Source organism: Aptenodytes patagonicus, chromosome Z, assembly GCF_965638725.1.
Source record: "Aptenodytes patagonicus chromosome Z, bAptPat1.pri.cur, whole genome shotgun sequence".
Taxonomy (NCBI): domain Eukaryota; kingdom Metazoa; phylum Chordata; class Aves; order Sphenisciformes; family Spheniscidae; genus Aptenodytes; species Aptenodytes patagonicus.
Window position 1 is genome coordinate 41,041,065 of NC_134982.1, and position 72,089 is coordinate 41,113,153.

The following is a 72,089-nucleotide window of genomic DNA, read 5'->3' on the forward strand; positions in this document are numbered from 1 at the left end:
TCTACTTCTCATCATCAGCCAGTTGTCCAGCCAGTTCCTGGGAAGCAGAGTCTCAACGTGCGTAGGAGTTACTTGGAAAGGCAAACATCATTAACTCCTAACTCCTCCTCTTCCTCCTTCCTTCCTCCCAGCTTTTATTGCTGAGCATGGTGTCATATGGCATGACACCAGTCATGTGTCAGTTGGGGTCCCTCCCAGCCTCTTGCCCACGCCCAAGCCTCCTAGCCTTGTGGGGGAGAGAGAGGTGTTTGGTGACCCAGCCTTGATGCTGTGTGAGCACTGCGTAGAGATAGCCAAAACACTAGTGTATTATCAACACCGTTCTAGCCACCAATGCAAAGCACAGCACCGTACGGGCTCCTATGAGGAAAGTTAACTCCATCCCAGCCAGACCCAGTACACTGTTGAATAGTATCATAAAGTATGTTTCTTTTTAGCAACAATTTGGAGCCTGATCCTTCTCATCTGCTTGTAACAATTCAAAATTATTCTACTGACATAAATGAGCTTATATATCAGTGTGTGCAGCTAAGGTAATTTATAAGAGCATAACATAACTTACATGGCTAGTTTTATAGAAACCTACCACAACCTTGTAAATTTCTAGAAACATGAGAAACATACTTTAAAAAAATCTTTTTTTTTTTATTTGATTCACAATGTTGTAAAGTGGAAACTCATGCCTAAAAGGAGATCTCAACAGTGTTCAGAAATTTCCCTTCCTGTTTCCATTCTTACACAGCTATTTTCCCAGTTGCAAATGTAAGTATAATTTTAATGAACCACTTTGTTTTCATAGTGTGCAATGTCTTCATAAAGTGTACTTAACTTTAAAGGAACCAAAACCTTTGAAAACCACATTAAATTAAATATTTGTTTCAATTTTTCAATTTTATACTTGATCCTGCTTTAAAAACAATCTGTCTTATGCCAAGACAAATATCTATTGAATATTTTTTGGTTTCCTTATGTTGCAATAATAATATTTTTACACCATCAAAACCCAGTGACCCTCTCTTACAGAACAAATGAACAACTTAGTTTGTGAAGATGAACTCAGGACAAATTTGTAACATTTTTCAGTGTTATCTGAAGTATTATTTAAAAGTTAGTTTCTGCTCTTATGGATATAAAAAGAACTGTAAAATGGAAATTAATGCATTCTATTAAGCAAAATAAAATATAGCATAGGTAAATCTTATCATTCATTTATGGCTGACGATAGAACTTGAATCCTTTCTTCAATATTTTCCATGGATTTGGAAAGTACAAATTCTTGTGCAGGTCACTGTCAAATAAATCATCTCATAAGACAACCTTGTGACTCTTCTAAAAGAAAAAAACTGACGGATGTATCCCTATGTCAATTTTTTGTCTTATACATTTGTATATATCTTATCCAATCTGATTTAATCTAATCATGTACTTGTGGTCAGTCATTTATTCATTTGTTGTTCAGTTTTCCTAGAAGATTCTCCTTTTAGAATGACTTTTTAACCCATCATTAAGACAATTTATCCCATCTTTCAAGTATATCATACATCATCATCTCCAAATTATATTTTAATCAAACCTTCATAATTAAAATAAAAGCAAGTTCTCTAGACATCTTGTGGTTACAATATCCAATTTTTTTCTTTAACCAAATCCATGTAAGGTCTACTTTAAGAATTCCTTGAACAAACGTAATTCTCCACCTATATTCTCTTGTTTTGTTGGGGGTTTTGTTGGTTTGTTGTTTTTCTTCTAATAGAACTTTGGTTTCCAGCCAAGAGGGGTTTTTTGTGCCTTCAGTTACATACTAGGGTAACTATCAATATGAATAATGTTTTATTGTATCTGTAATTTAAATCACAAGGCAGGAAAGAAAAAATTAAAAAAAGATTTTTTCATTCTCAGATTAATTCATGGGAAGACAGCAGGCTATTCTTGTCAGCTAGGAAGATCATCCTCACTGAAGAACAGGGAAGTATTTAGTTTTGGTGAGTTGGGGGTCATGCCATGTGTTTCACTCTTGGTGTTATTAATTGAATGTCACATGCCACAGTTCAGGGTCTGTTGTCCCACAGCCTTTAAATTAATGACAGTGAAGGATGTTTTGCCCTTGGGAGAGCTGATGCAAATTTGTAACCGAAGTTCTCACAAATGAGAAGCAAACAGGCGTTAACATCTTGACCTCATCCATTCATCTGTGCTTTCAAATCAGAGAGGGTCTTTTCACCCACTTTGCAGCTACAAACTGCTGTTAATCTTTGATGATATAGTGACATTTTACCAATCTCAATAACACCTGGTAAGTACCTCCTGTTGACAGTAGTATAGTGTTTTAATGAACAAGTAAATAGCTTATCTACCATTCTTGGCAAGAAACCCCAGCTACTGAGGCAGAGCACCAGCTCTCCCAGTGTTACTTGGGCTAATTGACTCATTGGATGAAGTTAAATCACACTATCCCCAGTGGGATGTGTGTTTGCCAGTAATCAATAGCTCAACAAGATCCACATGTCAGGTAATTAAGTGGAAAGTAATTAATATCCATCAAATGTTTTATTAACTGTTTGCCATTCCTTCACTCAAAAGTCCCAGTGTACCATAAATAAGGCTGTGAAGAAAGGTATAAATATGGTCTGTGTTTTCTAACAATCTAAGTATTACTGCTAAATTCTTCACTGCTCTGTGCACCATTTCAAAGTAGCAACTCATACACACAAATGTCCTGTTCTTACATCCCCGGAGAGATTCTCAGCTGGCACTGTCCTAAAGATTTGGCTGTTGCCTGAAAAAAAGGAGGTGCTTCCGTACAAGACAAGGGAGTTAGACTGGTTATGGTGAGCATTTGTAGTATTCCTTTTTGCAGTAATATTTTAGCTGTCATACAAGTGAGGCAAGACATGTAAAGAAATGTACAATCTTTCATGTCCACCAACAAAGCTGGGAAAAAAACAGTCAAGATTTTTGGCACAAAAACTTATGAACAGTTATTCCCAACTATATCAGCATACACCCACCCCCCCACCCCCCATATTCCTTGCCTCCATAAACTTTGCCACTATGGTATTTCTTTCATGCACCTTGAATACATTACAGGCTGACTTTAAAAGGATAGATAGTAATGCTCCATGCAGACTAAGACAGGGATGGATTTCTGCTTTAGAAAATTTTCCGAGTGAATTCTCACCTTGTCCAACAGCCTGCAAAACTGGAAGCCACCACAGAAAAGGAAGCTTTCCCTCATCACAAGGAGCCTCCCTTTGTTCTCCTTTACCAGCCTTTCCAGCTGCAGAGGTTAGGCTCATCATTCTTTTTGTATGTTGTTCATCTGGATTTTTATTCAATGTTTTCCTTCATTTATTACTTGCACTCATTTGTATATAACCTAAGAAGCACTGAGACAACAGTAATCCTAGAATCACTATTTTAACAAAAGGCAGTCTCTTTCCCTTTGAAGCCCAGGCACCTTTGCAGAACATTTTCCTAGTGCTATTCCAGGGACAGAGTTCGGCCTGTCACAAGATGTCTGTAGGACTCCTCAGCTACCAGAGTACTTGATATTTGACATTTCTGGAGATTTAACAATATCAATTCTTTTCCTGTGTTTTAATTTTGAATGAAGCATCCTCTGCCAAATACCTCTTCTAAATTTCACTCCTGAATTCATGCTACCTATTTGATTCAGAATCTAACCTTGGCTTTTAAGACCCTTCCTGTGCTGGAAACACACTTCCTCCCTCAAAATACCAACAGAAGTGTAAATGCTCGGGAGTGAAGGGGAAGTACAAGGAAACAGGTAGCTGAGTACACCGGTGGGAGTTACCAGTGCTTTTTATCACGACACAGAAGAGCAGAATTCTTCCTTAACCGCAGTGTTTCCTAATTCCTGGGGAAGTCTGTGGGGGCAGGAAGCGTTGTCTTCTCTGGTCTTGGTCAGGGGTGCTGCTAAACTGTACTCTTCTGCCTATAAAGATTTTCCCATCTTTTGCTCTCCCCTACCAAAACTTCCTGCACATTTTTCCCATCACCTTAAGATACTAAGAAATCCCTGTCTTTCATCTCCTCCTTTGGGAGGATATACCCCTTTTATCAGCTATAATAGGACATTTCAGACTTCTCTCTGGACAAACCAGCTTTTCATGGTGGGAGACAGCTTCCAGTCTGGATAGACATTTGCATCTGGAGAGAGAGTCACCTCTGTATAATAATAGTTTACATGTAGCCTGGCCAAGAGACCCCTCAGTCATGGGGTAAAATAGGGTGAAAATATAAAATGAAGGCAAAGAGCAGCTTGTGGCTTTATCAGTAGATAGATTTGGGAATACATTCACAGGTGGCATTCATAATTACAAACAGAGTCCATAAAGGAAAACATAGAGACACCCAAATTGCCTAGCGATTTATTCCAGTTTAAATTATCTGTTTATTATTTGTTCAAAATTCACTCTTTTGGTACCAGTTTATTCTGGTACAACTCATTCATTGCCAAAATGAGCCTGACATGAACTCTTTCTGTGTTCTGAAGATTGATGTGAAGAAGGCAGACACAAATATAGCATGCATTTTTTAATATGTTTTCTGGCATGTTATCTCTTAGGGTTATTTTCCAGACATTCTAACATATCTAAATAAGGCTGAATCATGTGTCACTGTGCAAGCAAGACTTGCCATCAAAGTCTGAGGGACTAAGAATACTATCCAAGTGAGAGGAATAATGCTCTCTAAAGAAGTAAAAGATTTTAAAAATATGAAAAATAATCATATCAGAATGAAATAGTAGAAACTCATCTTCTATTTTCTGCTATAAAATATAACATGCATAATACAGGTGAAATATTCTGTGTGTATTTATAAACATGCTTATTTTAAGTTTGTTTTGATGTGTATTGTATACATGTGTTAAGAATGCCCCAGTACAGTCAAATATACACAGCAGGATTAGGTGGATTTACAGATTATATCACAATTCTGAACATTTCAGATTTCTTATAATCTCTAGGTCTTCCTATGCTAAGTAGAAAGCATTTGGTTGAACAAAAAATCTGCTCTGATACATACACACTGAGTTCCCATTGATTTCTGTGCTGCTGACTTCAATGGGAGTTGAATGTTTTTATTGGAGGGCAAAAGACAGTTATTTATCATCTAAGCTTCCCAGAAAAAAATGAGCAGGCCGGGTGTCCTTTATCCTCTCATCTACAGTATCCTTAACACTTTCTGAATCATCTTTTAACATTTAATCTAATTCATTACAAATGAGCTATAGCAGAAGATATCCTCTAATGAATAAGTGCAACAAAAGAAAAATGGAAAATAGTCTACTAATCAGCTAGTTTTGAAAGATATAAAAAATTACAAGCTTTTTTTCTTGTTTCTAAAGAATTTATCTGCAAGAACTGTTAATTTCTAAAAATAATATGTTGTCTAGTTATCTACCAGAGATCTCTTGGAATTTCTTTTTTAGTACAGAATAACTGGTAGAGTTCAACAAAAAGCACAGTTTTCTCAACTTCGCAAAAATAGCAAAATGGCAAAAAGCAAATCAAGCAACTTTATCCATGTGTATTCTTTTATTTTTAGAAGGCTATGCAGTCATACAGGTGGTCTGCTGCTTCATAATGCCTTTCTGTTATGTTTGGATATTTCAAAAATTACAGAAAATCAATAATATTTTGGCATCAATAAAAATAAAAAAGAGAAAGGGAAGAAAATTCATTTAGTGAAGAAAAAGAGAAAGAAAACGTCAATACTGTTAAACTTTTGAATGATTTCTGCAATAACATTCTGGGTTTCAATGTGAAATATAGAAAGCCTTCTTTTCCTGTGTGTGAAATTGTTCCCCACTTCGTTTTCCAGACAAGAGGATCCTATGCCTTGCAATTTTAAATTAGAAAGGATCCATGGCAAAATGCCCGGTTTCTTTTTCACTGTCTCAGCTTTGCAGACAGAGCATGAGTTTGAACTAGGCTTGGGCCACGTCAGAGACATAGTCCTTTCACACCGAGGAAATGGGAGCAAGCAAATTTATCTTGAGCATAGGAGTAAGAACACAGGGGTTCAGAAAAAGATAAATGTAAACAGTCTCAAAACCAGGCCAAAGTCCAGTTCAGCCTGGCTGCATTTATCATTTGTCAACCTGACTCAGCTTTTTTTCTCTTAACCCAAGAATACCTTCCCCATCTTTCCCAAAACAGCTCCGATAATATTTGAGTTTGTAATTCTAACACCTTACTGAAATAGAAAAGATCCTGGTTAAGGATTTGGCCATAGGCTTTGAAAAATGTTATTTGTAAAATTCTGGGTATCTCTGAGGAGTGGTACCACCAGAAACTTCACATTAAACGTTCCTCAGATTTCAAGGCCACACATTTTACTGGGCTCGGTAACCTGACAAACAAAACTCTGGAGACTGATGCTATGACACCCCTTATAAGAACAGTAGAACTGTGTGTTTGAAGAGCCTGCCTGCAGCAACTGCAGCTTTGGGTGCGCTTTCTGTATCTGCACAGTAAATGAAGGGTTATCTTCATCCAGAGTTGCCAAGAAAATCATAATCACACTTTTAATGTGACAAATGGTCACTGGATAGCAGTAAAAACAGGTGCATGGGAAACAGAGGAAATGTAAAACTCTCTAGGAAAAAAACAAAAGACAAGTAAAGAAGTAGCACTACTCAAAAACATAAATGAACATTGTGGAAGGGGATTCTCTCTAAAAGACTGCAGCTGTAGTGAACATGTTCATTTCAAACTTGTCTGATTCCCCCATAAATCTCTTAGCACAGGTAAAATATCAGATATTTAAGGACTGACCCTTCTGTCAAATTCTCACCAAGGTCAAAATCACTTTTGTGCAGACAGCTCAAGGCCTTGTTTTCTCAGAACTAAATGGTCAATAGCAGCTACTCCAGCTGCTGCTGCTACAGTGCAGACTGTTCCAATCACTTTCATAATGGCTAACCTTCAGCAAAAGCATCTTCATTTAATGTGTTTTAGGATTCCAAACATGTATATTTACAAGACAAGTATTTTCCAACACCTCATTAAACAGAAGTTTCTGTAAAATTAATTTTAAATCCAGAAACTTTTGTCTGAAAACTTAACAAATATAATAAATATATATACATATATATTACAGAAAATGTTATGTTTCAAGATCACATCCTCATCTAGGAAGGATGACATAAAAACATGTCCAGTGACAGAATTAACATCTTAGTCTCACTAATGTTTCAAGTGCCAGAGTAAATCTTCTGTGGTAGCAGCCCAGCACAATAATAGTTCATACAAGTTAAATAAAAATGATTAGCTGAAAAACGTGTGCTTGACGTCTCTCTCCCTTTCTGTTTTAAATATAAAGGAAAGTGTTCTATATAATGTTCTATGTAAATGACCTGTACTTTCACAGTGAACATGCTTTGTTTTGATTGATTGTGTTTCCACAGCTGTATTTCCAAATGAGGAAAATCCAACCTGAAGCAACCCACCCACAGGAAAGCTATTCAAGTTTTAAATTATTTCATTTGATAGAAGAGCCCTGTGACGGGGTCATCTTATAACAGATACGTATACTGAATTGTGCTGGACCCATGTCCAAATTCACTTTTAGCAGCATGAAACCTAAGTACCTCAATGAATTAATAAGAAGTTCAAACTTAGGTAGTGGGGAAGTAAAAGTGAATGCACAGGGTTTCAGGTAAATATTGTTATGAGTGTGGAACTGGATAGTAGGAATTAATGCCGTCTTAAGGAAGATTAATAGTCCTCTGCATGTTGTTCTGTCTCACCGTTTAAGATGAAACATGTTTCCTCACTGCTGTGAAAATCGAAAATATTAATGCACATTGGAGATACAAAAAAGAAAATAAAACATTGATATGCCACCTTTTCAGTGATAAAAAGTCAAGGCCAGTGCTTATCTATGTGATAGTAAATATCAAGTTAAATTGTTCAGGTTTAGTTTCAAATACATCGCTAGTAAAAGAAAGGGGCTTGGCTAAAAGAGAAGTATCACTTCCTGCAGCATTAAAATAGAATACATTTCAGAGTGCAGTCATGGCATCATTACCAAGATCTCAGCATGTTAAACTACTACTCTGTGTCTGTATTTATTCCTCCAGTCAACAATAAATACTAACAGAATCAAAGTGTCACTAGTGAAAAGCAATCCCTAACTGACAAATATCCTGTATTATTGAACACTGGCCTTACCAAACTCTTAGCCAAAAAGGGAAAAGTGTATGTTAAAAAGATACACATTTAAAAGTGGGCAAACAATTAGGTTTAAAAGTCTGCAGGTTAATTGCATACATTGCTTCAAGTGGTAGCAAAAGTGTAGCAAACAAGTCAAGGAAAGTGATTCTTCCTGCTTATTTGGCAATTGGGAAACCATATTTGGAGGGCTGTATCATGGTTTGGGCTCCCCAGTAGAAGACATAGGTATACTGGAGTGAGACCAGCAGAAGCTACCAAGATGATCAGGATGTTGGAGCACAGGACATGCAAGGAGCATCCAAGAGCTAGGTTTGTTTGGCCTCAGGAAAAAAAAAAAAAGGCTGAGAAGAGAATTGATAGCTGTCCACAGCTACCTAAAGAAGAGGACATAAGGAGAACAAAACTGGAAGCTTTCTTAGGAGATGCTGGCTAGATCCTAGGAAAAACTTTTTTATCATGAGTATGGTCAAGCAGTGGAAGACGTTGCTAAGAGAGGGTGTGAAACCACCTTCCTTGCAGATATTCAAAACTCAACTGGACATAGCCATGAGCAAGGTATACTAACTGAATTTGTATTGAGCAGGGTTTGGACCAGATACCTCCAGAGTTCCCTTGCGGTCTAAACTATTCCTTGGTTCTAAGTGTTTGCATTCACTGTTAAAATAAACACATCAGGGAAAGTTTCTCAGGCCTTGGTTTCTGATGAAAAGACAAGAATTCATTGTTTCCTTAGAATAACTAACTGTCTAATGGTTAGGTCCTTCTACTGATTTGCAGATAGCTCAATGCCTATGGCAGGCCAGAAGCATAACGGAATAGAAAGTCAGACAGATGTTATTGTGCATATAATTTTGTTGCTGAGTTTTGCACATTACTTGTATAATTTGTTTTAGAGACACTATGTATTGTCTTGAATACAGTCCCTGTTTCCTGATCTATATATGAATCATACAAAGCTGCTAGCAGAATTTTCTTTTTTGTTTCCGTCAATGAAAACTCTTGTTTTTACCCTCATGAAAAAGGGAGGAAATGGAATTAAATCTGTTTTGGGGCACAGAAAACACTTTAGCTGTATTATACTGGCTACCTGGAGACCCTCACTGTGAAATAGAATTCATGTTTGTCTGGAGTTGTTGCAACCCTCCTGAATAAAAGCTCTGTTCCTACCTAGGGATTCCCACTACCGAATACCAGCATAGACCAGGAATGAATTTAGCCTCACATACATAGGATCTGGTTACATCTTCTCATGTCTTTTCACTTTAAGAATGACATTTCCCAAGTTGATACTATGTCCTGTCCCTAAATTCTTAAAAACCTACAACATTTTATAATTAAATTAACACAAATAATTTTTGATTAAATGAACAAAATTCTGTGCTGCTTCTTAGTGGAATTTTCAATTTGTAAAACAGAGAAATATTAAAGGCTCAAAGGACATGCTGTGATTCTGTGATATTCAGATAGGCAGAGTGGAAGAATCTGAGAAAATCACCTACCACATCTTCATAATATGGGTGTAAGAAAGCAACGTCTCCTAGAGTACAGTGCAGCAAAGCCAAGCTATGAGATAGATGCTCTGTCCAGCGTCTTCATAGCTGTTTGAAGTAGCTCTATGTAAGCCTCTTAAGTGAATCTTGAAAAAAAAAGATCAACCATAAAGATTACTGGGGTTTGTTATCATTTTGCAGAATGAACAGTGTTACCTAGTCACAATACCAGCCCTAAAAGCAGGAATGAACGATAACTGTTCTATTAATCTTTTCTCATCAAATGGGAAAGTGGATGGGAATTATGCTCCACAGTTCTTGCTGGAATTATTTACTAAACTCTCATATTCTTCATTGCTCTCCTCTGATTCCTTCAGCAGAGAAAAGCTAAAGCCTGCTTTCAAGTACTGGCATAATTGTATGTAGTATTACAGTACCTAAACCTTGTCCTAATTCTCGTATGTTTACAAACCTGGTCCCACAGTTTTTCTTGTTTATGTGTGTTTTATTGCTAAAACGCGTGTTTTCCTCTCCTCGGAATATCAAATATTAATATCCAGCATCCAGTGCCCATGAATAAAGATAAAATAACATGCCCATACATACAGGCAAAAGTATGTTCCTGGTGAAAAAAAATCAGAGTGTTTTTCTGTAGGTGTCAATGCAGTTCAAAAGATATTGTAAGAAAGTGTCAGACTGGAAAACAAATAACTAAACTACTCTCTATTTTGGTTAACATACAAGACTTTATTAAGTTTTTCCCAAAATTACAAAGCTAGAATAATTTTATTCCAATTTGTGTTGAAACATAAACAAGTCCCTGATGTCCCTAAGTTTCATGGATCAGAGGTAGAACAGCATCTCTTCTAAGACAGGGTCCTCCTGTAGCCAGGATTAAGCCATTATAAGCCATTAGGACATTTATGTAGATATTGCTTAAAAAATTATTTAGTCAAGTAAGGTAACCTGAACCAAAGCCTTTAGAGTTAGATTCTTCCAAGCTTGTCCCAGTAGGATGCTACTATATAGAAAGTGACAATGATTTTCTAATGTTTCCTGATGGGAAACTCTACCCCTTATACAGTCTAAGACCTACAATCACACACCTTTGTCCTTGCCTTGCCTTGTCTTGCCTTGCCTTTCTGCTTCTCTTCTCTTCTCTTCTCTTCTCTTCTCTTCTCTTCTCTTCTCTTCTCTTCTCTTCTCTTCTCTTCTCTTCTCTTCTCTTCTCTTCTCTTCTCTTCTCTTCTCTTCTCTTCTCTTCTCTTCTCTTCTCTTCTCTTCTCTTCTCTTCTCTTCTCTTCTCTTCTCTTCTCTTCTCTTCCTCTTCTCTTCCTCTTCTCTTCCTCTTCTCTTCTCTCTTTTTTATTTTTTTGTTATTTTAGGTAGGTGTGGTAAGAAAGAAGATTCAGATTTTTTCTAAATCAAGCAGTCCTGGCGTTTGATTTAGAGGTGAGGGCAGCATTGTAATTTTGGTTTTCTCAGTAATACTGGGTTCAACAGTAAGAGCAGCAGGAGGAAGCACAGTGGAATCAAATTCTATTTCAGATTTTCTTGATGTTTTAGAAGTCTGTGTGGGGTTTTACATGTTGGTTGTGGCCAATTTTCTCTTTCTCTGATTTCGTCTTAGGCTCCTGAGTCGTCTCCTAGCCTAGTCACTGAGCTTTGGTGTAGACCTAAAATCAAAAGTTCTTTTTCCTTCTGTTCTTGCCCTTGACTACTTTCAAATCAGATCAAATGTATACTGTCACAAAAAAAGGAAAAGGTAAAAAAAAGAAAAAAAAAGAAAAAAAAAGAAAGAACTTCCTCTTTCTTTTAGATACTTTTTGAAGGAATAAAGCTTTGGAAAAGATTATTTGGGGTTCTTCCCTTTATGAAATTCTTTTACAGTAAGTGCTTTTTTAATAGTCAGAAAGCATAACAGTATTTCTTTAGGCTCTGCACTGGCTGCATGTTTTTCCCTATGTTTTTCGAATTCTTTCTAGGCTTGAACAGAAAATAATTTTGTTTGGGGGTTCAGCTGTCAGCTTTGATTACATGCTGCTGTTGTACAAGAAAACCTACAGCATGCAGATTACAGGTAGTTATCAATCATCACAGAGAGGGGAGAGAGGGAGAGGCCGAGGAGAAGATGAAGGAATCCATTTTGGGTTTAGTTTTATTTAGGGTTTGGGGTTTTTTTATTGCTTGTTTTTTAATGTTAAAACAGAGAAAGTAGCTGGATTCTTAGAATCACATCAGCATTATGTATGGCAGAAAGATAAATATAAGTGGTGACAAAGAACAGTGCTCTAAAGCTCTCTGGCTCTTTATCACAATGTTAATAGTTGAAGATGAACAAATGTAGAAAAACTAAGACAGACCTCTCAGGATCTCCATGGAGGAGCCTGGCTGGTGTTAGGAAGTTGGAATAGAACCAGGAAAACTTACGCAGGCTGGTGGGAGAGAGGGAGTGGATAAGGATGATGTAATTAATTGCTTCAAACTGTAAAATTAAAAAGACAAATCTGCAGTTTACAGTTACAACCTCTTGCTTTCAGAACCATTAACTCCCTCCTTCATATATACCTCTTTTCTGGATTCACAACCCTCCTTTTTTCAGTGGGTATTACTACAATAGACTCCACTTTGCAATATCAAAATAACAACTAGAAATATTTCATACTGGTGAGATATTCTTGCTTTTAAAGTTATGTGTTATGTCACTAGTTCTGTTGATTGTCTTTACTGTCAATGCAGGGTTGGCATAATCATCATCATCATTATTATTATTATTATTATTATTGTTATTATTATTTTAAAATAAGCATTCTGAATATGCACCTTTTGTAATAATTGTTGAAAAGAATCCATTAGGCAAACACTAATGACTACTCCTTAGGATGGAATATGAATATTACCTTGCCTGTTACTGCATGATACGGAATCTGTTCACTGTTGAAACCCTTTATTACTAAAAGTAGTTGGAAATATTTCTGTTGAAAAATTTCCAGACTAAGTGTTCACAAACTACTTTTTTTTTAGGATAACCTCATTTTAAGATGTTAAAATATTTCTTTAGATAAACAAATTTGTTTAATTTTAAGTTTTGCATTTTTAAGTATTTCTCACCTCTTTCCTCTTTTTTCCACTGAAAATGCAGTAGAGAAGCATAAGGCTTTATAATTTTCCTTTACCAATTCTAACTTCAGAAAAGAAATCCTAAGCTAAGAGTATTAAAAAAGAAAACTGAAACTGCTGGGTTTTGGTTACGTTTTTGTTTTTCCCCACAGATGTACGAATTCTGTGAAGAAAAATAAAGGAGGGGGGCAGGGGAGAGACAGGGAATAACATTTTTTGGGAATTGTGAAAAAAATTTGAAACTATGAAAATCAGTTCTATTTTAAGCACCCCCCTAATAAAGCTAGACTCAGTCTTGAAGAATTATACTGAAATAATGTTGTCCAATTTTGCAGACAGCTTTTTTCATAACAGCTGCACATTTTTTATTGATTAGAGTCATGCTGTGGCCATACCAACTCTCCACAACTGCAGATTGTTTAAATGAAAGCAGAAGCAATTAGAGCAGGAGTGGTCAGCAAATTTTCTTATGAGTTCTGACAAGCCCCATTAAAATATATGACTGATGTATACCTAAGAGCCTTCCTACATGACATCTTACATCTTGCTGTTCATTTTGGAGGATTAGTTGGGGTTATACAGCTTTCTAGGATTCATAGCCCAAAACTTTTCATTAATCTACCTTTTTTCCTGACTTATATCTACCAGATATACCCCTTATGGCTGAAAGATCTTCAATTTCACTTTCTTTCTTTTCACCATGGTATACATTTTAGTCTTTTCCAAGACAGAGCATTTGAGTAAAGTGACGGTCAAACGTTAAAAATGCACTTGGAAACCACATCTGTAGATACTCAATATGCTAAAAAGCTGCATTCAGGGGCAGGCTGGGAATTCCTATGGTCTTAAAGCTAGACTACTTTTCAACTTTCTTTACGAAAATTATATGTGAAAAGTCTACTGTAGTAAATTGTGGTTCAATGGCACCATAAGCTTTCAGGCTTGTTGCACCATCATAGTCAGGAACATAAACTTTAAAATGCTGGTAGAGTTAGAACCGTATATTGTATGCTAAAGACAAGTAAAGGTTAAAGGACAACTTTGTTGTTCTAGCAGGGAGAGAAACAGAAGGAAATACTGATAGAGAGAGAGACAGGACATGAGGAAGGCGGAGAAAAATCTTTTCTTAGATTCCTTTGTAGTATTTTGTCTCAGCTATAAAATAATGTAAAATTTCAGCTGAAAAAGCAGCATCCTGGAAGCGGCCATACAAACAGCAGCAATTTTCAAATGCTCCTTTTGTAATGATGTGTCATCTGGAGGTCAAAAGTGTGATTCTTGCATAAGCTTTGGTGAACGTGATTTACATAGCATCAGGAGACTCTGCTCCTACGTTATAACAGTCTTTACTCCTACCAGTAATCCAGAACATGTACAATGGTCCTCAGAATGAAACAGTGCAAAGCAAATAATTACTGTAATAGCATAGTGAAAGACAGGGAAATGCTGAAATGAGGGGAAAAGTGTGGTAAGAGCTTGCTTCCATCTAGTATTTAGGAAGGCTATAGATTGCATTAGCTGCAATTCCTAACAAGTATTTTTGTAAACCTATGAGTCCTTCTACAACATAGATTTTGACAATTCCCATAATATAAAATGGCTCAAACTACCATTACAATCAACAGCCATTACAATCAACTGCAGGAAATCATAGGAAGATGCTGAAATGTCTTTTCTGCCAGGTTGTCATTCACTGAGACTGACCTCAGACCATTTTTTTTCCCTTGCTGATTAGACCATCCCTTACTGCAGCCAGGGTTCTGATTTGATACAAAAGAATAACACAGTAATTCTTTGTTGCTGGGATTTTTTGTTGTCTTGTCACTTTATGCAGACTTCTAACATTTTGCCCATGTCAAGAATGCAGATCAAAGATGTTCAGGGTGTTTTAATAGATTTGTAGGTGCTGACTGACTATCCACTGTCTTTGCTTATTTTATGTCACTATAATTACAAGCTGAAAAAAAGGACAGCCTTGCCTCTAACAGATACTAACAAGGACTTTCTACACAGGCACCTGAGAAAAACCACAACTTCCCCCTCCCCCCCGGTTGTCATATTGCAACCTGCTGCTCCCCTGGTTTGCAAATATTTCTGTTGCTGTGTCTGAAAACAATGCAGTAGCGACAGGCTTACCTGTTACTGGCTGTTGTATTATGCTATTAACGGCTTCTGCAAACTCTGGTATTTCATTTGTTTATGAGTACTCTCACTTTTATCTCTGTGAAGGTAGCGGTCCAGACATAACTCAGTACAGCACAGTACAGTGTTCTCCTAAGCACACTGCAGAAGGCTAATAAAATAACCAAATGGACTAAAACCCACCACAGAATAGAATGTGGACTCTAGTGCTTTTTTAGTAACAGCAGATTTATGCAAATACAATTCTGTTGATGTCAGTGAGCTCAGAGAAAGTGGGAACAGAACTGGGAATTTCAGCTTTAAAAACAGTGTTGGCTGTTTTACCTCTGCAGGCATCACAATGGAGATTTCTCTGCTACTTATCCATTGCACATTAATTGCCATTATGGCTTACCGTTGGATTAGAAAAAGCAGCTGGCTTGAAAGAGCAGATAGAATTTGAGATGCTGGGAAAAGTCCAAGTTAGTATTTGTTTTTTTTCATTTTCATTCCAGTGGATGGTCAATCATTAAACTTCCTTTAACTTGCAGGAGCATGTGTTTGTTCACCAATATGTTGCACACAATATCTGAACATATATTACAAATAGTTATGTTAACTTTCTCACATCAGTGCAAAATTCAAAAAAAGACCTGGATGACCTCAAAAAAGACTTGCTTACAAATGTTTTGAAACACCTTATCACCCATCTTTGGCTGGGGGGGGGGGGGGACAACAACAGAATATTGCATATATAGAAGAGCAGCCAGATAAAACAACGTACCTTTCTCATAAGGGCAGTAGTAATGTTAGCTACATATCTCCTATGGGGTTTATTGACATCCATTTGTCTTAAACCTGCCTTCAAGAATGCAGGAAAGTTGTAAAATGACAGAGATCCCTTCTGGCAGTTCTTGTCTCCATTAGGTCACTTTTTAATAAGATGTTGTTTTTTTTTTTTTCTGAAAAGAGAAATCAAATCTCATCAGATACATTTAATAAGTAACAATATTCAGTATCATGTTTTTGTACATTTCTTGTTCCTGTTGCTGAAAGACCATAGAGTTAATGTTCATAGCTAGAGGGACAGAATTAAATGAAAATGAATTTGAAGCATCTTCCCTATTCATTAGCAGCTGCCGAATGAGTTATGGGAGTAGTCATATTTCTTCAGCGGCAAACTATACAACACCATTTAAAAAATTATAAGACAGCTGTTGTCTCTGGAGTGTATGTGTGCAACAAAAATTAGCTCTTTGACTCTGATGTGATTTCTAGAAGATGATTCCCTGGAAGGAGTGTGTATTCCAAAGTAAAGGCTGGGCACTGTAAGACTTCAAGGAAGATTCAAGGAGGATTTCCCATGAGTCCAGAAACAAGCGTGAAAACACAGCCCCTACCTTGGAAATAGCTTCAAATGGCTTCAGCACGTGTTCCAAAACTGTCGGTGGAACTAAAAATCTTTTTGAAAAGGTAAGTGAAACGGGAAAGTAAAAGACATATCAACAGCCATTCTGGCCTCTTCTCAGCAGCTGCACTTACCTGTGGCATTGGCCTCAGTGTCAGCCCTTAGCAGTGCTAAAGAGCAAGTGGTGTCACTCTTTTATGTTTTTTGGATTTGAGTGTGTTCTCATGCTTTCATGAACATTTCTAGTAAAATGAAAGCAATTACACTTTTTACATCACACAGCAAGCAACATGCTAAACTGCTTCATCATTAAAACTGTGAGATGTTTTAAAGTACATACTATGAAGGCTAAAGGGAGCCAATGAGCTGGCAAGATGTGGCTGCTGGGGACCTCTAAGGAAGTTTGACCAAATGTGCTCTTTCAGATGTATCTTTGTGAATATTTTCTTCCTGTGTTAAATGATGATTAACAGTCATTTCGGGGATGCAATCTGTAATGTACAGTCATTGGAATAACTACGGCCTGTGAGTACATGCTTAGATGTATTATGAAGACATCTCAATAGAGTGTAGCTGTGCTCATCTTTCAGCTTGTTTGTTGGATTTGCCTATTTCAATGTAGGAACACTATAAACTGTACTGTGAAAATTTATTCTCAATAATAATCATTTAATAGAACACGGTACTTTCAGTTCTGACAAAGAATACTAGTATTTGTGAAAAATCACATATAAAGAAAAAAATTAAATTTTATTTTACTTAAAACACCTCAGCCTTCTTGTCATTGAGATCTACATAAAGTACATGTGTACAGACAGATGAGTCCACGCTGAACACCAACAGCCTTGTGCTCTTATTAATTTTTTTTGTCTTGTGAGACATTTAAAAATTTCCAGGGTCTGAAAGGCACTTCACCCAGCTGAAGATTATTAGGTATAACCAAAAGGGATGTATATGGCATCAGGGTATTTGACACTATAACTGTCCCTATTATTGAAAAGGTTAGTCTAGGTTTGTAATTTAGGACTGCTTTTTGACCCTGGACTGTTCTCATATTTCCATTTGGTTCTCCCGATTGAAAGCGTTTATATTGATCTGTATCTGACAAGGTTTTCATCAAGGGTCAGGCTCACCACAGTGGGTCAAACACATGTAACTTTTAGACCAAATCACTTTGGTACTCTCTCCAACATCCTCAAAAGGCTATTGAAAGCTCTGATGTTGGATGCAGCTGCCTTTCTATTAAGCCATGGCAGCTGTAAAGAGAGTATCACACTACCTGCATCCTATTTGTTTCCACCAGCAGTCCAAAGCATTGACCGCTATACGTGCATCCAGGAATCCTAATGTACTTTGCAGGTGCCATGAAGGAAAGGGTTATCTACTCCAGTCCGAGGACCAGAAAAATAGCAAGAGGCAGAGCAGACCTTCAGCCACATTCTCTGATGCTTAGTAATTTGTTTACATGCACAGAACAGATTTTCCCTGTTTCTAGGTGCATGAAATGCAGTGCAATGCCTGTTTTGAACTGGATCAACCAATTCATTGTAACCATAGACAGCAAGCTAAAAAGGTTACAGGCATCTTTAGTCAGAGTGAGAGCAGACAGTTTAAACAATTCAAGAATGCCAGTAATGCATTGTATTTGCATTTCTTTTCCAAGTGAGCACTTCTGTGTGGCAGCAAGAAACTCAGTTTCAGAATCATCTTTATAATATCTGACAATGCATTTCAGATTCCATAATGCAGATACTTCAAGGGGAAAAAAAAATACTGGATGAGGTTGGTTAAAATAAAAGTTCATTTAGTATAAAATGGATGACATCAGTTTGGGGGTTTGGGTTTTTTTTCCTTTTTTATATCAAATGACTGAGTCATTGCTGGAACTTCTAAACTGAAGGGGTTTGTTTTGATTGCACTGGCAAGTATCTGATGAAAATGTGTAAATCAACCACCCTAGACTTTAAATCTTCCTGTTGATTATACAAATATGGTATGTACACAGAGTGCTTGTTTTCATGACCCTCTGTACCATAAACATACAAACTAAAACTGTATGGGCAGTTTTCCCCCTCTGGAAGGGGCAGCACAGAGTTCATGGCTCAAGGAAAGCAGAACCCTGTTATGAAGCACAGATTAGGTACAGTGTGGGAAACAGAAGCAAAAAATTACTTTTCCTACGCTGCTTCACAACTTTTGCTTGACAGACATTTCTGAGGTAGTTTTCGTACACTATTTCTTTAGCCTGTGTAGAAGTTTTGTAATGCAGCTCTTGCCTTGTAAGACCTAGACTTTCCAATGGCAGCAGCTACCCTGAGTATAATTTTGGTTATGAAAAACATATGACTAGTTACCATCTCTGTGCAGGAGGTTAGTAGCCCTCCAGTCCTGTTAATACAAGTAGCAAAATAAGGTAGACGGGGCGGGGTGGGGGTGGGGATCCCCAAAACATGTGGAACTACTGAGAATTAAAAAATAGCTTCCTACGTAGTGCCAAGTTATATTTCCTTTTTTAAAACCAAACAAGCAAACAAACAAACAAACCACCAACAACTAGGATTTAAGAATTTACTTTTCCATACATCCTAATGCAATTTCATGTGTTCCATGTACAGGACAATATGACAAAAGAATACCAAAAGTTATACATAAATATGAATACATTCAGTGAAAATACACCTGATTTGAACAAGGTTTTGATTTTTAGTAAGTCAATGGTGCAGATATACTTATTTCTCTTATAGTACCAGTATTTAATCTCCACTCCATACAATTACCAATTAGATATAACAAACCAGATTTTCACCTCCAGGACAGCAGCTTTGTTAGCTTAACTGTTTCCTGAAAGAGTGTGCATAAAGAGAATTCTTGGCTAGTAAAAACCTACAGAAACAGCTCTTTTCTTTGTCTGAAAAGAAAAAAAAAGCATATCTGTGGCATATGTACATCCCAGAACGGATCCAGACAGATCTAATAGATCCATGTTTGACAAATTCCGTGCATTTGAAAGACAATTTTCACCCAGCCTACAGAATAGCACAAAATTTAACTCAGTTCTTCCAAAGTTTGCAAGTAGAAGTATCTGGAGATTTCTCCAATGTATGCATAATTTAAGGCTTTGGGGATACACAAAATGCTACCTTAAAAAAAAACCCTCTTTGGATACATATGACTCAATATCAGCTGAAATATACAGCCCACAATTTATTTAACCCTAAGAGAAAGGAGAAGTTTTGAAACAGACATGCAGAACTACTATTCATAATAAAGTACATCTTCTTACATCAGCTCTTGTAATTTAAGTAACAGATCATTCATCCTGCGCCTGCCTGGGGAGAAGAGGTATACAGATATAGAAAAACAGAATTAAATAGAAAAAGAAAGTTGTGGTTATATAAGAATAAATATCCAAGTACAGTGTTTTCCTTAGGGATTAATGACCACCTGGTGGATGCTAGACATTAATGACAGATAATTCCTGTCTGTCCATCTTTGATCTGTCTGTTTCATTTTTACCTTAAGTGTGCACACACTGTGCTCTCATGTGCCTGCACCTAGTTCATCATAAAATATGAAATCAGGCAGGAACAATCTCCTGTTAATGGCTAGCATTGAAGAAGCAGACATGAGGGGAAGAGTATGACTTAGTAGTGGAAAGAGCTGGCTGGCTATGTGTCACTGTAGTCTTCACAGTTCCAGAGGAAAAACTGTAAAAGCAGATGCAGAAGGGAAAACAAAGATTTGCTGTACAACTGCCAGCCTTGCAGTGGGGCAGGAGAAAAACACGTCTAGGTGGGAAAACAACGTGAGGACGAAAAGAATAAAAACTATATCAAAGTAGGAAAGAAGCGAGAAGGGGAGAGAGAAAATGCATCATTGCTGATGAAAGACCTAGTGAACAGCATCAGAGAGAGAGGGCAAACAGACAATGATGAAAAGCACCACTCAATGTCAAAGAAGTAACAGGAAGATCAGCAAGAAAACTGTGCAGTACAAAAGGCAAAACAAATGACTAGGCTTTCAGCTGAGTGAGTGAAGCCAGAGCTGCAAGTCAACTGGACAAATGAGACTAAAGATTTGTGAGGGTAAGGCCATAAAGGAGTAGTCAACATGGAAGATGAAGTCCTCAGAGAGAAAGGGAGAAGACTACAATGATAAAGAGAGATCCAGAAGTCAATGTCTGAAAGAAAAGCTAACACAAAGAGAGCAAACAGATAACATGTGGCAGTACGATGTCAATGAAGTACAACCAAGTGCAGAAATGTCTTTCATAAAATGAAAAAGACTGAAAAAGGGAAGAAGGAATACAAGTGGCAGGGGAAAGGAGACTAAGCCAAAGATCCTTGTTTTTTTGATGCAGGGTAGGAAGGGGCAAGAGATAGATGGATTCTCCACATGCAAGTGGCTTCAGAGACAGTGCCGGAGGAAGGGATATGGGTCTCTACTACAGACAGAGGCTGAGGAACTGAGCACATACAGTGAAATTATTTCCAAGAGAGAAGCGATTGTTCTAGAGATACCAGTAAATGGAGGAAAAGGAAAAAGGGGACAGGTATGATGTTAGAAACCAAAGCAAGGTGGATACTACCATGAATGACAAGAACAGTCTTCATATGAGATCTGAATTTGTACTAGATTTCTGCTACAACATCTTCAGGCCTTGACTTCTCCTCCTATATCCCTGGGATATGGAATTGGGAAAAAGCTAGAAATGAGGGGGGAAGGGTAAGAAGGTGGCAGAGAAAGGACAAAAGAGGAGAGGAGAGGAGAGGAGAGGAGAGGAGAGGAGAGGAGAGGAGAGGAGAGGAGAGGAGAGGAGAGGAGAGGAGAGGAGAGGAGAGGAGAGGAGAGGAGAGGAGAGGAGAGGAGAGGAGAGGAGAGGAGAGGAGAGGAGAGGAGAGGAGAGGAGAGGAGAGGAGAGGAGAGGAGAGGAGAGGAGAGGAGAGGAGAGGAGAGGAGGAAGAAACAACCTATTTTGTGAGGCTGGCACAGTGAGAGCAAAGCTGTGTTGAAGTCAGCAGCGGCATGGGATTAGGTATATGGAAACAGGAGTCAAGGAGTGAAACCAGGGGGCAGAAGAAGCAAGAAGATCCCACTTGTGGAGAAGGTCAAATAAAACAGGAAAACTTCAGAAAGGGTAAAACTGTTGCTGTTTCTCTCCTGGCTTGGTGGCTGGAGTGAATTTCTCCTGGCTGAGCAGGGAAAGGTGCCTAAGATACCAGTGTAATTCATTGTTAATTTAATGCTTCAGGGATTAATTTTACTTTGAATTCTGGAGTTCCTCATGGCAAAAGTCCTGGATCCAAATTCTGAGGTTTTTTAAACACCTATAACCCTATCACTCTAACCATTAGACTGTTTCTTATACTGACGATCTACTACTGTACTCTGCCTGGACCAGGCATTCGCCATGCTTTGAAAGCAAGATGTCTGGACAAGCTATCAGTGCTTCTGTGCAAATCAGCTGGACACCGTGGAGGCAGAGTACCAGATATGGATCTGCAATTGTTGATATAGGTGTATTTATACCACAGCAACTCCACTAAACACTATACAAAGTCACAGAAGCACAATTGAGAACAGGAGATGGGCTCAAAGGACAAGTGCACAAGGGAGTGGATGACACTGTTATGTGACAAGTTATTTGTATCTGCAGGGTATTTATTTTCATTCAGATAGGGGTGTAGATGCCATTCTCCTACCAGTAGTATGTATGTATAACACAACTCATGTTAATAACAAATAAAACACTTTCACTAACTGAACTAAACCCAAATCTCCATGCATCTCTCCCAGTAATAGAACATTCATAGATGTACTGGTACATGTGCTTGTCAACAGTCAGTCATTAACACTTTCCTATAACTACTACTTTATTATATTAACTATTTGTTTGCATTTATCAGCTAGAAACGAAAAGCAACATCAGACCCCTGGCTTCAGTTCTTTTTCATTCACAGGGCATGAATGAAACATGAAAACCAGAAAAATGTACGATGCTGTCCACCATCATATTCATCCTTTCTGTATCCCTCTCCCTAAATGCACACTTCACAATTATACATTAGAAAAGCATCTAGATACAAATACATGTGCCTGCAAACATACTTTTCTTAACCATTGCAGAGGAAAATGATACTAAAAGTTTTGTATAAGCTTATAACTTATTTTTGTTGATAAAGAAATTCATATTTCTACCTTATATATTCTTAATTAAACTATTCTAATAAAATATTACAGAGTGGCACTCTCAATACTATTTTGAATTTTACTATGGTACTTGTAGCTGGCAAAAAACCTGAAAAAGCAGTATAGCAAATCGGGTATCCTTATAAATGCATTTCCCGTGAAAATGGTAGAACAGAATATGGAAGATTTCTAGATGTCACTGAAAATAAAACCTCATGATATATTTTAATTCAGTTCTGCAGGCATTCCCTGATATATTGCCAAGTGGTCACTGAATTCAATAATCTAGACAGATTACTAGAGGACTTCTATTTTTAGGGATCTGTCTGGTATTGTGGCAATTGCAGCTTATCGGATTACTGCTATATCCTAGCTATGTAAAATGCATTGATGCTGCAAGAGACACCTGCACTACACCCCTCTAGTTGCAATGTCAGGCTGATTGCTGGAAGCGTATATCCTAATTTATTTTCAAACATCATTACTTTATAATTAATTCATGAAAACCCACGTCATGTTTAAATTTTATACTTTAACTTTTTGTATCATGTGCAATGGAAGAGGAACTGACAAATCCAGAGACTGTGAAAGAGGTTCCCTAATATTTTAAGCAAATTCACAATATGAAGGTTTGTTTAAAAGAAAAAAATAATAATCCAAAACACCACACACAAAAAACAATAAAATATCTACTTTCTGGAGGGGAGGGAGGGAAGTATCTTTCTCCTGCAAGTGTCAACAGCTACATCTAGTGCTTTTAGGCAGTACAGACAATTTCTCCTACAACCAAGCCATATCTTAGTAAAGCATTTTGTATTCTGCATTAAGGGGAAAGGTAAAAATATTCTCCAATGTAAAGCTATGTAATTAACAGCACTGATGCTTCACTGAAGTGGCTTCAGGTTTTTTTTCAGTTTATCTTCTGCAAATTAATCTACGGAGACTGTGGTTTCTTCATCATTGTAAGTTTTGAGTTGTATATCTGTAAGAGTTTCATATACTACATATGTGTATTGTCCTTATTAATAGGCTAAATACAAATATAGATGAAATGAACTTGAAATTATAAATTCCAAATTCTAAGATTTACATTTTGTGGAGCAGGATTAAGCAAGTTTAATTAATTTTCCACATGTTCATATCTGCATTTGATAAAAAGAAAAACACATAACTATAGCATTGTTTCCAGACCTGGTTGATGTATCACGGATTAACAAAATCATCAATTTTCTGTAAGACCAAGTGTCATGTTTTTTAGACATTCCAGAAGCATTCACCTCAATCAAATAGAGGCAAACTTGATACATTTTAAACAGTGCCACATACTGATAATTTCAGATAATGAAACAAATATTCCACATGCAACCCTCCCCCTAGTCTTTTCTGAAGAACAGAATAGTGTTTGCAGGAATAATAAACAATGTATGGTATTTATTCATATCCACTTATTATTTGGAAAAAACAAGTCTGGAAATAAAATTATCAATTCATAAATCAAAAATATTTCTTTGTCAATAACTTCATACTAACTGAGATGTGAAACACCTGGAAAAATTAGTTAAAAATCACCTAATCATCCTCATAATTAAACATGTATGACTCCACAAAGAGTGGAGCATTTTGCTGTAAAATTGCAAAAATAGCAGAAGAATCTTTACAATTCAGTTGGACTTCTTGAAGTCTGACACAGCCTCCCAAGAAGCTCATAAGAAATTTGTCAGTATCTTACCAGCCAAGTTCCAGCATAGTTTAGAATATTTTAAGAGGTGGTGGAAAAAAAAGAAAGATTAAACTGAGCAGTAAGAAGTCAAAACTTTCTGTTCATTCATCAGTTTACATTCGTCAGCTATTTGGAAAACTCAAATGGCAATTTTTGATAATGACCCACAGTCATTTAATGGGGATAGGAAGGAAGGACTAAGCGGAGTTTGAAATAGGCATAGTGAATTTAATTGATGCAGGTTATTATTGCTAGAGTCATATAAATGCATATTAGACAATACTAATTAACTGCAACTGTTCAGGAAACCTAGATTAGTATCACAATGAACAATTTAATGAAAGCTTCTGCATAGTATGATCAAAGAACATACAAGATCTAATTTCTGCCCTTCTTTATTCAGACAAATCCAGAAACATCCTGAACCATTGATGTGTAAAGAATAGCATAGAAAACAATACTAAATATGGTGATGGTCACCTTCTCTAGCTATGATAAATTGCCACCACTTTTGTAATATTTGAATTCCTTACAAGAAGTTTGTTTAGCTTTTCTATACTTGATCCAGCTGAATGAAGGAGGTACTTCAACAGATTGCAAAACAAGACATTAAAAAATTAAAGGCCAGATTTTCAAAGACCTTTTGGTGTATCTTATTGCAATTATTTTAGCAAAAAGAAGCATATAATAAATGCAAAATACAATTGAAAACATTCTGCACAGATCACCTCTGGAATGGAGATGGAAAAACAGCTTAATTCCAAAACCAAACTGATGTCTTTTTATCTCTATGCTAGGTAAACACACAGGGCTGCTTAGCTGTATCACCTTGTTATAGCACCTTTTCTTATGGTGTCTATTAGAAGTTCACCCTTGTTTGCCCAAATCTGCTGAATAATAAACACCTCTGCTCAGAGCCTCCTGTGTATCACACAAGAGACAGACAGGCTGTGGGGTGGGTGAGTCTCTTTCAAGCGCAGGGTTTTGTATAAGCACCAATACACATTTGATACTTTTTTTTTTTGGGTGGGGGTGGGGGTGGTGTGATGTTGTGGTGGGGTTTTTTTGTATTCTACAATTGTCTGTCACAGTGCTCCAAGAAACCCCATTTTGTATCTCCCCTTAAGAATACATCAGCTAGTCCTAGTTCATTTTTCCCCTGCTCTTTCCTTTTGAAACCAGTGCTCCAAAAAAAAAAAAAAAAAAGATACTGGAGGAAAAAAAAGAAAAAGCACCATTTTCCTTAATAAACTGAACTGGTTTAGTTCTCATCATTCTGACAGCCTGGAAAACAGTGCCTAGATAAGGTCTTCACTTGTTTGCGACTGATTTTCTGCTGCAATACATTTCCTTGTCCTTGTTCTCAACCTACTCACGAGGTGGCACCAGAGCTCAAATTTTTGGAAAGACCATTCGGAAACTCTGGATACCATTTTTTAGCCTCCTGCAAATTTATCATTTGTTTTGTCAGGGCAAAGCCAAAAGGACCAGAAAAGCATTCACAGTGAAAAAGAAATGGGAGAACCTGTCCAACCCGTGTGGGACATGGCTGATCAGGAAGTGATAGTAAGCTAAATGTGACAAATTTAGAATTTCCAGTGCATTTTATCAAACAGTAGTGAAAGAATTGGTGTTATTTGAAGGAACAGTTTTCCAATACTTTCTAACTGATTAAAAAATCACCATCCCTTAAGAAAGCTTTTCCTGTCTTGCATCACTGAAGATGAAGGGTGATTCTTTCATTTACAGGGTTGCTTTGAAGCTGTGTCCTCACAGTACTTTCCTGCTTATAGGCTACAAGTGTACAATAATGAAAAAAAAATCACATTTCAATCCTCTTGTTGCTTTTTTTGTGACCCCTTGGTCCCCTCCCACCAACTTACATCAAAGCAAGGAAGCCTTCTCATGAATTTCACTATGGCCTTTTCTGTAACATATTTACTGACATTTTCTTTCCTCTTGATTTTATCCCTCACCTCTCCTTCATAAGCTTTAAATGGCTGGATGGCCATTCCCCATTAAATGGGTGGGCTACCATTCCTCAGAAGTCTTAGCTGAATGCAAAAATTTCCACCCTACTGCAATTCTAATACATGTCTTTCCAAAAAAAGCACATCCGACTGTCTTGAAAAACAAACAAACCAACCAACCATGACAGGCTACTTTCCTTCTACCCCCTGTTCACGCTTGATTAAAGGCTTCTTTATTTCTGTAGGCTGTTATGAATGACTTTTCCCACCTCAGAAGAGGGATTAGAAAATTCGTACATTCTGTTTCACTAAAATAGTGGTGAAAATTCCAGCACACTGACTATGCCTGAGCAAGCCTTCCTCCAGACAGACTGAGTGAGTACTGAGTGGTTCTTTGCAGTCTAACTTTGGTGTGGTGTGGGTTTTTTTTGGTTTTGAGATAAGTTTAGAATGACTTGAAAATACCTTTTCATTTCCCCCCTCCTATTTTTTCTTGTACTGGTGCTTAATTTCTAGTATTGATTAGGAAAACAGCTGCAGAAAATGTGCAAACATCTCTCCTTGTTAGAAATCTGTGGACTCATCCCATGCTTGAAGCTCAGCACAGAGAGAAGCATGTTATTGAATGGAGTCCTTAGGGACTTACATTTCAAACTCATTTACAGTGATTTTATGTGACATTTTGTCCTTTGATAGGCAGAAAAATAAGAGCAAACAAGATCCAAATGACCTTTGTTTACTTGTCTTCTGTGGTAACCCAGCTTATCTTAACAATATTCTTACTAGAGTGAGTTATACTTAGAGCTTCACTTATATTTCTCTGTTGATGCTCTTATTAATTTGCACAGAAAACACTGCCTTATTTGTGCTGGTCCATTTAGTTCTCTCTCTCTCTCTCTCTCCCCCCCCCCCCCCGCCCCCTCCTTGATTGTGCAGCATAGGTCTTTAGGACAAGGACTACCCTTTCTTAATGCCAGGAAACCACCTTGCCACTTAGGTGTTGCTATAACTGAAAACCATATTTTTTTTTTTTTAGTTTAGAAATATCTTCCCCTTCCACTCAGACCATCAGGGAGCCTTCTGGCAGTGAAATGGATGGCGCAATCACTCTGTTCCACAAGTATTTACCTAAGCCCTATTTTTTGCAGTACTTGAAGAAGTTTCTGGACTGTAATAGTTGGCTGCAAATTTCCCATGGAAATAAGGAGTCGTATAAATACATCATGACATTGAAGACACTTGTGAAATGGCCATATGAGCAGAACTTTTTTTTTTTTAAACTTCTGTTTTTTTAAATGCATGTGGAAGTAGTACCCTCACTGTACAGAAATGTGTGCCTCTCAGACAGAAATGAATGCCTAGGGGAATTTAGCTAGCTTGCAGTGGAAGTAAACTTGTGACTCCTCATTGGTACACCACTACACAGACCTCCACCAATCCTTCCTCTTCAAAACAAGCAGCATTTGCATTTGTAGAAATAGACACCATCAGAATACAATAAAAATGCAGCTATACACATAAAATTATAGTGAAATATCTTAAAATTAGGAGAGCTGTTTAGAATGCAGGAATGTACATTAATCATTTCTTTCTGTTGCACAGTCCTGCAAAACTCATAATCAGAAAACAACAATTTTTCTATTAATAACACATTTAACTTGATACCATCTCCTTTACTATAAATGAAAATTCTAGGTGCTCATTTGTTCACATTTTGAAGTTGAGTATTTAGGCTGGGATCTCACAAAGCACACGCTGCTGCTGAGCCCCTCTTGAACTCAGCCAAAAAGAAAGAGACCACTTCAAATAAATTTAAATTTTCAATCATTCCTTCAGCTTTAATTGGAAGTAATTTTTAAAAACCTGCTATAGCTTTTTTTGATGGATTTTTTGCATCTTTTGGCTTCTCTAGTGAGCATACCTCTTGAAAAACAACTCTTTCCTATGCTGATGAAATCAGATTCTTTCCCTTTGCATAGCTAGAGTGCCTCTCAATTTCACAATGACTGAAATGTTGAAACAAGAGTTTCATGATTAGGCCTAATAATCTACTGGCTACAAGTTAATTAGTTATGACCCATCCACGGAGTTTGCTGTGGTTTTTTTGTTTCTCCAAGAGTCCAGCCAGGAACACAGGTACTATCTCAAAATCCATTCATTGAAGTTTCTTCACTTTTAATAGGTTGTTACCAATGCCAAAAAGGTTAGCAAAGCATATATGCTTTATATGCATGTATATTTTTATATATATATTTATATGCATATAATCAAAACATACATGATTATCACCACAAGTTCAAAAGGAAACCACAGCTGAAACTAATCATTCCCTTCTATGCATTTTCTTTGGTGAGAAAGGAAGCAAGAGAGTTCTGGTATGGAATCAAGATACAATCTTCATTTCATGTTCAGTAAACTTAGACTTTCCTTCCAATCAACTTTTACTGTCACAATCAACCTTTCCAACTCATCATTATGTGTACGAAAGGATTGGGGAATTGCATTCCCCTGACATCTGCCTCTTAAGAAAATGCACCTTTTGCTAGTGCCACACTCAAAACATACAAGGTGGTTTGGTTTGGTTTTCTCTGAAGCTTGTCATTTGATCAAACAAATCCCTCAACACATGATCTCTATCCATATGTCTGCTTGTTTGTTTGTTTTTATATTTTAATTGATGACTATCTTATATATGTCCCATAAACTCCTTTGGTTGGAATCTCTCTCTTCCACTTATCCTATGAGGACAATAAGGATTACCAACAAAATAAACTATGGTAAGGTGGGAACTATAGAACTTGGAAAACATTTGGGGTAGATCAAAACTTGGCCCTGTGGAAGGGACATGGGAATTTTCTTTCCAGCTCTAGCAATGCCAATGTTTCTTCTAGAATAAGACTTCTCCTTTTCCAGACACCTAGTTCTGTTATCCTACACCATCACAATATGAAGCAAAGAGGGCCTGCAATGTTTAACACAAATTAGCCAAGATGACCTTTGATTTCCCAATAGTTTAGCATGCTGTTGTCCAAATGAGTAATTGGAGGCCACCATAACAAAGACCAGCAGTGTCTGCATGTAACGAAAAACCAACAAGTAATGCTTAATTCCACCAGTGCACCTGAGGGCTATAGGAACTCATTTGTACAGCGTCTGGTACAATCAGGACAGTAATGTCAAGCATGAACTCTGACCAAAATAGAGGTATTGATAGTAGTTTTATCACTTTGGCGATAATATAAAAAAATTACACAACTCATCAAGAAAAAGATAAAAGTCCTACATGGGCTATGAAAAGGTTTTTCAATCCCCCCCCCCCCCATGTACAAAACATAACAGGTTTACTTACTCTGGAATTTAAATGAAAAAGAACAAGATAGAGATATCATTATCCTTTTTATATTGGTAATTTTTTTAATAAGTTATCTCTAGTTATTTTTTTTATATCTGGCTTACATAAACCCTAACTGAAGTGAAATCGAAAGGTATAGGCTCAGCTATATACTGTGTGATGTTGCTACATTCTTTTTTGATTATTTAAGTTATTTACTGATTTTTCTCTCATGCACTGTACACAGACAACTTGAAATTAAGTGCAGAAAAGCAACAAAGGACATACAACGTTCCACATGGGTTAATTTTATTTTTAAAAGTTTATTTGCTTTGCATAGATGAAAACTTTATCTTTTTCATGATTAATCAAGCAAATAGAAACTTTTTGGGCATTCTTTGACTTTAGATAAATAATGACAACAAGAGATATTAATGCCATTCAGAATAAAGATACTGAAAAAATACATTCCAGGTTACAGGTTTTTGACATAATACATATGGACTAAGTACCATTCCAGAGAAACCTCACTGTGTAAAGCCTGTATTTTTTATAGACAGCTGAGGCAAATATAAAGACCTTCAGCAACAGGGCTTGAGTGCATTGCAGGAACATGAAACTTAGTTGTCACTTCCACATAAAGCCACCAGGATATTTTCATAATCCCCTTTGAGTTCATCCTGTCAATTTAAGTACAAAAAACCACAGTTGTTAAGATAATGGTCTCCAAGTGAAATAAATTTCAGTAAACATTCAATATACATGTACCAAACACCAATCCTTCACCTAAATAAATTAATTACTTGATAACATATATGTTCTAGCCACAGACTGAGTTTGAACTGAGTACCCTCACTGAAGTCACTCGTATGACCTAGAAATAAACACATGCATTTCCAGAGTGGAGCAGAGGTAGACAAGGCCAATAAAAATCCTGGGAGGTCTCATGGCATAAATAAAGAAGCACAGAAGATTTCTATCTGCCCAGGAGCTTAAGATTTTCTTCTCTAGATAAAGTGAAAATGCTTTCCTTGACCCGTGATGTCCAATGTTCATTAATATTAAAACACTATACACATTGTAACTAGGATTATCTCAAACACAGGCTGATAGTACAGTGATATTCGATTCACCATAGGATTGCTTATTCAGCTTGGAAAAAATGGATAATATGCATTAAGTATGCACTGTAATTATTACATGCTATGTTTTCTCAAATTTGAATCTACTTTGCAGAGACTTATGAATTGTTTAGTGTAACCAAGCTATGCCTCAAGCCATTTGGATGCAATCATCACTTTGGAACATGATGGGGTCATGTAATTACGTACCAAATTACAGATCACACACAGCCATGATGGAAGAATAAAAGTGATCTTTGGCACCTAACTGAAAAAGTAGCAGACACCATCAAGACATCTTGATACATGTAGGGAATATGTTTCTACTCCAAACAAGACTTCATTTTTTAGTGTTGTCTACTAGTCTCCACAAAGCTGCTTTGCAAGTTTAGCTTTCTTCAAGTTCCTCACTGGTTTAAATTTTCTGGAAAATACATTGGGTCATCTGTCCCCTTTAAGAAGATACTTTTACTTAAGTCACCTGGAAAGCAGGCCAAATAAATGTCAAGTTAACAAGGTATTTGCAGGAGCACCTCAAATGTTAAAAACTAATAGCTGGTTGCATCAAATATCTCCCACAGAGCTGTCAGTGCAATCGTCTCCACTCTTCTGCCAATGTACCTTATGTCTGCCCAAGCACAGGAACTTGGGGATACTGTAGTAGTCATTCAACTCTTGGCTTCTACTGTAAGATGATATCCTGAGACATGTACCACTACTAGCAAATGGCTATAGCTCTCGTGGCAAAAATGTTGCCCCAGAAAATTAATTAGTTCTACAAGCATGTGGATCACTGACAACATGAGTAACCCAGCTACAATGAGTTACTCAGGATGAACCGGTGACTGAGGAGCAGAAGAGTTAACAAACCCTTACTGAACTTCCAAAATCATTCAGTTGTTTTGCATTTCATATGTCACCTGAGAGAAAACCTACCATAATGGCTTGGCGGAGAGAGATGCCATACAGACTCTTGTAATAGCCTTTGATCTCATTCATATCCACTTCATGGCGTGAAACCATGATTCTGATGAGCTCTTTGTGCCGTGTCCCAAAGCCCTGTTAAAAGAAAAGAAAGAAAAAAAAAGAAAAAAGAAAAAAGGAAAAAAGAAAAAAGAAAAAAGAAAAAAGAAAAAAGAAAAAAGAAAAAAGAAAAAAAAAAGGAAAAAAGAAAAAAGAAAAAAGGAAAAAAGAAAAAAGAAAAAAGAAAAAAGAAAAAAGAAAAAAGAAAAATAAAAGAGGCTACTTATGTCATTGCAAGATCTTAAATCAAAGTTCTGTGTGTTAATCTATCAGACTTCTTTGTGGGTGTACAAAGCCCACATCCTACTCCTTTAACATCTCTCATGAGGGGGTCCTGTCATAGCGCACTTCTGTTCCCTATGAGGAGAATTCACTTCTGACAGGTTACCTCCACCCCTGGATTTCCTTTTTACACATTTCTTTTAGCTGTTTTCTAAAAAGATGCATGTCCTTTACCATGCTTGCTAGACACCAGAGACAACCTAGACTTCACTGCCTTTTTTTATTACTCTTTTTTAAGAGTGCAATGAACTGTATTTTCATAACGATTTGCTCAATTTTTCACATACTGCTCCTAACCAAGTCACAGGAGTTATGAAAATACCTGCATACTAGACTGTTTCAGGATCTCCAGCTGCCTCCCTCAACTCTGGTTCCAAATTTGCCAGGACCATGGATGTCTTGTCAAAGATTAGGCTTCTGCAAGGTGCTTGTCCGGATCTGTAATTGTTTTCCTATTTACTTTTCACTAATATTATCGTGGTTTCATAATTAAGAAAAGTTCCAGTTAGCTTTCTGTCACTGTCTAGAATAAAAGATATATGTGTGGATGGACAGATGCCTTCCTGAACTCACTGTAGCAAACAGACAGCTCCTACTATGGAAAGACACTCAGAAGTTTCAAACGAAAGAACAGGAGAGAGGGAAATGCACTGAATTTCCTTCTGCAGTCCTTTTTTATCACACAAAGGGCTTAGAGAACTCTAGCTAGCTTTTTATTTTTCAGCTTACAAAGCACCCCATGCTTACAAAGAGAAGTTCTTTCTTTAGGTTACCTTCATTGCCAAGTGGAGTTTTTCAGCAAAGAAAGCTGGCTTGCTTGTGGCACACTTCACTGTAATGAAACAATGAGACAAGGTCACATCTGTTATACATGTAACAAGTAACAAAAGGCAAAAGTTTGGAAAGAAAACACTTTAAAAGCAGTCTCAGTGTTCCTACCAGCATATCCTATTTATCTACTTCTTTGTTACCTGTCTTCAAAATACGGGAGAAGTAGCAGTTCCTTTCTTCTGTCTATTCAGAAAGCAATTCAGTCAGGGGAGAACAGTTACAAGACTGCATTCACTAGTTTACTGCCACAAAATTAAGAAAGATGTTGCAGTTCCCAAGAAAAATGTGAAAGCATTTGTGTCCTCTACAGCAGAGCTGGAGATTATGAGCTGATGCTTTGTAAACCAAGTTATACTAAGTACTTGCCCTCCACTTCTGATATTAAGAGGGATCTGATGGGTGTCATTCTTTTATCCAAAGTATGCTTGACTGTGATACAAAAGCTGAGAACAAGATGGGTGTCTGGCTTCTGATTCCATCCCTGGTCCACTGATAGTGATTTAAGTGAGTCACTGCCTCACCTTATTGTTCATGAGGAGCAGTAATGTTAGGGGTGTTAAAATATACCTTTATAAAAAACCTTGTAAGAATATTTTTTTGAACAAAACTGCAGAAGGAAATTTGTTATATTTTTAATAATCATATATTATAAATGTCTCTGAAAAACAAAATTTAGAGAAGAGTGGGTTTGGGTTTGGTTTTTTGAAGACAGGTTCAAAACTATTGGATTTTTATACATATTGTGCCTGTTCTGACAGCTCTTTTTGGCATATTGACTTCCTGTAAAGATCTTCCTATGTTGATGACACATCTGTTCTCCTTAAAAGACCTTTCTACATATCAGGAGAGGTATTTCTACTCATTCATCAACTTTAACTGACCTTAAATAATTCAATTAAATCACTATGTTTGGACTATATTTTCCAAAGTTTTATTTAGCAAGTTTCTCAATGAAGCAGGGTAAGCCCGGAATGGCTTTCTATCAGAGTAAGTATGACAGAAGTAAAAAGTAGGTTTTCATATGGTCAGTATATATACTAGGTTACAATATGCAGAACCACTTACCAAGGGCAGTCAGGCAGTTCTCAATATCACCTTTCAGCTCCAAATCTAGTACCTTGTTCATGTCATGCTTGCTGTATTTGGTGTACTTCTGAAAGACTAAATAAGGGAATAAAACTCAGTGAATAGTGATGAAAAGACAGAATTCTCCCTGCACTGCCCCTGCCTTATTCTGCTCTCACTGCTGCAGCAGGGCACACAGATGACTGATTGTAGGCCATCTTTCTCATTTTCTTCAGCCAGCACTGTGTAAAGAGCAGTGTTACTGCATGGACTAGTAGATTCAGCATAAGGAATGGGACTTTGTTAGGATGGTAGGGTTCATGTTCCCATTGGTAGGGATAGAGGTGGTCCAGTGACTCCACTGGAGCCTGTGACACTAGGTGATATCCCTCTAACCAGGGCAAACTGGCTGAGGAGCAAGACCATGTTGGGGAGCAATCAGAACCCCTGCCACACTGATCCCTTGGCCTTGTCATCACTAGCCATGTGAGACTTCATGGTAACAGTTTTGTTAACAACCTAAATGGTATTGCTGATCAGTAATATGGAAAGAACAGCCAAGCTGCCAACTGCACCCTTAGTCAGCAAGCATGTGTCCAATTACAAAGACCTTTGTAGCAGTCAGAGTGGTCTTGATAATCTGTATCTTCTCTGAGTTCATGAGCAGGCCATGTTCAAAATACAATTCCTGTGAAGCGCAAAGTTTCATCCAACCTACCCCTTCGGAGATGTGGATAGCTTCTTGCAGTAAGAACAGTAACAAACACATTAATGTCTGTTCCTTTCCTTTTCTCTCCTGCTTCATACAAGGCCTGTCATAAAGAAAAGAAAGTAGTAAAGTTAACATCAGTATAGTAAAACCGAAACAGAAATACTGCACTTCTGAGGCTACCAGCCAAAGGTAGGCCATTGCTTGTCAGTAATGAACTCTAGCCCTTGACACAATCCATAACAAAACTCTACACAACCTCAAACTCTAGCTCTATCAAGTAATACTTCATACTTCACTTATGTCATAATAGTACCTAGAGAACACTATGCAGCTACAAAACATATTTTCAGATATTTTACGACCACCATCTAGCTCTCCTGGGTATATTGCATTCTTGAATTAAGATATTTTTCATATATCATGATATTCTTACAGTCTGCATGGGAGTTAGGACTGGGAAGCTTTCTCCAGATAAACAAAATTATCTCTGATATTAACTGGACAAATGTGAAGGAGCAGCCTATGCACCAAGTACTCCTTGTCTTTGCAGGAGTGACTTTAATGGAAAGTAAGAACCAAATCAGTCTCCTTCATTTTTTTCACCTCCTCAAACCTCTCTAGAATAATTAAAGACCTCCACACAGCAGCAAAGAAGATTTAACAACACTCCCTCTGCACCAAGAGAAATAGTATTGAACTTTTGAGCTTAGACAGAGTATTAATTTACTGATCTTTCATACATAGGTCTGACGACAAAACTAAACTCCTTATGTAGTAGGAATAAAAGCAGTATTGCTCAATGGCCTTTTCTTGGTTGGATTTTTAAAAAAAACAGTTTAAAGTCAATCTACATTTAAATTGTAACAGTGATATAAGATTTTACAGGTGAAAACTCAGGAAAGACTGCTAAGATTTACCAAGATTTTAACAAAAATAGTCACACTAATGGTGGAAGAAATAAGGGAAAGACCAGTTGCTTATTTTAGAATTATTCAGAAAATGACTGTGAGGTTTACCCAATAATCTTGAAAGGTTCATCACTGTAACGCAATAGCTATAGCTAAGACACTGCAGAGTTCACACTGGTCAAGGTATGGTAGCTGGTTCTGCACATACTTGAGCACACCCTTGTCCCTCAATTCAAGAACTGTGTTACAAACAGAAGGAAGACTGTGTCTAATTTCTCCAATTGTTGACCTCTACTTCAAATGCTCTGCATGCTTTACATGAACTAGAAGAGGTCTTTCAGAAATGTTTCTGAAGCTAGATATTAGGGTGAAGATTTAATTTCCTTCAGATAGTGAAGCTTACATGAACTTTATAAAATAGTATCCCCTCAGAAAAGATTTCTACATAACATATACATCTCTGTTAGGTCTGCAATGCACAAGATTCAGGTAGAATATTCGCAGCCAGAGTTTGTAATCTCAAGTCAGACGAAGAAGCTCTGCAGAGTGCCAAGTATGATCTTACCCTGGCATCACTGTCAGCAAGCTCATCATTCACATGAGAATCTTCACATCGGTCAGCCTACATAAATAAATAAATGAAATTTCACTGATACTCACAATCATTCAGTTCACCAAAACACAGCATTTTAGAGCTCTGCCCTACCATTCTCATACATAACTTAATACATAATTGCAGATAGATACAGTTATGCCAATCATTCTGTGAATAAAGCTGTTGTATTTGTTAATCAATCAGAGCCTACATTTCTAAGGTCATCAGCAACTTAGTTCTGAAGTCCTACATTAAAATCCACAGGAAGTATTGTTTCTTAATGTGAAGCTACAGGTCCCTGATAACCATTCAACAGACTCCTTTCAAGTTGGTTTGAAACCAAAAACTGAAAATCAAAATTATGCACACAGATGTATCAAAAAATAATCCCTCATGCATGTACAAGCTTCATATACATGTACTCAACAATCATGGAATCAAATATTTATGCATTTTAAAAGGGTCTTTTTATTGGGCAGCTCCAGTGTTTAAACTCATCTGCTTTTGAACATAAATTCACAAAACACTTTGTCCACTTGTTAGCTCCCTGCCCCTGTCCCATTATCTAACTACTAGAAACATATCTTAACAGCAAGCCAAAAGGTTTATTTCTCTAATTGTAAGCATTTCTTCTTTTTCTATTTCTAGTCAATTGACGTGACATTATTCCTGTTGTTTTTTCAAGTGCTTACAGTTACCACAAAAAAAAAAAAGGTCTTAAAAGCATAACTGATAAACAATAATAAACATCACTCTTTTTTAAAATGCATTTGAGATAAAATCTCATTATAGCTTGTTTAAGAACAATTTCATATGGTCTAAGATATGTAAATAAAAATTAATGCAAGGAAATAAATATTACCTAAATACTTATTTATTGTACATCTTTCTCTAAAATAGTCTTGACAACATTATTTTTTTATTATGGGTAATGTCACTCAAAATGCTTAAGCACAGCATACCTTGGCTAGAGCAACCAAAGCCTTCTGAAAGTCTCCAGACGTGTCAGAGATAATGTCTTGTGTCAGATCTCTCTTCAGCACTGAAATGAAAAGGATTTGTAGCTTGTTTTAAAGTTAACAACTAGGTTGACTAGATGATCTTTAAGATCCCTTCCCACCCAAACCATTCTATGATTCTATGATTTTTCCAGCTTTTCCTTAATTTCCCACTTAAATACGCCCACTAGAAATGCAGTTTTCTTACTTTCTCTCATTTAGCTTTGAGAAAAGGTAAATTTGTAACATGTCCTCTAATCCCTGAGACGTGCTGTGAAATTGGAGGCTAAACCCAAAATCCACTGAAAAAGTTCTTCTCTGAGGTCTTGTGGGTGGCATTGTGTTGAGCTCTTGCTTGTGAAGTACAAAAAAAAAGCTTGAAACTTTTTCTGAACCATTTATCTTTCATTCTTATTTCTGGTTGTTCTTATCACCACTGAACTCAATCACAAAACTCTTCCGAAAAATCAAACTATTAATTTGGGCTTCTAACTAAGACTATTTGAATGGAAATCTCTTGGGAAAGTTAGCCTGTAATCTCAGAAAAAATTATTTAATTAGACAACACTGATTGACCGCAATAAACTCTACATATATGAGAGATACCACATCACGTCTTAGTTATCTCTTCAAAGATTGTCCCCCTTTAGTTCACTGGTTGCTCCTACTGCTAATGTTATCTGTGTTGCTTACTCAATAAGCTTTTTTTTCAAGCCTAGTGAGATCTTAAGAGGTCAACCAAGGTTTAGTTACAAGAGTAGAAAAGCAGCTGGGTTTTGCTTGCAGCCTAGAAAGCATCTAAATGCATGGCCCATTCCATGAGACATCTGCAATTCTGGTGGTGATGATGTGCCTTTTTCTTCTGTATTGGTATCTACGTAGGTCAGAAAAAGTCAGTATGACCTCCCTCCCCTGTAACTCTTTCAATCTTATGTGGAACTTCACTTGCCTCCTACAATGTCATTTCAGCTTCTCATATTGAAAAGTGGGGCTGTGACTGTAATGTGTCTGCTATAGAGTAATACCATTAATATTTCTTTCTTGCTCTGAATTACCTTCTTTGTAGTATTTGTTGGCTTCTCTGATCTCTCTGTTGTTTCTTGAGGCCAGAATCTCAATTAAGGTATCTTCATCAGTTCCAAGCCCCTGATAAAAATGGTTGAATTTTTAGAAATGTTATTTGATACAACAAACTTAAAATTTAGAAGACCAGAAATAAGATGAAAATAATGGACTTGGCTTTGAAGGCCCCATGTGGAACAAGAAAGAAAAATGAAGAACATTGTGCTTCCAAAGAATTTTGTTATTTCAGCTCTTTTGGAATTAATTTTTTATCATATTTAATATCACTGGTACCCAAAAGAAGCACTAAAGGGACCAAGCAGTGCACATAAAAGATAGGAATGTAAACTTTATGAAGAAAAATACCCCCTTCTCTTTTTGTTTTCTCTTACAGAAACATGTATGTAAACACTATGGCTTTCTACCACTACGTCAGCAACCAGTTTCCAGAAGGCAGAGAGTTCATTCCCACAAAAGAATACCGTTTGCAGCCAATCTCCTCCAACCCTGAAATTTAGTGGAGATTGCTGGGTCTTGTTCTCAGAACCTCTATTACCAGTATATATTTATTTACAAAATGGGGTTAAAATTAAGACAACACACAAGCTTTAAAATCCACGTCCAGTGTCACTTATAGGCCCTGATAATTATTTATGCTCTTTAGGAAAGTTTTTCTCAGAAGCTTTTGCGTTACCTTCATAGAGGCTCTTAATTCTTCAGCATCAAACTGAGCTGGAGTTTTGAGCAGAGCCACAACAACATCTTCCAAGTGGCTTTTCAGAACTTTTTTCAAGGCTTCTTCCAGACTCTGTGACAGGAAGAATAAGAAACACACTAAGCTAGTGAATGGTAAAAAGCTGCTCAGTCCAGAAATTAAGTCTGATCTCTGATGAATCTTAGTCTACATAATTCCTTTAGCTACTAGAAAGAATTATGAAGCCCTACTTGAAATTTTAATTTGTCACCTTTACGTTAATTGAAGTGTCAGGGTTTTTCAGTAAGTATTCAGGAGTGTTTTCACACATTGCAGTTCAGCCATATTCACCCATTTACAGCATCAGAAGAAGACTCAAAATAGGCTGCTTGTTTTTTAAGAGAAGGTAATACTATATTGCTGTTATGATTATGACTGAGTTACTTATCTGGATTACATTTTAATTCATCCATTTATTGCATAACGGATACAGAATTTGCTGTGGAAACTCTGTGGATATACTGTAATATCGCCTTACACAAAACTGCAAGTCCTGAAGTTAAGATTTGGTCTATATTCTAATTTGACCTAAATTTAAGTTTAAAAAAAAAAAATCTGATTTATTCTGCCTCCTATCCAGAAATGCTCAGTAGTCTATTTTGTTATATTAAAAGCTACAGCCCTGTTCTCCACCAAGTATGTGTCAAGGCTGTGGCTGTAAGAGTAAGAAGGTCAACCTGCTTTGTCAGGATACCTAAGCCAACGAGATTATTTCAGAAGCAAGCAGTATGTCCATAGTTAGTTCTGTTCTGCTTTTGGTGTGCCAGGAACCAGGGTAACTAATAATCTAAGTTATATTTTAATTTAGGTCCTTAAAAAATATAATTGCAAGGCTAAAGCTTCCTCTGAGGGGGGAGAGGGCTGTGAAAACCACAGGTGATGTTTCCTGAACAGAAACAGGAAATCTAGGCTAAAATGAGGTATTAGACTTATTTTCTAAGTTGGCCCTTAAAAGTTATACTTACAGTTACAAAGCAAAAAACTCAAAGGAATCACTTTCCAAGGAGCAAATGCTCAGTAACTCTGGTATCCCAGCTGTGCAATTGTAATTTCAATTCAGAGTTACAGGTTCAACTGGAGAAAATTTGTTGCAGAGAAAAGTAAGAGGAGTTAAAAGCTTTTCCAAAAACATGGAGTAATTTCCAAGATTCAGTTCCACGGACTAGCAGTTTTACCACTCAGAGGTAGAATAACACTGCCCCCTGTACACCCATCCCCATACCAGTGTTGGTATACTTGTGGAACAGCATTATGGTTCTATAGCTTTTCTATCCTATTTAGTATTCTATCTGGACTTAAATATTCAGAGACATGCCTTCAAGTCCCCTTCTCCATCTCTCCCTTTCTCTCAGTAGACTGTCTCCCAGGTGGTAGCGAAATCTCTGCATTCCCAGCAATTTAGTGATTTAAAGGATTTCTAGGGCATTCAAAAAGTTGGAAAGTCAGAACTTCAAAATTTGTCTTTTTATTTCAAAATTTTTCTTTTTATTTCAAATTAATGGCCACCATATTACAAGGCTCAGCACTGGCCATATAGTTGCAGGTTATTATCATTCTGTCATGGTTTTCACAAACTACAGAAGGCAGAAGACTGTAACTTTCTGTTCTATGAAGCTAAAGCTATATGTACAATCTGAGCCAGGAGCAAGATTGATATTCTGGGTGTAGATTTAAGCTTGGCTTGAATATATTTTACCTTTCCTTTAGCCTGCTGATAGGCAGCTTTGATCTGCTGACGCTGAGCATTTGTTCTTTTAGTCAAGATGTCAATGATGGTGGCTTCATCCACACCTATGAGACACCAAACAACAATATGTCTAATGTATTGGAAATATTATAGTGGTCTCAAGTGCATCATTTAGCCAAATAATAATTTCTACATTTTATTATTTGCTTTATGTCATATGTTGATTTCTTGACACACTGAAGTTTAACCAAAGGAAAAACTGTAATCGTCTACTGATTTACAATTAGTGATGCAGTGAAGAATCCCAATAAATAGATTCCCATAGAACACAGAAACCTATGTTTCTACAATTTCATATAGAAAGTCTTAAAGTGTTCTGAGTGCAGAACTTACATTACAGAATAACTAAAAAAAAAAAAAAAAGAATTAGATCGCATACTCATTTAATCTCAGTAAATCAAATTGAAAAAGGTTTCAAAGTACAGGCAAAGTGCCAAATGTGAATTTCATTAAAAGAGAGAAGTGCAATAGAAGCATGCACTACATTATCAGCATATTCACTGCCTCTTGCAGGGTTTTTATGGAAATCAAATCAAAAAGTATTAGTATGGTATGTTACAATATTTTTTGATTCTCTAGAAATTAAATTTTTACAAACCTTCCTTCAACATATTCAAGAACTTTAATGTAGTATTAAGGTCTGAAATTGTAATACAACATCAGGATATCAAAGAGTTGAGATTCTTTACCAAGTGGCATAATTTAATGTATTGCCAAGCTTTTTAAAGCAGAGGCACCTCTCCCGCTTGCCATTGCCTCTCGCTCTGATATCTTATTCAGTGCTATTCTCAAAATTTCCTAAGGAAAAGTCCAAATGTAGCAGGTTAAATATTTATTCCTCTTACCCTTTACAGTAATAGCTTTGTCCAAAGCAACAACATCAGCTGATGGATCGAAGTTAGGGTATGACTGTACTCCAGAGCCACCTTTTGAACTTTTCTGCACAGGGGAAAAATAAATAAATAAATAAATAAATAAATAAATAAATAAATAAATAAATAAATAAATAAATAATTGCTCATTCCAAAGAATATTTTTGCAAAGAAGTGGTTTTAGATGACTAAATAAACCATGTATTTGGGATTGCCTATTACAGGACTATCAAGGAACGTACAGTTTTGTAACTACAGAGAACTAAACATGCTCAGTAATAGATATGCATTGGATCTATTTCTTTCACACCTCTTATATTAAACAGAAAGTATTTCATATGTTGTTTTAGGAACCTGAAGACCTATTTCCCAGGGTAAGTTGGATTCCACAGGAAAATACTTCTTAACTGTCACATTAGGCAATTATGTCCAAATTTTAAAGGCTCTAAAACCACAATTAAATCCTACAGGCACTGCCAGTAAAGTGCTGCTAATTTCCTTGCTCATCTTATGCAAATTGACTGTGCATCACATTAAGTGACTTCTCAGCTGACTCATATCTAAGGCTACAAGGACTTCTTGCATGCAAGATCTTGGAGAAGAGTTCAAGTCTAATCCTACAAGGAAGCGGAGAACTGTTACTCAACTTCTTTGAAACTTGAGACATACACCACACTTTCTTCACAGGCATTATCTACTGGCTGCCTTGGTGAATCCACTCCTATACAGGCATTCCCTAGACAATGTCTAAAGTGCTCTGGGAATAGCTAGGGATGACGAATTCTGCTACGTGACAGGTTACGCAGCTTGTCCTAAGTCAGCAACGTGACAAATCAAGTTACTGGTAGGGCCTATAACCCAACAGCACTACCTAACTGATGCCATACTCATTACCATCTTTTACAGAAGCTATAAAATGCCCCAAGATTCTTGGATAAAATATTTGTATAAAATTCCCCTTGGTATGATATATGGTGAGATTTTTTTATTTAAAAAAACCCCAGTAGTTTAGCTACAGTTTTTTAGAATGACCTATACTCTTTGTCCTGTTTCAACAACTCACTATTTTATTTTTTTTCAATCCTTTGCCACTAAAGTTAAATAGCACAAGACAAATGGCAAGGTCTTATGGATACATGCTTTACGTACAGCATTCTGTATTGAATTTTGTACACTTCTAAGGTCTGATAATTAAATATTCAACTCCATACACAATTATATCACTAGAAGTTGTGTGAGAGCAGGGGGACTGCATACTTAAAGCACTGTCTTGCCCACTTTTGAAAAAATCATTGCGACTTTTGTGATAAGCCAACAGAGGAATGGGACTGGTTTGCTGCCTGTTTCCCAGGCACGCGAGGTTAGTCTTTGTATACTGGTTCCCATGACAAACTTATCTACTAGCAGTAAAAAACTGTCTGTAACCAACACAACCAGAATGACTCAGGACCCTGGGAGTGCAAGGGGGATGGGATGGTGGAGCCAAAGGTTTATGCACAAAAAGTTGTGGAGTCAAAATTATAAAATCCGCAAAGGTCTAGAGTAGAAAACTTTATTTACTGAAATTTCCCTGCTATATTCAATTTTTTTCAATATGAAAATTCTTTCAGGATCTCCTGTGACTCCACAGTGTGCCACTTTACCTTTGCTGACAGTCATTTCAGTATCTTAATCAACTTTATTATCACAAAGACTCTCCACATCATCCTAGTGCAATAACTCTTGACTTCTCACCACCATAAGCCTCCCTTCTAATCAGTATCAGTACTGATCGTCTGAGGTGTTTTATTACGTACTGTGACTCTTTCCACTGTAAGCACGACATATGATACAAAAACGAGGACATCTACTAGTGACTTTAGTTCCTCCTTTACATTCCTGGGCTCCAACTCATGGCTTCCTGTACCTCAGCCTAAGAGTCCCTGTTTTTCTCATGTACGTCATCTGAACATGTTCTTGCACATTCACACACCTGTGCATCAGATTACTACTTTAAAGAGGATGACTTGGGTGCATCAGTGATTGGCCACTGGCAATTACAATTTCATTACAGTAACTAGTTCTGTCTGGGCATTGATAACTAGACTGATACGTGCAAATAAAAGTAATTTTTCATCTGATAGCAGACTTACTAGGTTATTAGATTATATTAGATTATATGCTGCAATAAAATTGGGTTCCAGTTCTAATCAGCTGGAGTTTTGCCATTGGTTTTCCTCCCTTTGAGTATATGAAAGAAATTTGGTGGCCTATGCCTTTAGATCACTTCTAAAAGTACTTGAAAATAAGCATGACGCTCTCAAAAGGTGGTAACACTTACAATACATTCCTGCTCCTGATTTTCCATGAACCATGCCTGTTTCAGAAATTCTGATACCATAGCCATGTTGACAGTTTCTGGGAAGAGATGCATCAAGTTACAAACCATTTTTCATCAAGTTACAAACCATTTTTCACCATTTTCAGCACCAGTGCAATTCAGTTTCCCACTCTCAAAATCCTTTCTCTTGAACTATGATATGCAGGGGTTATTTTCTCAAGCAGTAATTGGCCTGTGCTATTGGAAGCAGGTAACTTTTGTTATGTTTGGCAGGTGATGCCATGCTCCACAGCTACTTGCTCACCCCTACACCCTTAGCTACTTGGAGAAGTTTTAGATTAGAAATAGAACAGTAAACTAGTTGGACTGTTTGCTTATTTACTATGGCAATACCTAAGCATTAGCATTGACTTACAAAGGGAAGTTACCAGAAACAATCTAAAGTCTGTCTTTCCCCATTAGTTAAGGTATCAGCTATGCCCATTTAGCTCACCAAATGTTTGATTCTGTTCCAATTCAGTGATAAACAAGTATTCTTGTCTGATCATTTACTGAGGCTGGAGCTCTTGTGTGTTATCTTAAGACAAAAGAGATTACCTTGTTAAATATATTTTCATGTAATTTCTTTGACCAGCCCCTTCCTAAGGAAGACGAGTAAAATCAGACAGTTTCACCTATGCTGTTTCTTATTTCTTACATATTCCCTCCAATTTCTACAAAAGAATAGAGCATTACCCATTTAAGAAGGGAAAAAAAGTAATTTTTGCTTTTTACCACTCAAAATGAAAATCAGTCCAGCTTTTCCATAAGATACCATGCAGAAGGGGAAAAAAGACCAATGGTGATGTGATTTGACATTGAGCACCCAAAAATAATGAATAGGTTGCTTCATAACAACTTTGGTGTGAGGAATATTCTGTTTGCTAATAGAAACAGTGAGGGAACAAAGAAAGGAAATTAATGTTTTATCAAATAAAGTATTTTTGGTGTGGTCAAAATAGATTTTTTTTTTCTCCCCTAAAACACACTTCCATAGCAAACTCTAGGGAAGGCTTGGTTTTAAAGCATACATATAAACAATAAACTAAAGATAATGTTGCTGGGTAAACCGGAGTGTCTTTGAATCTAGTGTGAAGAGACAAGGTGCTATTCATGGTCTTGGGGTACAGATTATATAATGTTTATCATATACACAAGTATAAAAAATGACATTGCTTATGCTGCACACTTGCCTTACTTATGCCCTGTGTCCCATAGGAAGGGCAAAAAGCAGTCATTTAAAGCGACACACCTTAGGACCAAGCAGTGGAGCTGCAGCCCAGCTGCTTCTTTCCCTCACAGCAAAACTGTAAAATTTACTTCCATGTTCAGCTGCCAAAAAAGCAGAAGCTACCTCCCATGGCCCTCCTCCAGCCCTCCAGCCCAGCTCCACCCTTCCTTCCCCTTTTGCAGGAGCAACCTACACTTCCTCTTCCTCAGAAAACTCTTGCTTTTGTGCCCTTCCCTCAGCCCTGAGGGCACAAAATTCAGCTCTTCCTGTGCTGCTAGAAAAACTGAAACTGACTCCGAAACTGTATTTATATGTTATTTAGAGTAGGTCTCGTCTGGGTGAATAATGGTCAGAATACTGTGTAAGTTGAAAGGATCAATTTTGATGCACGTGTCGTTTATTGAAGATCAGAAAAGTATACTTAGGTTGCTATTAAAAACAGTATTTTATCAAGCTGTTATAGTCACTCCTGTACCCTTCTTGTATTGACAGAAGTATATGAGGCAGATGAAGTGCTATAGTATCTAAAGTTCTGCTGCATTTTATAACAGCACACATAAAGGCCGCATGCAGCAGGATGAAAACATTTTAAAGTCTCCATACCAGGTGCACTGAGTCACCAACAGTGACGTGTACAGATAAGTTTGTCGACGAATAAATTCACAGAGTGTATAATCATTTAAAACTAAGAAACAAGATTCAGTCTCACAGCACCAGATCTGAGAAGAGGTGGGACCAAAACTGCGTTTTGGTTGATAGAGTAACACTTCTCAGGAATAAAGTTGGTAGAGCTGGCTCTAGGGAGAACTGCTAACATCTCCATTTCTTCTGCCTGTCCCCACCCTCACCCCTCACACCCAGCTCTAGAGGTTTTGCTGCTAGAGCAGAAGGCTGCTAACCTACACTAAATTGGGTTTATTAAGCCTCTATCTAAACCTTTATGTCTATCCTAATTTAAATTAGAGATACAGTAAAAGAATCCTGTGCCTTAAAAACTAAGTTTTTTTCCCCTCCTTTTTAAATAAAGACACTTTAGCATGCAGATCCATCTATTTCCATCTAGTAAACAAATAACATAATTTTAATAGAAGTCAAAGTAGGCAATGGCTCTTGAGAGGGGCTAAAGACCTTACTCTGCTTGAATTGGCTCAGAAAGTTAAGAAACCACCTTACATATAAAACTGTTTGCTTGCTTTACAAGAAACTATGGCTAATAAGAAAAAAGAAGACTGGAATCTAGGAAGACAGCCAGCCCTGTGACAGAGTAGAGGTCTTTCCCAATGCTTTGACTCACACCACTCTAAAATGCAAACAGCTCATGTAAATGATACCTAGATCCAGGAGGGATAAAGTCAGTCAAAATATTATTTTACTTTAGGATGAAAAGGATTGGAAGAACTGATGGCTTTCTGCCATATATTTTCCTTTACTTTTGAGCTCAGGACAAAGTCTATGAATAGGGATATGAAAAAATATATGTACCTACAGAGTGGTGCAAACAGAAGGTACCATAGAAAAGTGTGACACTTCTTTCTGATTACTCCATACCAAATAATTATTTGAGAGTTATTCTGTTTAATAAAATATTGTCCCGGTCATGTGTCCCACTTCCCAAACTGGAATGTGTAGACATCCCATTTAAAAGGAAAAAGGAACAAGAACTTAAAATTTCTCAGTTTGAAAAATATTGTGATTTTTATGCATTTTATCATTCCCAATTAGAATGATCAACATTGCAACTGGAATGAAAAATCAGACGGACACCCAGACTGAAAGCCCTAACTGTTGCTTCACAAGAATTATTGCAATGTTGCTTTCTGTCTGGCTCCCATTCTCCAGAGGAAGCACCCTTGAATTGGACATATGCAAATTTTTAAAAGTTTTGAGAAAATACTCAATAGTTATTGAAAATATTTAGAGACACAAACTAGACTTTTACACTATAGTCTGTGTCAAACACCATTTCTCCATGCTTATTTAACCATATCATGAACCGTATCAGATATATCATCTCTGGTTAATGTCCAATGCTAGTTACTAGGATCTTGGTGTAAATTAAGGTCATTACACCCTATCAGAAAAACAGGCAGTAGATCTAACACAATAGTTTATTTTACAGTGGAAAGTCTACTGAATATGAATGAAAACATCAGAGAGGAAAACAATCTCATCCTTGGAAAATTCAGTGGAAAGTTTTAGCAGAACAAACCCCAGATGATACATTCCTTACTTATGTGGCTTTGCCTAAGTTCTTAGTCACAAAACCAGGGTTTTGCTCTTATGTTTCTAAAAGATTGCTTTGCCTCATTTTCATCACTTTCATGAGCAAAGGCCCCTCTACAGTCCCAAAGCAGCAAACTGTTGAAGCAACAACAGCTGTCTCTTTTTTTTAAGTTTCCATACAAGTCACACTAGTTTTCCAGCAACTCCAGTTTTACTGCAGATTTCTACAGCAGCCTACTACAAAGTCAAAGCATAGAAGCATAGGAAACAGTCAACTGCAAATAAGTCTGCTTTTAATCTTTTAAGCTTTTTTTTTTCCAATTCCTTACATGCATTAAATAAAAGCAGTAATTGTCCACCTTCCATGCACATGAAACATTTCAAAACTGAAAGAATTTCTCCTGCCCACACCCATCTTTTCCCATGCCAGTAAATCCAACCCACAGAAAATTGCACCAGGTCACTTGACAAATCTAGTGTACAATTCTTAAAGTTTGTTGGACCTACAGAGAGTAGCAAAAAACTGCAAAAACCTACCTTCTTCCTCACAAATACTACTTGTCAGGGCAGCACAGTCAGCAGTAAGAGAGCAGAGGGCTCGCAATGCTTTTATAGCGCCGCGCAGGAGACCCCACCTAGCAACTACTGTGTTTGCACAGCCCCAGCAACCGGCTGCTCTTTGCAACAGCTAAATCTGGGTACTGTCCAAAACAAAGAATTACACAAAAAAAGTCATTGCAAAACTATGTGCTGGAGAAAGCAGCAGCAGATTTCAGAAGGGAAAAAACAACGAATGAGCATGCATTGGTAGTTCTCCTCCCCTGCCATGGCCATATCCCTCACTGTAGTAAATTGCCATAAATCTTTCGGGATCGTAAGATTAAAATGTTAAAAAAACTAAACTTGACTTACTCCCTTCACATTTTGACATGTCTGATACTACTTCAAAGTGAATACATTAAGATATATCTTTGCTCAGTGAAACTTTGAGAGAAAAAAGAGTGGAGAAGAGTCAATGCGGCTTCCACGTTTCACTGAGCTCTGGTGGCTGTTAACTCTGCTTCTTCTGCACATGAGCATGTGGCAGAAATGGTCCAGGAATAAGACATGTCAAAACTTAATATCAATACCCTATATCTTTTTTTTTTTTTTTTGAAAGAAAACATCTGGAAACTGGCAGGCTTAATAGAAGGGCAATAACTGGCACCTACATAATTAGAAAGAGGTTGAAACATTCAGATTAAACTCTGAAGTTCAAAGTGAGAGTGGTTTGCACAAGATGAGGGATTTCACCAGCCTGCTAGAAGTGGTTTTCTGTAAGCACTTCCTCACCAAGCCAGCCAAACACATTTTCCAGAGCACGTCCGGCATAGCACCACATGGCATATCACTAATGTCTCAGACTGGCCCGGAATGTGATGCTTAGTGAAGAAATACCACTTCCTGAACCAGAAGCATTTGCAACTAGCAGATTGGCCTCCCAGCTGGCTGTCGTCTTGCTTTCTGCTGACCTGGACCTGCTGCAACACACTGGTACCTCCAGAATGAGGAAGTATGGCTGATCTGCCTCTCATGAACATACATGAAATCCAGTCTGCCTTGAAACCCAAGTGTAGCAATTATTGAAATGAGGAGGAAGGGGAGCAGACTGCTGGAGAGCATTAGAAGGGACACTTGCAAATTCCTCAAATGTAGCACATCATTGCGTACACAATCCAGCATTGCTTATGTCTTCCTCTGTTTAAAATAGCTCTGTAGAAACTGTTGGGGCCCTAAACATGTCCCCCAACAGGGTTTGGTTGCGGGTGCTGGGAGTCAGCTCAGGATCAGCACAGCCAAGGGGGTCCCCATCCCACTGGGCCAAGGGAAGAGCCCCCAGTGTAGTGTTGTGGGAGGTGGTGGACAGGCCACCCCAGCTCTGGGACCTGCCTTCAGCTGCGGCCCCAGTGCTTGGTCCCTGCCTGAGCCACTGCCCTGCTGCCTTGCAGCCAGGCTGGGACTGGCTGTGGGACCTGGGCTGGGCCCAATCTGCAGGCTGATGTCCTGTCCTGTCCCATCCCCATCTCCATCCCCAGGGAGGTGCTCGATGCCTGGGGCTGCCTCCAGTGCCCCCTGGTTGTCCTGCTCCTGGCTGGGGTGGTGGGACAGGAGGGGCTACCAGGCCCTGTCTTGCCAACCTCTGTGGGAACCCCCCGCCCAGTCCTGGCCCCCATGGAGCCCCCAGCTCCCCCGACTCTCTGACAGCAATTTTCCCCTGCATGTTGTTCTTTCTTTTTTTCCTGCGCATTTCACATGTTATTTGACAAAGATATTTCAGATATTTTCAGTAAGCTGAATAATTGAAGGGGCCTACCAGCTAAGAGCAATATTGTGAGCAAGCTGTCAGGTTGTATTTGGTTTTGTTTATTTAATTATGATGCGCGAAGTTCAGATTACTCCTACCCTCTTGACCTTCTCCATGTCAGTAGGACACTACCAGTCTTATTTCACTCGTGTTGGATGTTGGCCAAAACGTCTGTTTACACTCTTTTTCTGGGACTGTTTCCCTTGTCTATTAATGAGCATGGCTAACTACAATCCGTTTATACTGAAAAGCTGGAAATCTGTGTGTATCCCTGGTGTAGCTCAGTGAGTCTTCTGAAGTACAGAAATAACCTAGAAAGCTGGGTTACACAGGCTCAGAGCATCTTTATAAGTTTTTGGCATTTTCTCAGTAAAGAAGATAGCACAGCAGCGTTTACTGCAGGCCTATAAGGGTAGGAATCAGTGTGTTACAAGTATTTAGTAAGACACTCTTCCACGTTGACTCTTTTTTCTAATACGCTTTCTCAATAATTGGACTATTATCCCATTTTTATCATAGTAGTTTTTCACCTCTTTTTTTTTTTATTGTATTGTCTTTCAGGCCTGTGTTTCTACTTTCAGAGTGACCTCACATGAAGGCATTGTGCTAGAGCTCATTGCAGGAGCTCTTTGCATTTGCTTTTCCTCCTTAACAGGCGGGGAGATGTTAACTCATCTTCTTCCGGAAGCTGGAGTGAGTCACCATCTGAGCTAGAGAGCTTATTGTAAAAAACACTTACAATTAAAAAATACAATTTAATTGGAGGGAGCTTTAGTGTTTATTGTTACGTTCTTAACTATAATTCCATCATTTCTTTCACAAAGTTGGAATAGTTTGTGTGTTGTTTATCATCGATCTGGTATTGTTTATTCAGAAGTGGCAAACCATGCAGCTACTGTCATAGTATAATGAGACATACATATATATTTGTAAAATATTCTACTGAAAGCCTTCTAATCTTGTGAGTATTTGTGCTTTCAGGTATATAACATCTGCCTGTGTTTTTTTCAGTTATAGTTAAGTCTTCTACAGCTTTGAGTTTCATCTAGTACACTTTGGTCTCCTGCCAAAACAGACATTGCTAGCCACAGGAAACAGTGAGGAGAAACCTGATCCGTATCTCCCATTTTACTGTCTGCAGGTATCTTGTTGCCTAGTGAAGCTCTTGCATTTTTACAGGTTAAATATTTATGTACACAGTGTGGGAGGCTGTCAGAAAATACCAGAAATTAACTCTCACCTCTGTGGAAACACTGGCCCTGAGAAACAGAACGATTACAATGGATGAAGGTAATTTTTTAGGACATAATGTTTATTTAGGGAAAAAAAAAATGTTCATGTATGTTATATTATGGGACACAGCTGTGGAGAGTGGAAGGGTGGAGCCAGGCCACTATTACATTAAAAAAGTAAGTGAGTGAGTGAAAAGTGTGAAGAGGATAACCATCTACTTTTAAGTTCCTCAGCTGTCAATGAAAGTCAAGGAAAAAAAGAACCCACTGATATGAAAGACATACTAAAAGAGCTAAGCTGTTTAGGTGGCAAAAAGATCCACAAGTGAATGAGGATACTTTTGAATACAGCTAATTATTTTTCAAAAGCTGTCTTGCTAACCTAGGAAAACGTGTGTTCAAATGCTAGTGACTAGTTGGAAAGTTGTGTACGCGTCTTCACAAATGTTTAGAAAAGTGTGGTAAATGAAGGTCTTCTAAGTAAAGCCACTCTGGGATTTACGAATGTTTTGTGAATTTCTAGAAAAGCAGGATTGAGTTTCCACAGCTCAACAAGTCATTGAGTATTATTTCAGCCACGGCAAGTGACTATGTGTGCTCTTGTTTATGTACGGTGTCTCCCTTTAGGCATGTCATTTCAAGAAATGCAATGTCAGAAAATGAACAAGAAAGGTGGTACAAAGGAATGATCGAAGGGCTAATGAAAGTGGCTTCTGGTGAAAGACTGAAAAGTGGGTTTAGTGGTCTAATAATGGAAGAACCTTTAAGTTCTTTCTCAGAAGAATGAGTTCAGAAGTCTTCAAAAGTCTTCAATTTGGTTGTAGAACAGGAAGCAATGAACGTAAGGGAAAGGAGTTTCAGTTGGACTTTAAGGAGAAAGCATGCTAACTAAAAGGACACTTAACAAGATATTAGAACAGTGATAAAAAATGGCTGAAGTAGTTAGTGCTACTTTCTTTTCCATGATGTATTTTATTTAGGAATATTTTCTTGAAAGCTTAGACCTTTGCTCAAATTCTCCGGTCCCTGGTGCTTATTTCTTCCCTGAAATCTTAACTCCTGTTTGCTGAAAAAAATCATTTGCAAGGCAAATAATTTTACCAGAGGATTCTGCCTCAAAGGAGAGAACAGAACGCCACAACAAAAGGATAAAAAGTGTATATTGCCAAATTTTGTGGTTTACCTACTAGATTTGCCACAGAGATAGCATGTATCCTAATGGTGACATCTTAAAATTGTCCTTAAATTGCACCTGTACTCTTAAAATCATTCCTGTTATATAGAATATCTCTTACCAGATGCTATTGTGAGCGTTCAAACTTCATTTTTTTTTATATACACCCTGGAGTGGCCATATCTGGGGTCTAGCAGGTAACCAAGGTTGGGCCTCAAAAATTAAAATAATCAGCATCTACAGTCATTTTTAGTTTGAGACTTTAGAATCATAGAATCATAGAATAGTTTGGGTTGGAAGGGACCTCTAAAGGTCATCTAGTCCAACCCCCCTGCCGTGGGCAGGGACATCTTCAACTAGACCAGGTTGCTCAGAGCCCCGTCCAACCTGACCTTGAATGTTTCCAGGGATGGGGCATCCACCACCTCTCTGGGCAACCTGTGCCAGTGTTTCACCACCCTCAGCGTAAAAAATTTCTTCCTTATATCTAGTCTAAATCTACCCCCCTTTAGTTTAAAGCCATGCCCCCTTGTCCTGTTGCAACAGGCCCTGCTACAAAGTCTGCTGCCATCTTTTTCATAAGCCCCCTTTAAGTACTGACAGGCTGCAATAAGGTCTCCCCGAAGCCTTCTCTTCTCCAGGCTGAACAACCCCAACTCTCTCAGCCTTTCCTCATAGGAGAGGTGTTCCATCCCCCTGATCATTTTTGTGACCCTCCTCTGGACCCGCTCCAACAGGTCCGTGTCTTTCTTGTGCTGAGGGCTCCAGAGCTGGACGCAGTACTCCAGGTGGGGTCTCACCAGAGCAGAGTAGAGGGGCAGAATCACCTCCCTCGACCTGCTGGCCACGCTTCTTTGGTTGCAGCCCAGGATACGACTGGCCTTCTGGGCTGCGAGCGCACATTGCTGGCTCATGTCCAGCTTTTCACCCACCAGTACCCCCAGGTCCTTCTCGGGAGGGCTGCTCTCCATCCCTTCATCCCACAGCCTGTATTGATACTGGGGGTTGCCCCGACCCACGTGCAGGACCTTGCACTTGGCCTTGTTGAACCTCACGAGGTTCACACGGGCCCACTTCTCCAGCTTGTCCAGGTCCCTCTGGATGGCATCCCGTCCCTCTGGCGTGTCGACCGCACCACCCAGCTTGGTGTCATCTGCAAACTTGCTGAGGGTGCACTTGATCCCACAGTCTGTGGCATTGATGAAGATATTAAACAGTACCGGTCCCAATACGGACCCCTGCGGGACGCCACTCATCACCAATCTCCATCTGGACATTGAGCCGTTGACCACTACCCTCTGGATGGGACCATCCAACCAATTCCTCACCCACCGGACAGTCCACCCATCAAATCCATACCTCTCCAGTTTAGAGAGAAGGATGCTGTGGGAGACCGTGTCAAAGGCCTTACAGAGGTCCAGATAGATGACATCTGTAGCCCTTCCCATGTCCACTGATGCAGTCACTCCATCAGAGAAGGCCTTCCCTAGTCAGGCAGGACTTGCCCTTGGTGAAGCCATGCTGGCTGTCTCAACTCACCTCCCTGTCCTCCATGTGCCTTAGCATAGCTTCCAGGAGGATCTGTTCCATCATCTTCCCAGGCACAGAGGTGAGACTGACTGGCCTGTAGTTCTCCGGCTCTTCCTTTTTTCCCTTTTTAAAAATGGGGGTTACGTTTCCCCTTTTCCAGTCAGTGGGAACTTCTCCGGACTGCCACGACTTCTCAGATACAACGGGTAGTGGCTTAGCAACTTCATCTGCCAGTTCCTTCAGGACCCATGGATGGATCTCATCGGGTCCCATGGGCTTGTGCACCTTCAGGTGCCTTAGATGGTCTCAAACCTGATCTTCTCCTACAGTGGGTGGCTCTTCATTCTCCCAGTCCCTGCCTTTGCCTTCTGTGGCTTGGGCGGTGAGGCTCGAGCATTTGCCGGTGAAGACCAAGGCAAAAAAGCCATTGAGTACCTCCGCCTTCTCCCTGTCCCGGGTAACCAGGTCTCCCGGGAGGTGGGCCCGGAGAGGGCCCCCATTTTCCCTCGTCTTCCTTTTATCCCCCATGTACCTACAGAAGCTTTTCTTGTTGCCCTTGGTGTCCCTGGCCAGATTTAATTCTACCAGGGCTTTAGCTTTCCTGACCGGATCCCTGGCTGCTCCGACAATTTCTCTGTATTCCTCCCAGGCTACCTGTCCTTGCTTCCACCCTCTGTAGGCTTCCTTTTTGTCTTTGAGTTTGTCCAGGAGCTCCTTGTTCATCCCTGCAGGCCTCCTGGCGTTTTTGCCTGACTTCCTCTTTGTTGGGATGCATCGCTCCTGAGCTTGAAGGAGGTGACCCTTGAATCTTAACCAGCTTTCTTGGGCCCCTCTTCCCTCCAGGGCTTTGTCCCATGGCACTCTACCAAGCGGATCCCTGAAGAGGCCAAAGTCTGCTCTCCTGAAGCCCAGGGTAGTGAGCTTGTTGTGCACCCTCCTCCTCAGTGCCCTAAGGATCTTGAACTCCACCATTTTGTGGTCGCTGCAGCCCAGGCTGCCCTTGAGCTTCACATGCCCCACCAGCCCCCCCTTGTTGGTGAGAACAAGGTCCAGCATAGCACCTCTCCTCGTTGGCTCCTCTGCCACTTGGAGGAGGAAGTTGTCATCGACGCATTCCAGGAACCTCCTGAATTGCTTATGCCCTGCCGTGTTGTCCCTCCGACAGATGTCAGGGTGGTTGAAGTCCCCCATGAGGACCAGGGCTTGTGAATGTGAGGCTGCTCCTATCTGCCTATAGAGTGCCTTATCCACTCGGTCTTCCTGGTCAGGTGGCCTGTAGCAGACCCCCACCGTAATGTCACCTGTCCCTGCCTTCCCTTCAATTCTGACCCATAAGCTCTCATTGATCCCATTGCATATGCATTTAGGGGTTTAGATAAGTGAAAGCAGAAGGCCAGATTCTGTGAGTGCTTTTCAAGGGTGTGTAATTAAAGAATAAATGAACAGTTATGCAAAGACTATAATAAAAGCAGGATGGTTTCCCTTGCCCCACCTTAGGGAGCAGGCTGCTGAAAAGCTGTGTGATGGAAAGATGAGGAAGATTTGTGGTATTTTCTGTGCAACTTGCAGATCTTGTCCATGAATCATGAGGGAACAGTCCGCTCTTACCTAATATTAATGAACATATTTGAACCCTTCCCATACATATTAGTAAAAGTAATTTTTTTCTCAGATGTCAAATATACTTCTCAAGCATTGTGCTTAAAAATTAAATGCATTACTGAAGATTAAAATCAAAGGAAGATTGCCACGGCTGATGTAGAGATGAATAGCACTCCACTAGTGGGGCATTGTGATCTGTTTGTATTCTCAGGCAGCTGACTAATGAATGAGGAAAGATTGGGAATACCATGGAATATCAAGTCTAACCAATATGAATGGAATAGCTATGTCTATAAATAAACATACAAACGCACATAGCTTTCCAAGGAAAACTAATTCTAGATTCTCATCTTTGCTTTAGTACTTCTGTGGCTTATAGTATGAAATATGTGCCTTTACTTTGATTTTCAAGAGGAAAATAGTGATAACATGGACAAAATACAGCAAGAAGAAGCCTTGCTGTCTGTGGTAACAAGGTGTAATATTACCTGTGGACATCAAAGTTTTGTTCCAAGTTTCCAAGTATCAGTTGATAACTTCTGTATACGTTCTTCTTCATGCCAATATACTATATTAGGATAATTAAGGATTTTTAATGTTAAAAGGAGAAGTCAACTGATTGACTGTGTAACCTTCCCTCACAGCAGAAGTTAAGAATAACAAGTTAAACAACACTTGATTGTCAACTCTGTTAGGCAATGCCATTGGGCAAGGCTGTTGCTTCAGGCAGTGTAACCTGAGAATTAAGAAGACTTAAGTTTGGCGGTATTTGGGAGAGGACCATTCTACCCACACTCAGCTAAAGAACCCCATTTTACAAGTGACCTTCAGATTACCTATGAGATAAACATTAAGTGGAAATTGATGCTAACAAATTGCATTTTTATGAAACAGGATTATCCTGCAGGACCTCCTGAGTGTACTAAGTCAGACAGTAAGTCATAAAACAGAGCTCTGCCTATTTCCCACTGGGACAGTCATCCCTTTTGAGCCAGCCGATAGCAAGCCAGAGCCACCTGGAATCTGCCTCTCTCATCTTTTGCACCTTGTGACTTCATTTATCTTCAGTAGCTTTTATCCACATCCTACAAAACTGAGGAGAAACACATTATTCCATTTCCTTAGACAGCCAGGACCTGAAGGGTAAGCAGCTGTACTCAGATTTCAAGTAATAGAGACAGTGATATAGATGGTATAGATCTAAGAGCATGTAATGTCACTGCTGCGTGAGTTACAGCAGTCCTACTGAAAGCAGTAATACTTCCAACAAGACATTCCAGAGCAAACCCAGTACTTCTTCACTAACACATATTTACCAATTCCTGTACAAATTCTTGTTTTAGGAAGCATGTCTCAGTTACATTATTCAGAAAAATATCTTTTCTGCATACTGAAGTATAGTGCCTCCTCAGACCTTCATCTCTTCCTTTGACATTGCAACAGATTAGTTTTCAATTTCAGTGAAAACAGCTATACTATCTATTCATTTGCACCTAATCCTCATGATTCTAGATAGGTCCATCTAGATTCAGGTTGTGATCATGTGTATCCCCATGATCCTATACCATGGGCTGGGTGGCATAGAGCTTCAAATCTAGACACACAACTTCTTTTTTAGTTTCATGCTAAAGAAAAAAAAAAAAGACACATAATCAAAACGGTGTAATATCTCTTATGGCTTCTCTGTTAAAGGATTTATTTTCATTAATGTGTTATTACCCCTTTGGATCATGTTTCAGCTGCGGATCTCTTTGCAAGCTTGAAAATAGGGAAACGTTTGGATAACATGCATTTGTGTCTTGATACTGATTCAAAATAGTTCATAAATATTTTTGAGGAACTTTCTAACTGGGAGTAATTGTATTTGTTTTTGCACCACACAAAATACTTATCATTCACCTCTCTTTTTCATCATGGATTAACCAATATTTTGTTAGTGCCTCATGAAACTGAATTGGCATTGATTCTCTGGCAACAGGAACTCCATGCTTTAATCAAACATGCATCTGCTTCTATAATTATGTCTAATACTTACTATTCACTTAGTTGCAGTAAATACCTTTCTGTAGTTCCAGAGATTTCTAGAAGTGAAAAGGGATTTTCTGTGTCTCATGGTAAACCAAAACTTGGCTATCCAGAAGACACAAAGTGTTAGTGAACTGCCCCCTACATAAAGAGGTAAAAATAGCCCATGCTGTACTAGAAACAGGCAGAATAGCTGTGTGTGAAGTCATGTCAAGATGCCATCATTTTAGGAACTAGAAGTCCCATTCAGCTTAAATAAGCTCAAGTTTTGTCACTCATTTTAATGGAACCAGGAATTCGTCTTAGGGATGCAGATTGAGAAATGCTTCCAGAAGCTTTTTCAACTTGTCAGACTGCCTTCCAGGCATAAGCCCTGACTCTGCTATGTCTGTGTGCCAAAGTAATTTATATAAGGAAAATCTGGACCTTCTAGGAAGCCTCTAGGAAAAAGGCTTTGGAAACCCTGCTTACACAAATCCTCCTCCGAATCGCAGTAGAGCAAAACAGACCTGTATGATGATGAAGTTGTGACAAAAATAGCAAATCACTGGGGAAGGTGTAACTCAGTGCACAGGAAGAGGGAAGTACTAAGGGGACAAGTCAAAGAAGTAGGAATGCATAAGCTTTTTACTGTCCTATACAGTCTATAATGCTAATCAGAAGGTGTATATAATAACAGAAGTGGCATTCAAGAGAAGGGAACACAAAGGACAGAGCTTTACTTTAAACAATTGAACAATATATGACAGCTGTGGAAAGCTCAGTGCCCTGAATGGAGAAAAGTTTTGTGGAAACAAAACAAAACAAAACAAAACAAAAACAAAAACAAAACAGGAGGGCTGGCAGAGTGTCACAACTGATCCTAGGAGGAGTGGAACTGGGCAGTGTCTTCCAGTGAGACCAAGAAGCAGGATGAACAGTCCTCTGTACCTCAAAAGAGACTGAAATTTGCCGCAAAATTATGTTGTTGTAACTTCAAAGAAATAAGAGGCAACACTAACTAGCAAAAAGTTAATGAGCAGATGAACAACCTCTGGTCTTGCAATATGTAGGTTAAATTTAGCTATCTGGGGTTTTAAAGACCAAATAGGTCTTCTGAAACTGTTTTGATTCTCCAAAGTAGCTTTTCATCTACTGCCATTTCTGGGTTCTCTTTTTCCTTTAAAGAAAACTAATGTATTAAATATTTCCAGATATCTCCTTAGTAAACTGTGCTGCTTTGGTTGTTTCTGTATGTTGAAATGAACACCAGTGAGTGGATCTATTGACAATAAACATCCAGGTTAAAACAATAAAGCATATCTTACTCCCTATCTACAATGAGGAGCGAGTATCATATTCTGAAGCTTCAGAATCAGCTCAGTCAAGCTGAGACCTGTTCGGAGTGACATAGCCCTGGCTTGGCTCCCACTACCACACAGAAACAGGAATGGCATAGTAAATGAATAATAATAAATTATGTTTTGCTCATTGTCTACATTCAGGGTGTGATAAGAACAGTCACAAAAAAATTGAGGAAACTAGACATTCATTTTTTCTTATAATACCTGACCCTAACTGTTCTCATTATTAATGGCGAATTGTTGTGGTTAGGAAAAGTTGTCCAAGACAGGTTGGGTGTTACTATTTCACTGAGTAGCTTACCTGCCAAAATTAGAAGTGAAATTTCTGTGCAGAACTGACAGAACTAATTCACTGCAAAACATATTTGCTTCTATGGAACATTAGAATAATTTCATCTCAGACAAAATAAAGCTTTTCATGTGCTTTTCCCCCAAACCTTCACAAAAACAAGGTACAGATATTACAATCTAAACTGCAGTATTCCATTTGAAGAACTACTTTCTCTGGCCTCCTGCATTTTATGTGTTTTCGCCTCAATTTAAATATAAGCTCATTGTTGACTTTCAGCAAAAAAAATCTGCATCCAGGAGATTTGTTACAGACTTCTGTATTCAGATGTTGAACAGCAATTGCTTGTTGTGTTTCCAGCTAAAAACCCAGAAAACTCCTGCTCTTGTGTTTCAGTTTTACTCTAGACTGGGTTGCTTCAAGGCTGTTGCTGCTTGAGAAGAAATACCACATAGAGCACAATGGACGACATGGTGCAAGTCATAGTTATTCATGAGAAATTTTAAAGGGTTTGGGCTTGTTTCTATTTCAAAGAGAAGAAACTTCAAGGCATGTTTGTATTTGTTGTAATTTGTCCCATTACAGAACTGCCTAAAGGTACAAAACCCAGAGCCTGATTTGCATCTGAGTTTCCTCAAAGGGGAACGGTGCAGATATGACATTTCAAATGTGGCCCAATTCTATATTACAATAATTTATTTATCCCTGGAGCTGCTACAAGGTTTTCAAGAGAATCAAATTGATTGGGAATATACAAAGAGGAACATGAGATTCCTAGCCCTAGAAATTTACCTTCCACAATTATGTATGAAATATTATTGATAACAAAATACGAGAAGCAGGAACGGAATAGTGAGTCCCAAGATATGGTGATTTAAGAAAAAGACAATAGTGTGGCTGATTTTTTGAAGGGTGTTTTAAGTAAAAATATAAAGGTTTGTCATGTAAAGATTCTTCCTAACGTAAGATTAGCAAGAACACCAGCCAGAACAAAAGTACTGAAAGGAGTGATCTTAAGATTTCTGTGGCACAACCAATCTGTTTTATTGTGTTTGTTTAATAGCTAGCACATGTCATAGTTTAACCTCAGCTGGCAACTGAGCACCACACAGCTGCTCACTCACCCTCCCCCCACCCACGGTGGGATGGGGGAGAGAATCGGAAGAGCAAAAGAAAACTCATGGGTTGAGATAAGAACAGTTTAATACTCGAAATATAATAATAATAATAATAATAATAATAATAATAATAGTAATAGTAATAGTAATATTGTAATGGAAAGTAAAACAACGGGGGGGAGAAACAGGGAAAGAAAAAAAAATTGATGCAACTGCTTACCACCCACCGACTGACGCCCAGTCAGTCCCTGAGCAGCGATTGCTGCCCCCCGGCCAACTCCCCCCAGCTTATATACTGAGCATGATGTCACATGGTATGGAATATCCCTTTGGCCAGTTTGGGTCAGCTGTCCTGGCTGTGCCCCCTACCAGCTTCTCGCTGGCAGGGCAGGAGAAGCTGAAAAGTCCTTGACCAATGTAAGCACTGCTCAGCAACAACTAAAACACCCGTGTGTTATCAACATTATTCTCACCCTAAATCCAAAACACAGCACTGTACCAGCTGCTAGGAAGAAAATTAACTCTATCCCAGCTGAAAACAGGACACACAGCCAGGTTCTAGTTCAGGACTGGGGCTACTACACACCCCTTAAAATATTAAGTAAAGCAAGAAACATTACAGTGAATATTAAAAAATGGAAGTAGAAACCTAAAGTACCATAGTTAAATATAGGTTGGAGTCAAGCCTTTTTCTGTTTTGCCAGTTCTTTTTTTTTAGCAGTAGTTGTAGTGCTAATTCTATGTCATAAATTGTTTAATTGCTGTAAAAATATTTAGAAACATGATTTGTCAAAAATATTTTTAATTGTATAAGATTGCAATTTTTTAAAATGAAACACCCTCAATTGTTCAGATGGTTGCTTTTTCTTTTGTTTTTTCTCCTTTTCTATTCTTTCTTCTTTTTTACCCCTGTAGCAAGAGGTGAAAGAGGGGAAAAAAAAGACAAAAGTGCACTTTTATATTTTTGGGTTTTGTAAAAAGAAAAATTGCAAAAACATTCCTTTTATATAAGAAAAGTACTCTTTCAGATAAGCCTTTTATCTAGGTCCCATATCATGCTGTATTCTTCACATCCCAGTGAAGCTATAACATTCAAAGTAGAAGAGAAACTAGGCATACAAATTAATTAGCTGTGGATTATTTGGAAGAAGATTCGCAATGAAGCTGCCTCCTATAAACCCACAGTGAAACTGCTTGTGATACCAAAAGCCTTCCTTTTGGATTACAATCTAAAGGCAAGCTCCTGTTTTTAATCCTTTTTGACATAAAGGTGGGGTGCAGAACAATAGCAGTGAAGTAGAAATCCTGAGCCACTGGTCTCACCTGCCTAAGCTGGATCACACCAGACTGCAAACAGTTTATTCTGTATTTGCTTTTGCAACTGCTGAGTAGTACTTGCTTCTCCCAGTTCCTGCTCATATATTGTTCATATTAATATAGGAATATATCACAAGTTGTGTGCCTGCAGTTATTCCAAGAGAACAGCATATTTAACCTACAGTTCAAAACAACTTGCTTCTCTCATTAGCTGAGACCAGTCTCAGCATAATGGTATTGGCAATGCTAAAAGCATGTTTTTAACTTTAATCAGCAGAGAAGGGAGATGGCAATACACTTCCATGAAGCAGTTCTCCAAAACAGGGCAAACTTTGCTGTAATGTAATGACAGTTTCATCTGGAAGCATTTAATAACTCTGTTTATGTGAAATTAGGGCTGAGATTGTATAAAACACCCCTTATATCTTTACCAGTTTCACCACTACTGGAAATATAGCAAGAGTATCATATTTCACATTCTTTCAGCTGAAACAAGGAGGTGTGGACATTTGCAAAATATTCTACTGAAAGCCTTCTAATCTTGTGAGTATTTGTGCTTTCAGGTATATAACATCTGCCTGTGTTTTTTTCAGTTATAGTTAAGTCTTCTACAGCTTTGAGTTTCATCTAGTACACTTTGGTCTCCTGCCAAAACAGACATTGCTAGCCACAGGAAACAGTGAGGAGAAACCTGATCCGTATCTCCCATTTTACTGTCTGCAGGTATCTTGTTGCCTAGTGAAGCTCTTGCATTTTTACAGGTTAAATATTTATGTACACAGTGTGGGAGGCTGTCAGAAAATACCAGAAATTAACTCTCACCTCTGTGGAAACACTGGCCCTGAGAAACAGAACGATTACAATGGATGAAGGTAATTTTTTAGGACATAATGTTTATTTAGGGAAAAAAAAAATGTTCATGTATGTTATATTATGGGACACAGCTGTGGAGAGTGGAAGGGTGGAGCCAGGCCACTATTACATTAAAAAAGTAAGTGAGTGAGTGAAAAGTGTGAAGAGGATAACCATCTACTTTTAAGTTCCTCAGCTGTCAATGAAAGTCAAGGAAAAAAAGAACCCACTGATATGAAAGACATACTAAAAGAGCTAAGCTGTTTAGGTGGCAAAAAGATCCACAAGTGAATGAGGATACTTTTGAATACAGCTAATTATTTTTCAAAAGCTGTCTTGCTAACCTAGGAAAACGTGTGTTCAAATGCTAGTGACTAGTTGGAAAGTTGTGTACGCGTCTTCACAAATGTTTAGAAAAGTGTGGTAAATGAAGGTCTTCTAAGTAAAGCCACTCTGGGATTTACGAATGTTTTGTGAATTTCTAGAAAAGCAGGATTGAGTTTCCACAGCTCAACAAGTCATTGAGTATTATTTCAGCCACGGCAAGTGACTATGTGTGCTCTTGTTTATGTACGGTGTCTCCCTTTAGGCATGTCATTTCAAGAAATGCAATGTCAGAAAATGAACAAGAAAGGTGGTACAAAGGAATGATCGAAGGGCTAATGAAAGTGGCTTCTGGTGAAAGACTGAAAAGTGGGTTTAGTGGTCTAATAATGGAAGAACCTTTAAGTTCTTTCTCAGAAGAATGAGTTCAGAAGTCTTCAAAAGTCTTCAATTTGGTTGTAGAACAGGAAGCAATGAACGTAAGGGAAAGGAGTTTCAGTTGGACTTTAAGGAGAAAGCATGCTAACTAAAAGGACACTTAACAAGATATTAGAACAGTGATAAAAAATGGCTGAAGTAGTTAGTGCTACTTTCTTTTCCATGATGTATTTTATTTAGGAATATTTTCTTGAAAGCTTAGACCTTTGCTCAAATTCTCCGGTCCCTGGTGCTTATTTCTTCCCTGAAATCTTAACTCCTGTTTGCTGAAAAAAATCATTTGCAAGGCAAATAATTTTACCAGAGGATTCTGCCTCAAAGGAGAGAACAGAACGCCACAACAAAAGGATAAAAAGTGTATATTGCCAAATTTTGTGGTTTACCTACTAGATTTGCCACAGAGATAGCATGTATCCTAATGGTGACATCTTAAAATTGTCCTTAAATTGCACCTGTACTCTTAAAATCATTCCTGTTATATAGAATATCTCTTACCAGATGCTATTGTGAGCGTTCAAACTTCATTTTTTTTTATATACACCCTGGAGTGGCCATATCTGGGGTCTAGCAGGTAACCAAGGTTGGGCCTCAAAAATTAAAATAATCAGCATCTACAGTCATTTTTAGTTTGAGACTTTAGAATCATAGAATCATAGAATAGTTTGGGTTGGAAGGGACCTCTAAAGGTCATCTAGTCCAACCCCCCTGCCGTGGGCAGGGACATCTTCAACTAGACCAGGTTGCTCAGAGCCCCGTCCAACCTGACCTTGAATGTTTCCAGGGATGGGGCATCCACCACCTCTCTGGGCAACCTGTGCCAGTGTTTCACCACCCTCAGCGTAAAAAATTTCTTCCTTATATCTAGTCTAAATCTACCCCCCTTTAGTTTAAAGCCATGCCCCCTTGTCCTGTTGCAACAGGCCCTGCTACAAAGTCTGCTGCCATCTTTTTCATAAGCCCCCTTTAAGTACTGACAGGCTGCAATAAGGTCTCCCCGAAGCCTTCTCTTCTCCAGGCTGAACAACCCCAACTCTCTCAGCCTTTCCTCATAGGAGAGGTGTTCCATCCCCCTGATCATTTTTGTGACCCTCCTCTGGACCCGCTCCAACAGGTCCGTGTCTTTCTTGTGCTGAGGGCTCCAGAGCTGGACGCAGTACTCCAGGTGGGGTCTCACCAGAGCAGAGTAGAGGGGCAGAATCACCTCCCTCGACCTGCTGGCCACGCTTCTTTGGTTGCAGCCCAGGATACGACTGGCCTTCTGGGCTGCGAGCGCACATTGCTGGCTCATGTCCAGCTTTTCACCCACCAGTACCCCCAGGTCCTTCTCGGGAGGGCTGCTCTCCATCCCTTCATCCCACAGCCTGTATTGATACTGGGGGTTGCCCCGACCCACGTGCAGGACCTTGCACTTGGCCTTGTTGAACCTCACGAGGTTCACACGGGCCCACTTCTCCAGCTTGTCCAGGTCCCTCTGGATGGCATCCCGTCCCTCTGGCGTGTCGACCGCACCACCCAGCTTGGTGTCATCTGCAAACTTGCTGAGGGTGCACTTGATCCCACAGTCTGTGGCATTGATGAAGATATTAAACAGTACCGGTCCCAATACGGACCCCTGCGGGACGCCACTCATCACCAATCTCCATCTGGACATTGAGCCGTTGACCACTACCCTCTGGATGGGACCATCCAACCAATTCCTCACCCACCGGACAGTCCACCCATCAAATCCATACCTCTCCAGTTTAGAGAGAAGGATGCTGTGGGAGACCGTGTCAAAGGCCTTACAGAGGTCCAGATAGATGACATCTGTAGCCCTTCCCATGTCCACTGATGCAGTCACTCCATCAGAGAAGGCCTTCCCTAGTCAGGCAGGACTTGCCCTTGGTGAAGCCATGCTGGCTGTCTCAACTCACCTCCCTGTCCTCCATGTGCCTTAGCATAGCTTCCAGGAGGATCTGTTCCATCATCTTCCCAGGCACAGAGGTGAGACTGACTGGCCTGTAGTTCTCCGGCTCTTCCTTTTTTCCCTTTTTAAAAATGGGGGTTACGTTTCCCCTTTTCCAGTCAGTGGGAACTTCTCCGGACTGCCACGACTTCTCAGATACAACGGGTAGTGGCTTAGCAACTTCATCTGCCAGTTCCTTCAGGACCCATGGATGGATCTCATCGGGTCCCATGGGCTTGTGCACCTTCAGGTGCCTTAGATGGTCTCAAACCTGATCTTCTCCTACAGTGGGTGGCTCTTCATTCTCCCAGTCCCTGCCTTTGCCTTCTGTGGCTTGGGCGGTGAGGCTCGAGCATTTGCCGGTGAAGACCAAGGCAAAAAAGCCATTGAGTACCTCCGCCTTCTCCCTGTCCCGGGTAACCAGGTCTCCCGGGAGGTGGGCCCGGAGAGGGCCCCCATTTTCCCTCGTCTTCCTTTTATCCCCCATGTACCTACAGAAGCTTTTCTTGTTGCCCTTGGTGTCCCTGGCCAGATTTAATTCTACCAGGGCTTTAGCTTTCCTGACCGGATCCCTGGCTGCTCCGACAATTTCTCTGTATTCCTCCCAGGCTACCTGTCCTTGCTTCCACCCTCTGTAGGCTTCCTTTTTGTCTTTGAGTTTGTCCAGGAGCTCCTTGTTCATCCCTGCAGGCCTCCTGGCGTTTTTGCCTGACTTCCTCTTTGTTGGGATGCATCGCTCCTGAGCTTGAAGGAGGTGACCCTTGAATCTTAACCAGCTTTCTTGGGCCCCTCTTCCCTCCAGGGCTTTGTCCCATGGCATTCTACCAAGCGGATCCCTGAAGAGGCCAAAGTCTGTTCTCCTGAAGCCCAGGGTAGTGAGCTTGTTGTGCACCCTCCTCCTCAGTGCCCTAAGGATCTTGAACTCCACCATTTTGTGGTCGCTGCAGCCCAGGCTGCCCTTGAGCTTCACATGCCCCACCAGCCCCCCCTTGTTGGTGAGAACAAGGTCCAGCATAGCACCTCTCCTCGTTGGCTCCTCTGCCACTTGGAGGAGGAAGTTGTCATCGACGCATTCCAGGAACCTCCTGAATTGCTTATGCCCTGCCGTGTTGTCCCTCCGACAGATGTCAGGGTGGTTGAAGTCCCCCATGAGGACCAGGGCTTGTGAATGTGAGGCTGCTCCTATCTGCCTATAGAGTGCCTTATCCACTCGGTCTTCCTGGTCAGGTGGCCTGTAGCAGACCCCCACCGTAATGTCACCTGTCCCTGCCTTCCCTTCAATTCTGACCCATAAGCTCTCATTGATCCCATTGCATATGCATTTAGGGGTTTAGATAAGTGAAAGCAGAAGGCCAGATTCTGTGAGTGCTTTTCAAGGGTGTGTAATTAAAGAATAAATGAACAGTTATGCAAAGACTATAATAAAAGCAGGATGGTTTCCCTTGCCCCACCTTAGGGAGCAGGCTGCTGAAAAGCTGTGTGATGGAAAGATGAGGAAGATTTGTGGTATTTTCTGTGCAACTTGCAGATCTTGTCCATGAATCATGAGGGAACAGTCCGCTCTTACCTAATATTAATGAACATATTTGAACCCTTCCCATACATATTAGTAAAAGTAATTTTTTTCTCAGATGTCAAATATACTTCTCAAGCATTGTGCTTAAAAATTAAATGCATTACTGAAGATTAAAATCAAAGGAAGATTGCCACGGCTGATGTAGAGATGAATAGCACTCCACTAGTGGGGCATTGTGATCTGTTTGTATTCTCAGGCAGCTGACTAATGAATGAGGAAAGATTGGGAATACCATGGAATATCAAGTCTAACCAATATGAATGGAATAGCTATGTCTATAAATAAACATACAAACGCACATAGCTTTCCAAGGAAAACTAATTCTAGATTCTCATCTTTGCTTTAGTACTTCTGTGGCTTATAGTATGAAATATGTGCCTTTACTTTGATTTTCAAGAGGAAAATAGTGATAACATGGACAAAATACAGCAAGAAGAAGCCTTGCTGTCTGTGGTAACAAGGTGTAATATTACCTGTGGACATCAAAGTTTTGTTCCAAGTTTCCAAGTATCAGTTGATAACTTCTGTATACGTTCTTCTTCATGCCAATATACTATATTAGGATAATTAAGGATTTTTAATGTTAAAAGGAGAAGTCAACTGATTGACTGTGTAACCTTCCCTCACAGCAGAAGTTAAGAATAACAAGTTAAACAACACTTGATTGTCAACTCTGTTAGGCAATGCCATTGGGCAAGGCTGTTGCTTCAGGCAGTGTAACCTGAGAATGTTAGAGAAAAAAATGTGGTTTGACCAGAATGAATAAGAAGAAAAAGTTTGCATATTGCATTTTCATCTGGAAAAAATCTGAGCTGTAGCTTGTGACATTGTAAACAAACCTGTACCTGTAAAATACTTTTAGATTTCATTGTTAAGTTACTTTCAGGGGATGGGATAGAGTTATAAAAGATATCCTTCTCAGAGGATGAATCTTCATATTAACAATACAAAAACTGAATTCATATAACAGCAATCATTGCTATAAATACAGGCTTAAATATCATAGAACAAGGTGATATCAATGTGATGCAGTGCTCAATGAGAAAGAAGGACCAGACTACTAAAGGCATCCAACCTGTAGGTAAATAGGAGAGGCAGCTACTATTCCATCCACAAACAAGAAAAGAGGACCCAAAAGGCCCATTTCTAACCACCCAGCTTCTCTGAATATTGCAACTACACTCTATTACTAGGCTGCTTGTATGAATGATCAGCAGCAGCAATAAAAATGACATTTTGCACTTTTTTGTAAGCAACAAGGGGAAACAATGTGGTCTTGATTATCTGTGCCCATTTGTTCAGGGCACTGGGAGCACAGTTGTTCTTTATCCACATCAAGTTTCATACCTCATTTTCCACATAATAAAGGGGAAAACACGCTGTACATCCGCCCAAGTCAAAGAAACAGTCGTCTTCTCTTTCACAATGTCACTTCTATTGAACCATACTTTAAAGACACTCCCACCAACCCTGAAAGTCCTCTCTCTCACTATCCTTCCTTGTCTTGCATCAGAGCACAGAGGACAAGCTCCATTCAGCCCATTGATGCTTTTGTAAGAAAGCCTAGTGTATGCACTTGCATTATGGACAATATTGAATAGCAGAGAGTCTGTGCATCGGTAGAACAGTCCTGTAACAAGGAGCAATACAGAAGCTTACTCTCAGACAGCCCCCCTATAGAAAGTTATTAAAAGAACATTTGTTTTATATATTATATATATTCTTCTGTCATTGCAGACAACCTTTTTTGTGAGATACTGCTACCTCCCTAAAAATGAGTGGGTAAAATTAGAGGTATCGCTCACAACACAGGGGTGGGGCCCAGACCTAGCACTAAGTTAATTTGCCCCAATCGCTACTCACAAATCACAGATTTCAACAAATTCCTGCCCTGGCGGGGTTTGAGAAATTGTTGTGAATGCTAAAAGTCACTCCACTATTTTGCCATTTTGATGAAAATTGCAGTGTTCTATACCTTAACATACAATGGGTCATACAATAAGACACACAATAGCTGTTAAATACTATTAACAAGAAACAGACACAAAGATATTCTTGCTTTTCCCTCTTCTTTTTCTGCCATAGCCTTGAAATATCTGTTTCTTGCATAGTGGGGTTTATCATACTCATATAGTGAGACGCATGAATAATTGAACTGTGTGCATTATTGATTTAAATACTGCATTTGCAGAGTCAAGGAAAGATACCATACAAACCTGGCTGATTTCTCCACCCCTTTACAGCATCCTTTCTTTGATGTCTGGAGCACCTCTCAGTAGAATAAGCTGTGCTTTGTGTTCCAGCAGTTCCCAGCCATGTAACATGCTTGCAAAATTTGCAATTTGAATGAATTACGTATCCGATTTACAGAGACTCTCAGAGCCCCATTATCAGAGCTGGTCTGTATTGGCTCTAAGTGTAACCAGAAGCCAAGGAAAGCACACTCTGATTTTGAGAGCAGAGGACTGGTTTAGCTGTTTCCCTGTATCTTATATGACACTTAGCATGCAACATTGGTATTGCAGTTAGCATTAAAGTACCAAGACTCATTAGAATTCGTTGTGCAGGGAATCTCCAGAGAAGCAACCCTATACATCTGTGAGATGACTCTTAATCCCTAATATCCTAAGAATTTCTATAGTGGTTTTTTTTTTTTTTCATCTGAAAGGCATTAAATTAATTAATGCTGTAGCTGGCAATACTCGATGTAAAACATCCCACAAACTGTGGGCTGAATACTGAGACATTATATTAAAACTGGCCCAAAGATATAAAAGCTCTATGTGAGGTTACAACACTTTTTTTCTTGACCACATGCAGATCATGAACACAATGTATCATAATAAAATGACTGATCTTAATCTGTCTCTATGGACATTTTCTTTAAATAATCTACTTTAAATACTAGAGAGTATGACTTTTACTTTACTTTATTTCTTTTACTATAACATATGATAAATAGGAGTTCCTGATGATCTTTCCTAAATTGTCTTAGATGCATTGCTATCTGTACTATGCATATAAACTGAATATATTTTTTTGTTTTGTTTTATTTTTTTAACAAAAAGCTCCACTAACCACTGGAATGAGAATTACTTTTTCAGAATATGTGATTTGCTGGGGGTTTTTCTGTTCCTATTTTTTGTTGTTTGTTTGTTTGTTTGTTTGTTTCACTTTTACTTAGACCAATATTCCTATTCTGAAGAAAGTATTCCCCTGCCATCACAATCCTGGTTCTGGAAGAAGAAGAAGAATTCTGTTTCTCCTGCTGCTAGAAGCCAAAGCAAAACAGATATCACTAGCCTCTTTTTTTTGTAAACATTTGCACACACCAAATGGTTAGAAAACTATTAAAAGGTGTATGGCACCATTATAATGGAGGTGTGGGGGTTTATTAATTATCCACCAAACTTTTTAAGCAATAAGATATAACCCATTGAAGCGCAGCCTGAGAAAAACATGTCAAGCTGTCCCATTTGGCTGATGGTCTGAATCACCAGATTGGAAACCTCTGGTAGGCCACAAAAAAAGGGACTGCAGGTTTGAGGTCTCTTGTCCCTTAGACTGGACGTAGTGTGGCTGAGCCAACAGCACATATCTGACTTTTGGAACATTACTGATACCCGTCTAGCTTCTTTATAAAGCTAGTCTATTCTTTCCTAGTTTAAGTCCAGGGGTCCAAGCAAATTCTCAACCATTCTTTTTTTATATTTCAATGTGTGAGTGAGAGGGAAAGAGAAAAGAGCATTTGGAAGCGTAGACTTTAGCTGTGTCATACCAATAGCTAGTTTCAGATATGACCTTAGAATGAGACTGACTGGCACATTGACATTGTGATAGACCAAGTATCTTTGAGTTCAGCAGACTAACGGGGTAACTTGTCTTTCCATCCAGGGCTTTAGCATATCCTACAATAGTCCCTGGCCCAATTGTTTTCATGTGCCAGCTACACCTTTGTGTATTATGGTCAGACAACTGTGTGTTAGCAGTCACCGTGCCGCTTGAGTGGAAAATTATGACACTGTATGAAATAGTATTTGTTTCAGTGACTAAATGCTCGACTTGCTGCAACTAGCCAATCTAGGTGGGTCCCTAGGTAGTTTTGGGACAGAACATGAGTATACCTGTCACCTATGTGAACATCAGTAATAACATTGCAGTAGCCCTAAAACTATACATAACACACCTGTTAAACACGACTCCACCTTCCCCCAAGGTTAGTTTGACACCTAATAATTCAGTGACTCCAGCTGTAGAAAAGTGACTGATCTATAAGATTCAGAACAGTTTAAAGAGAAAGATATCATACCTCTGTTAACAAGCCATACTACTATTTCAAATACTAGAACAGAGAAATTTTCATGGGGCTTTGCCGTTTTGTAACTCTATGAAAATAAACTTAATTACATAGTAGTAAAGAAACAATCCTTGTATCACTTTTCTTTTTCTTTTCCAAAGATGAGAAAAGGAAGACCCAAGAGGGTTTTTTTAGGTCTCAAACTGATACTGCATTCAGTAGAAGTAACTGATTCAAGATACAATCCTCTTTGCTTTGTGGTTAGCAAATTTCAGAACTCAAGAAATAATTGCCCATAAAATTTGCAGGATTCAACAATGTCAGCTGCATAAGAATCTGAGAGGTGAGGTGCCAGGAGAGAACTACATTAATTCAGCTCCTACTGAAGTTGATGAGAATTGAAGTTACTCAGGGTATTGACTGCTAAACTTTTAATTCTTTAGGAAATTTAAGTAAAACCTCCCAATGATCCAAAATCAGGAACCAAAGAAAGATATTTTGCTACTGCTTTATTTGTGAGGTTTTTTCTGTCACTTAGATACAATCTCATTAGGATGTTGGAACAATGATTCTTGTTTTTCTGATTACTTCTGGTATCTGATCCAGAATTAAATCAGAAAAAAACCTGTGAAATTAGAACTGACTCTTCTGACAAAATTTTCACCAGAAAATGTACAAGGAGAGTGTTAGCTTATCAAAATCAGAATCTTGAGTGGGGATACTGGGACATTAAACACATAACAGAGTTCAGAGTGGACCTAGAACAGAAATTTTTACCAGCACGAAAGAGATATCTACTCTAAAATGTGCATTATTCAAAAAGCTAAGGCAAGCACTTATGTTCTCGTTCCACTGGAGATTAGGAAGTTGAATATCAGGTTATGCTTCAGTGGATTAGCACACACAGAGGAAAGCTCAGCCCAATGGCACCCCTTTCTGCATTGCTTCTCATGCTAAAACTTTCCATGCTGTGGTGCTTACCCATGAGCCAATTTCCTTACTACGATGTAGCATAGGTCTGTCTATGAAATTTTCTGAAGCTAGTTACAATAATGCAAGACATGCATAGGCCTGAGGCAGGTTCTCATGCTCAGATGTTTGTATTATGGGGCAACCGTGCCACATGATGTTTGTATTATGGGACAACCATGCCACATGATGTTTGACCTGCCAATGCTTTTTGTGTATTGCTTGTGATCATTAGAAATACAATAATTGTAACTTCATGAGGACTACTTGTGTGCATGTTGCCTCAAATTACAGCTACTCTTACTTCAAGGAAACTGCAGACCTCCCTAGCTTTACATACACTATCTAACCCCAAAGCCTCTATGCTTTTGCATCAAA

At 38.7% G+C, this 72,089-nt stretch overlaps 1 protein-coding gene across 3 annotated transcripts; it reads right to left on the reverse strand.

The window, feature by feature from the left end:
• Nucleotides 1–29,839: 29,839 nt before the first annotated feature.
• ANXA1 (annexin A1) lies at nucleotides 29,840–47,936 on the reverse strand. 3 transcript variants are annotated; one of them, XM_076362610.1, is made up of 14 exons: nucleotides 47,874–47,893; nucleotides 44,618–44,766; nucleotides 43,844–43,920; nucleotides 41,497–41,590; nucleotides 40,601–40,695; nucleotides 38,845–38,958; nucleotides 38,144–38,234; nucleotides 37,053–37,132; nucleotides 36,061–36,117; nucleotides 34,594–34,687; nucleotides 33,876–33,971; nucleotides 32,753–32,811; nucleotides 31,611–31,733; nucleotides 29,840–30,233 (listed from the first exon to the last, which is right to left on the reverse strand). In XM_076362610.1, exons 2-14 carry the CDS (start codon nucleotides 44,733–44,735, stop codon nucleotides 30,174–30,176), a joined length of 1,158 nt encoding a protein of 385 aa, XP_076218725.1. In that variant the 5' UTR covers nucleotides 44,736–44,766; nucleotides 47,874–47,893; the 3' UTR covers nucleotides 29,840–30,173. The 3 variants fall into 3 exon arrangements, with proteins under 3 accessions (XP_076218725.1, XP_076218726.1, XP_076218728.1); XM_076362611.1 differs by lacking the exon at nucleotides 44,618–44,766 and adding an exon at nucleotides 44,337–44,420 and having other exon boundaries at nucleotides 47,874–47,890; XM_076362613.1 differs by lacking the exon at nucleotides 44,618–44,766 and having other exon boundaries at nucleotides 47,874–47,936.
• Between the last annotated feature and the right edge of the window lie 24,153 nt (nucleotides 47,937–72,089).

What these genes read in the sequence shown, in the direction of transcription:
- ANXA1 (XM_076362610.1), bottom strand. Translation starts at nt 44,735, where the DNA reads ATGAAGCAACCTATTCATTATTTTTGGGTGCTCAATGTCAAATCACAT. An exon ending in ACTGATTTTCATTTTGAGTG is followed by an intron (nt 43,921 to 44,617) that starts GTAAAAAGCAAA and finishes ATCTCTTCCCAG; the next exon opens with AAACTGTCAACATGGCTATG. An exon ending in ATCAGCAGGCTAAAGGAAAG is followed by an intron (nt 38,959 to 40,600) that starts GTAAAATATATT and finishes TTCCTGTCACAG; the next exon opens with AGTCTGGAAGAAGCCTTGAA.